This window comes from Chrysochloris asiatica, unplaced genomic scaffold, assembly GCF_000296735.1.
Source record: "Chrysochloris asiatica unplaced genomic scaffold, ChrAsi1.0 scaffold00007, whole genome shotgun sequence".
Lineage (NCBI taxonomy): Eukaryota > Metazoa > Chordata > Mammalia > Afrosoricida > Chrysochloridae > Chrysochloris > Chrysochloris asiatica.
In genome coordinates this window covers 19,772,154-19,840,566 of record NW_006408525.1, presented here as the reverse complement: position 1 = coordinate 19,840,566, position 68,413 = coordinate 19,772,154, and the positions used below count along the sequence as shown (strand labels likewise).

General features: G+C 44.9%; 2 protein-coding genes across 2 annotated transcripts; one reads left to right on the top strand and one right to left on the bottom strand.

Moving 5' to 3' along the window:
- The first annotated feature begins 21,084 nt into the window (after positions 1-21,084).
- On the top strand, positions 21,085-25,747 carry WFIKKN2 (WAP, follistatin/kazal, immunoglobulin, kunitz and netrin domain containing 2). Its single transcript, XM_006832426.1, has 2 exons — positions 21,085-21,403; positions 24,008-25,747. Exons 1-2 carry the CDS (start codon positions 21,203-21,205, stop codon positions 25,526-25,528), a joined length of 1,722 nt encoding a protein of 573 aa, XP_006832489.1. The 5' UTR covers positions 21,085-21,202; the 3' UTR covers positions 25,529-25,747.
- Positions 25,748-46,303: 20,556 nt separating this feature from the next.
- TOB1 (transducer of ERBB2, 1) lies at positions 46,304-51,736 on the bottom strand. The gene is made up of 2 exons (XM_006832425.1): positions 51,625-51,736; positions 46,304-48,265 (listed from the first exon to the last, which is right to left on the bottom strand). The coding sequence occupies exon 2, from the start codon at positions 48,136-48,138 to the stop codon at positions 47,083-47,085; it is 1,056 nt and encodes a 351-aa protein (XP_006832488.1). The 5' UTR covers positions 48,139-48,265; positions 51,625-51,736; the 3' UTR covers positions 46,304-47,082.
- Positions 51,737-68,413: the final 16,677 nt, after the last annotated feature.

The window sequence follows — 68,413 nt, the reverse complement described above, 5'->3', positions numbered from 1 at the left end:
ATTTTTTCTTCAGTTCCCCCAGCTTGAGAAATGCTTTTTGGTTTTCTGATTCCAGATCTTTCTTTGCACATTTTGTTGTAATATTTGGCTTTATCGTCTCGAGCTGATCTTTGAAATTAGGTGTTATATTTCATATGGGGAATATAGTCTGCAGAATAAAATGGTAATAAGAAAGTTCTCAATTGTATGGAATAGCTTGGCAACACGTAGGGAAAATGCAATTTATAATATTGAAGAATCTCATTTTATTGTTCTTAGGAATTTCGTCTGGAGACTCAGACAAATAGGACTCTATATCATGAATCTTCTTCAGCTGTTCTCACCAGCACAAAGTAAGCACAATATTTCAATAACTGCAATAGGTTTTTTGTTTTTTGTTTTTGACCAAGGTAATTGCTTGGGCCATTTGTTCCCTTAAAAAAAAAAACTAAAAAACTAAACAAAAGATTTATGTAATTGTCATTCCTCACATCTCATGTCTAAAGGAAAGAGTTACACTTTCTGATTACACAGTTTGTTTCAAGGAGGAGTGAAGGGGGATTGCTGATCAAAGACGACGCCACTCAGTGTCCCCTTTGCCTGTTTCTACCCCATTTAACACAGAGGGAAGACCTGAGCAGACAGAGCAGGGCCCAGGCATCTGTGTCTGGGAAGCAGAGTCCTTAGACCATGCTGCCCAAGCCAGTAACTCTATCAAGGCCACATTAGGCAGGACCCAAGCTGGATGGTGACCCCCTGCAGGACCCCATTCATGAACCATTAAAAGGTACAGGTGTGTGTAAGGGGGAGGGGAATCCCACAAGCTGAAGGTCAGCTACCAGGTGCTAAAGTGTCAAAGGAGCAGCTGGAAAATGTCCTTGCATTCTTTGACCTCCAAGGCCACTAGAGGTCCATCTTTATGATGATTTGCACTCATAGTGTTGGTCCAGGAAGTTTGAAGTTAAATGAAACACCTAGGGGTCCCACTGAGTTATTACTTGGAGGCTGTGGTCATCTGGGCAAAGGTAGAGCTCCCTGTTTTCTGTTTTAGAGCTACCTAGCTTTGAGGCAACAGTGAGCTGGTGATGTGAGGATTCTTTGGATAAAAATGGACAGAAATTCAATTATGAAGAAGCTTACGCATAAAGGAGACTTGACTGGAATCAATCAACAAATAGGGGCAAGCTACAATCTAGGTACAGCAGCATCCAGGACCCAAATCCCACCAGGACTCTCTCTGCTCTCCACCCTGCTTCTGTCTCCTCCATCCAGCTGATTTCTCCTCTTACAGACCTGACTGCAAGCCTTTGTATCACAATTCTAGGGTGCATGATAGTCCCACCTGGTTGGAATAGAAGCAACCCCCAAGATGAGGGTGGGCAGTTCCCTAAAGAGGGAACAATTGGATGGACCAAAATTGGGTTTGTGCTTCACTGAGGTAACCCCATTTAATCAATGCCACCTTCTCTCTATGTTTGATTAAGGTCAAACCTGTTTGATTTGGTCCCGAGGCTCATGGGCCTGTGGGCACACCTCTGGACCATTCAGAGGTAGGGCTGTGGACTTGGGGCAGGAAGTATCAAGGACCAAGATGGCCTGGTGGGTTGGGTGAGACATCCCTCCTGGGTACACTGCACAGGGACAATTGATTGAGCTAAGGGTTTGGTAGGCATCTCAACCTGCTGGGCCAGAGGTGGTTTATTAAGCTCCTCCAAGACCCCTGAAGGTGACTTGGTGGTGCAACGATTAAGTGCTTGGCTGCTAACCCAGCCCAGCTACTCCCTCACAGCCTCATGAGCAGGTGTTGTATGCAGGTGTCCGAGCTGGACTTGGGCCAGGCAGAGATGCTTCTAGAGAGAGGAAGTAGTCTCCCACACATCTATTTGTTTTTTCTAATTTTACATAGAAGTTGAGGAGGCACCTGGGCAAAAATGGAACTAGGATCCTGAGAGCCAATATGGTTATGGAAACATGCCCGATGGGTTGGCATTAGCTGCAAGACCAGGGCAATGAGAACTTGCCTCAGAGAAGAAGCTGACATGGCTGGACCAATGTGTGATGGCAGCAGGGAAGTGTTAGAGCCTGGCCTTGCAAGACAGGTGGTCCCAGAGTCCACCAGAACCTGGGGATCTGGGGGAAATGGCTGTGATTTATGTGAACTGGGAAATCTATAGGCTTGACACCAGGGGAGGGAACGTGCTCCTTCCTCTTGTAAAATGGCAGCTACCTGCAAACACATAGAGACCTATTATGGTAGTAGGGACACTTGGGGTCAGAGTGGGTGACTGGGGTGAGGCTGGGGGTGTCTCAGCAAGCAGAGCCATGTTACCCCTGTGTATGTCATGGGCCTTTGAGGTGACCCAAGGCAGGTAGGGGTACAGCAGAGAGTTTTCCTCACTGTGAAATGGGAATTTGGTGTCTTTCTAGGTCTGCCAGCAGTGGAGGCAGCTGTCATGGGCCTGAGAGTCTGGCCCTGGAGTAACTCCACTCTTCAGTGGATCTGTGGAGTCCTGATTGGAGATGGCCCATGATAACCAGGACATAAGCATTGTGGGGATTCCCAGAAATATCATGGAAGCGTCCTATAAAATAAGGTCTCGCTGCAACACAACAACAAAAATGAAAACAACCCAATCAAAAAATGAGTAAAAGACATTTCTCCAAAGAAAATATTCAAAAGACCAATAAGCACAAAAGAAGCTAAGCAACCATTGTTGTTGTTATGTGGTTGTCAAGTTGGTTCCGACACATAGTGACCCTGTATAGGGTTTCTGAGGAGTAGCTGGTGGGTTTGAACCACCAACCTTGTAGTTAATAGTCCAATGCTTATCAGTGCCATACCACTAGTCGTAACTGTTGTAAGTGCTGTCGAGTCAGTTTTGACTCATAGTGATCCTGTATATAGTTTCCAAGGAGCAGCTAGTAGGTTTGAACTGCCCACCTTATGGTTCTCAGTCCCGTGCCAATCCTGCAGTACCACACCAGGGAAATGTAAAATCAAAACCACAGTGAAATAGCAACTTTTATATCGCACGACTCCACTACATGAAATAACCAGAACAACTTACTTGTCTCCATAGAGACAGAAAACTGTTGGTTGCCAGGTGTTGGAAGAGAGGGGAAATAGGGAGTGACTATTTAGTGGGTACAGAGTTGCATTTTGGGAAGATGAAAAAGTTCTGGAACTGGTGATGGTTGCACAGTGTGGTACTGATGTCACCGACTGTACACGTTAAAATGGTCAATGCTATGTTATATGTATTTGACCACACACACACAAGACTTTCTCGCCAGACCAACCAATGGGAGCTTGAAGCATCTTAGTCTCAGATAAGGGTGTTGCTATTGTTGTTAGGTGCTGTAGAGTTGGTTTCAACTCATAACAACCCTCTGCACAACAGAATGAAACACTGCCTGGTCCTGTGCCAACTTCACAATATTATGTTTGCTGCCACTGTGTCAATCCATCTTGTTGGGGGTCTTCCTCTTTTTTTCTGACCCTCCACTTTACCAAACATGATGTCCTTCTCCAGGGACTGGTTCATCCTGACACCATGTCCAAAGTGCAAGAGACAAACTCTCGCCATCCTTACTTCTAAGGAGTGTTCTGGCTGTATTTCTTCCAAAACAGTTGTTTGCTCTTCTGGCATTCCAGAAGATACTTTCAATCTTCTCCAACACCATAGTTCAAACGAATCAGTTCTTCTCTGGTCTTCCTTATTCATTGTCCAACTTTCACATATCTATGAGACCATTGAGAATACCACGGCTTGGGTCAGGCGCACCTTAGTCCTCAAACTGATCTCTTTGCTCTTGAACACTTTAAAGAGGTCATGTGCAGAAGATTTGCCTAATGCAATCAGCCACTGAAAGTTCTATGAGCACAGCCAGTTTAATGTAACATATATGGGTCAGCATGAGTTAGAATCAATTGGATGATAATTACAAAAGGTCTCAAACTGGAATTTGGGGTGAGCAGAGCAGAGATACCCTAGCAGGATTTTGAGAAGGATCTCTCCCACAGCCCTGTCCTGGACAGTAATGCCTGTCTTGCACCATGAATCCATAGTGCTTACAAACCGCGTCAGTGTCTGTTCACAGCACTGTGCTATTGTAGGGTATTTTTAAAATATTTAAATGGCCTCCAGAAACATTGACGGGCTGTAAAAACTATGATACCAATCATTCCTCTCATGGCATTCAGCTGGGCTCAGTAATCCACTGCAATGACCACACCGAACTCAGACACCATATTCAAAGTTATGGGAGACACTGCACGCACAGATATGAAGTTTATTAAAGAAGTTTACAATTCAAGGTCAGGAATGTTACAATTCAAGGTCAGAAATGTAACAATTCAAGGTTACAATTCAAGTTCAGAAATGTTACAATTCAAAAGGTACAATTCAAGGTCAGAAATGTTCAGGGCAAGCACAGTTCTTCCAGATACAACAGTTTCTTCTGAGTTGTGCCCCAGGCAGGCTTCTCTCTCCCTAGCCAATGCTACAAAGCTCTTTTAAGGCTGCTGATAAATGCCTATAGGACACACCACTCCACCCTAAACCTCAGCCTGGATACACTCCACTCTAACTCCATGGGCCAGCAAACCTAGCTTCCCCAATTAAGTATCTGGAGGCACCCCACTCTGCAGACAAGCCTTCTGCTCCTTTGGCTGGGAAGCCCACTGCTCTGTCTTGCGCTCTGGTTCTTGGTTCTGCTGCTCCTGTTCCTCTGCTGCATCTCCCACATCACAGCTTTCTGTCCCCTAGTCAAGGAGGTTCAATGCACAGAGATCTTAGGGTCCAAAGGACATGCTCCACTCCTGGCTCTTCTTCTGTGATGGCAGTGAAATCCCCACTCCTGATTCTGAGATGGTTCATTTTATACTCATGCTGGAGTTTCAAGTTTTTACAGTTACACTGCACTCTGCTAACATCCACAGCTGAATCACATCATCCTATCAGTATCTTCTCCCACCTTCTCTTACTCAGACCCAGCAGGGAAGCAATGTAGTCTGGTGGAAGTTACAGACTATGGCTAGAGGAGACATTAGATAATTCACTACATCACAGCTTCCAATACCTGGATCCTGTCAGTGTTACCTTATTATGGCAAAAGATGTGATTTTGAGATGGGGAGATGATCTTGGATTATCACAAAAAACCCTCCATTGTTGTGAAGTCAGTTCTGATTCATGGTGACCCCGTGTGCTACAGAGTAAAACTATTCCAGAGCGTTCTTGGCTGTAATTTTCAAAACAGATCAGCAGACCCTTCTGCAGTGCCACTGAGTGGTTTAGAATTGCCAACTTTAACGTTAGTAGGCACACTCCCAGTGTGCCTTCAGATGACCCAGGAGGACCCTAAATGCAATGACAAGTGTCCTTATGAAAAGGAGGCAGAGACTGGTGTGATGGGGCCAGGGATGCTGCCACCACAGGCATCGTGCTCACTCAGCAGCAGCCTGAGGACCACTTCATGGAAGAGTTGCCATGTGTGCATGCTGGGTAGGAAATGGTTAAGCTTGGGCTGCTGCAGAGAAGGGAAGGGGGGATTAACTTGGAGTCAGTGGCTCCCTGCACAGTGGGGAGACCTTTATAGTTGCCACTCAACTGGAAAGTTGCTCTCTTCCTGCCATAAATCAGGGTGGTCTACATAGCCCCTCTTACTGGGAGGCAGAGAGAAGCCGCCCAGGTAGCTGGAAGCCACAGCTATTTTCCCATAAACCTGGGGAGAGAAAGCACTTTGGCACACCCACCCAGAGGGGTTGGAAGAGCAGTTACCAGAGCCAAGTACAGTGGAATGGCGCTACCAGGCTAGCAAGTTTCTTCCAGGTTGTCCCGAGGTCTGTTCCTTCTCTCAAACACACTGAGCTGCTAACCAAAGGACTGGAGGTCAAGTCCACCCTGAGGTACCTCAGAAGAAAGACCTGATGAGCTACTTCAGAAAAATCAGTCATCAAAAATCCTATGAGCACAGTTTACTTTGACACACATGGATCATCATGAGTTAGAGGGCAGCTTTTTTGTTTTGTTTTGTTTTACAAAGAGTTGCTGGGGGAAAGAGGAAAAATGTCCTCTCTCTCTCTCTCTCTGGGTATGTTCGGTTGGAACTAGAAATGCTGCACCAAGTTGTGACTGTGAGGAGGGAGGGACAATTCCCCAGACAGTTTCCCAGGGATGGATGGGAAGAGTCAAAGAGGCCCTGGGGGAGGTGACTCCTGGTGACAGTAATGCCAAGGGGGTCTGAGGAGGTGGAGAGGTGACAAGGTGAGTGGAGGAGCCCCCTCTGAGCAAGATGGTGGTGGCAGAGATTGGATGCAGAGGAGTGGGCGTGCAAGAGAGCTTTTTGAGGCAACAGCAACTAGATTTGATGGTCAACCTGGCTACAGAGGATGGAGAAAAGAGAAGGGGTTCAGATTTCCCGCAATCTCTCCTCTTCATGGACCACAAAGCCCCACCACCTCACCAGCACACCTTGACCCCAGAACTTCCTCTTCTCTCAAATCCAGTCAGCGTGTTCACAGCTTCATTGTGGAGAGGTTCCTCTGTCTTCTCCCCTCAGCCCTGCCGGTCCCTGGAACATTCCGTCTGTGGGAGTATTCACCATTACTTGGAATGCCATGAGCTCCCACAGTTCATTGTTGAAAGGAACCTGCAAAAGGTTCTCCCAAGTTTGACAACAATCCAGAACAGTTTCTCTTCAGTACCAATAGGAGTTGCAAAGTGAAGATGCTTTTCCTAAACTCTCATAATAAAAAGCTACACTGTTCAGTCTAAGACTGAATAAACTTATGTCTTCCTTTACTACTATTGTGGTAAAATACACATAACATAAAATTGACCTTTTTAGCTATTGTAAAAATGGTGTGGTGGCAGCGTCAGACTCCTCATCTAACTTTGCAGGACGGGAGGAGAACCGTCACCAGCAGCAGCACCCAAGGCCGATTCCTGTGAGGCCAAGGTCAGACCTACCTCCTTTCTCCATCCTTTTTACCAATTCTGACATCAGCTTGTTCCTCCCAGAGCACTCTCTACTTCTTTGCCTGGTTTAGTAATTCATTGTGATGGCCACACAGAAGTCACAAGTAATACTTAGGAAAATAACAGGTTGCAAATTCAAGAACAGAAATGCTCAGGATAGCTTCTTGGCCATGCATCTCCTTGGCCCTCAACCTATTGGGCCTCCTGGGTCAGCCAGCTTCTGTTCTGCTCAGGTGAGTGACACAAAGCTATTCAACTCCACCAATAAGTGCCCATGGGCACTGCACCCTACCAGCAAGCTGCCCGCCCAAAGGTGCTCAGCTTTCTCCCACCTCTGCTTCCAGGCTTCTTTGCTGCTGTTTCTTGTTATCTTTCACCTTCTCTGGGGTTTAACTCCCTCTCTCCATGTCTCCTGGGTCTAGGAGGTTCTCAGAGCAGGGATCCTGGGTCCTAAGAACAGGCTCCATTCCTAGTTCTTCTTTCAGGATGGTCATGAGGTCCCCCTTCCCACCTCTGGAATGACTGTTTTTAAGCTTGGTATTATGGAAAAACTGAGCAGCTCCCTTGATAGGGTTCCATAGATCTTATTAGGTTGGCCCACCAGCCACTCCTTGGAAACCCTATACAGACAGGGTTGCTATAAGTCAGAACTGAGTGGACAGCGTTTAGCAGCAACAAGAAGAGTGTTCCATGAAGTTTATTTGCATTATTAATAAATTGTTGAATCCTTTTGGTGGGGCACAAGCACCTTATTTTCCTATTCATTTGGTGGGAGTTACAAGGCCGTGACAAAAAAGGCTGTATAAAAGGGACCCATCATACTACAGCTATTTTAAGTTCCAGAACATTTTCATCAGTCCATGCCCATCAGCAGTCTATCCCCATCTCCCCGTCTCCCAACCCCTGGTAAGCATTAATCTACTTCTCTCTACATACAAACTTGCCGATTCTGGACATTTCACATAAATGGAATCATATGATATGTGGCTTTTTGCATTTGACTTTGTTCACTTAGCATGCCATTTTCCATTTTCAAGGTTCATTCATGTTGCAGTATGGATTGGCACAGCTTTCCTCTCCCATGGTTGAATACTGTTTCGTTGCATGGATGAATCACATTGTCACATCTGTCCTGGGAGAGCTGGAAGTGGGTAGAGTCTCCATATTGGGTGTGTATGTTGGCTGGAAAATACATCCAGGAGTGATGTGAGGCTTTTCAGGGGAAGGTGTTACAGCTCCCAGAAGCACCTGTTAACCACTGTGGTTTCCCAACCCCTAGGGAAGGTCCAAGGAGCTAGTTGTAGGAGAGAGATTCTAGCAGAGTACTCAGTTCAGGCAGCCTCCCATGGGCCATTGTGGCTGAGAGTGTTCCATGCCCAGACCTCTACCTCCAGAACCTCCACATTCTTCATCACCCAGAGCTTCCTCAAACTTTCCTGGGGGGACAGGACAACCCCTGGTGCCTACATGCCAGAACCCATGTACCTCTTGGAGCTTCTCTGGCCAGCAGAGGGCACTAGACGAACCCAGCTGTGGTGGTGACCTCCCTGGACTAATGTCAATTTCCTCCCTGCAGTGTTGTTTTCTTCCTCAGTTTACTTCACAAATGTCTGAATAATGGAAGGCTTGCCACTGGGGAATGCTGAACTGTCCCCTAATTCAAGTCTGCAGCCAGTGGAAGTGTGTGAAAAGACACTGGCGGGACCCTTCCCCAGTGGGATCTCAGCAGATTTAACAAGCTCTCCAGAGGGCACTCATGAATACCACACCCAGGATTCTCTGCATGCCCCTCCTTCAAGTTCATACCCAGAGGAGGAAGAGTCATCTCTTGACTCATGAATGAAAAGAAAAAAAAAAAAAAAAATCTAGAATGTTAAAACTTTCTGTAAATTGTAGAGATCTGCTGTCTTACGCCACAGTTTCCGGTTTGAGGATTCCTGTCTCCTCTTTACGACCCCATTCAGAGTGGTGGCTTTATTCCGTGGGCTGCATCTGCAGAATCCCCACCTGCCAGTTTGTGGCTCTGTGGAAGCTCATGTGTTGCTATGGTGTTGAAAGCTATGCCACTGGTATTTCAAATACCAGCAGGATCACCCATGGTGAGCAGGTTTCAGGGAGCTTCTGAACTAAGATACACTAGGAGGAAACGGCTGGTGATTTACTGAAATCAGCCAGTGAAAATCCTATGGACCACAATGGAATATTGCCTGCTTTGGGGACTCCTAAATTGGACTCCAGCAAGCCAGTAATTGTACAGATGGTGCCGGACTATTAATACTTAAAGTTGCCATAAATTGGATCTGCCTTGACGAAAACAAGCAACAACATTTTAGCATTCTAGATTTCTTTTCATTCATAATTCCAGAGATATAAATTAACTATGAGTTGAAATAGACTCAACAGCACCTAAACAACAATTGGCTAGACTATTAGGATCTTGCATAGTCCATTGTGGAAATGTATATATTGGTTATTTACAGGTGCTAGGAGTTGGAAGCCTTGCTGAAGCCTCCTGGGTTAAGATCTAGTCTCCATGAAACCCTAACTTACTAGAGGCTCTGCAATGGGAAGGAGCTCAGAATCCAAGGTCACTAAGGATTAGTGAATATGCTACCATACTTTTTGTCTCAACTGCCCATTGCCTTTTGTTTGTACACTGCTTTCTTGGAGATGCCGGAGGGGAGAAGGATTAGTCATAGGATCAGGCTTGGAGTCCTCCTGCCAAGCCTAATAGCCCCGACCCTCAGTGGCGGTGTCTGTGCCTCCCCTGATCCTTACATAACGGAGGCTGTTTGGACAGGTTGGCAGATTCAGGGTCACTGACATGGGTTATAATCTAAAGGTATGGAAGGGAGGCTGCTCACGTAGGTGTCTTCTGCTTTTCTCACTTTCTTGCTACTGACTCCAGAATTAGGAATTGTTTTTAAGTGGTTCCGTCACATTGGTTCCACCTCATAGCTACCCTGTATAGGGTTCCAAGAAGCAACTGGTGGGTTTGAACTGCTGACCTTACAGTTAACAGTTCAGTTCTTATCCTACAGCACCACACCAGGAGTCCAGAATTAGGAGCTGTTGTTAAGTGCTGTTGATGCGATTCTGACTCATAGTGACCCTGTACAGGGTTTCCAAGGAGCAGTTGGTGGGTTTGAACTGCTAACGTCATGGTTCACAGTCCACTGCTGATCCTACAGTCCCACACCAGGAGTCTAGAGTTAGAAGCTGTTGTTGTTAAGTGTCGTCAAGTCAATTCTGACTCATAGCAACCCTGTATAGAGTTTCTGAGGAGCAGCTGGTAAGCTTGACCAACCAACTTTGTGGCTCATATGACTTTGCAATTCAGTGCATTAACCCATAGCGCCATACCAGGACTCCAGACTTAGGAGAGGTGGTGGCAGTGGTGGTGGTGATGTGCTGTGGAGTTGGTTCCGACTCATAGCGATCCTGCACAGGGTTTCCAAGAGGCTATAAATCTTTATAAGAGCAGAAAGCCTCATCTTTCTCCCATGGAACAACTAGTAGTTTCAAACAGCTGACCTTGAGGGTAAGAGCCCTGCCCCTAACCACTACACTACCAGAGCTCGTAGAGTTAGGAGTTGTTGTTGTTAAGTACCGTGGAATTGGTTCCGACTCATAGTGCCCTGCACAGGGTTTCTGAGGCTGTAAATCTTTACGAGAGCAGAAAGCCTCATCTTTCTCCCACAGAACTGCTAGTAATTTCGAACTGCTGACCTAGAGGTTGGCAGCCCGACTCATAACCACTACGCTACCAGAGCTCCTTACAGTTAGGAGTAGCTCCTTTCAAATCTTTGTTGGGGAAGCATGTCCCTTACACCAGCCACTAGACTCAGGGTTAGAGAAGCTACCTTTGCCTTGGGCCCTCACTGGTAGGTCCTTATGGTGGCCTCTGATAAATGACCTTGTCCATCTTCTGTCCCTACTCTCTGTCCATCAGTATATCCAACCATCCTGCCGCACACACACAAAAATGAATGCATACTATTTGTAAATGTCACCATATTTATTCAACCTGTATGCTGAGCAAATAATCTGAGAAGCTGGATTATATGAAGAACATGGCATCAAAATTGGAGGAAGACTCATTAACCTGCCTTATGCAGTCATTATGATACAACCTTGCTTGCTGAAAGTGAAGAGGACTTAAAATATTTACTGATGAAGATCGAAGACCCCAGCTTTTGGTATGGGTTGTACCTCAATGTAAAGAAAACAAAAATCCTCACCACTGGATCAATAAATAAAATCATGATAAATGGAGAAAAGATTGAAGTTGTCAAAGACTTCACTTTGAAAGCAGCAGTCGAGAAATCCAATGATGTATCTATCATATTAGGCAAATCTGTTGCACAAGACATCTTTAAAGTACTCAAGAGCAAAGATGTCAGTTTGAGGGCTCAAGTGTGCCTGGCTCAAGCCATGATCTTTTTAATAGTTTCATATACATGTAAAAGTTGGACAATGAATAAGGAAGACTGTAGAAGAAGTTGTGCATTTTAGTTATGGTGTTGGAAAAGAATACTAAAGGCATCAGGGACTGTCAGAAGAACAAACAAATCTGTGTTGGAAGAAGTACAACCAGAATGGTCCTTAGACGTCAAGATGGCCAGACTTCGTCTCTCATACTTTGGACATATTATCAGGAGAGACTAGTCCCTGGAGAAGGACATCATGCTTGATAAAGTGGAGGAACAGAGAAAAAGAGGGAGACCCTCAACGAGATGGACTGGCACAGTGACAGCAACAATGGATTCAAGCTTATCAGCAATTGTGAGGACGGCGCAGGACCAGGTGGTATTTCATTCTTTTATACATAGGGCTGCTATGAGTTGGAACTGATCCAATGACACTTAACACCAACATTTGTAACCCAAGAAGTAGCGTATGAACAAGAATCAATGGTATTGATGAAAGAAATCCAAGCTGCACTGAAATTACTGATGAAGAACAAGCCTCCAGGAACTGATGAACTGCAACTTGAAATCTTTCAACAAACTGATGCAGCACTCGAGGCACTCACTCAACTATACGAAGACATTTTAACGACAGAGACCTGGTCAACTGATTGGAAGAGATCCATATTTGTGCCATTCTGAAGAGAGGTGGCCCAACGAATGCAGAACTCATCGGACAGTATCATTAATATCACATGCAAGTAAAATTTTGCTAAAGAAAATTCAAAAACAGTTGTGACCATACACTGAGTATACTGAAGCTGAATTCAGACAAGAACGTGGAATGAGGGATATCATTGTTGGCATCAAAGATGTTTACCTGTGCTTTACTGACCATACAAAGGTTTTTGACTATGTGGATCGAGACAATTTATGGATAATATTGCAAAGAATGGGTATTCCTAAACACTTGTGTTCTTGAGGAACCTGTACATAGACCAAGAGGCAGTGGCTCAAACAGAATTAAGGCGGACACTGCATAGTTTAAAATCAGGAAAGGTGTGTGTCAGGGTTGTAGCCTTTTACCATACTTATGCAATCTGTATGCTGGGCAAATAATCTGAGAAGCTGGATTATATGAAGAACATGGCATTAGAATTGGAGAACGACTCATTGACAACCTATGATATACAGATGATACAACCTTGCTTGCTGAAATCGAAGAGGACTTAAAATACTTACTGATGAAGATCAAAGATCACAGCCTTCAGTATGGATTACATCTCAATGTAAAGAAAACAAATATCCTCACAACTGGACCAATAAATAGCATCATGATAAATGGAGAAAAGATTGAAGTTGTGAAAGACTTCATTTTGTTTGGATCAACCATCAACACTCATGGGAGCAGCAGTCAAGAAACCAAATGATGTATTGCATGAGGCAAATATGCTGCAGAAGGCCTCTTTAAGTGTTAGAGAGCAAAGATGTCACTTTGAGGACTAAGGTGCCTAAGCTGTGATATTTCCATATGCATACGAAGCCTGCACAATAAATAAGGAAGACCAGACAAGAATTGATACATTTGAATTATGGTGTTGTCAAAAGGTCTTTAAAGTACCACAGACTGCCAGAAGAACAAACAAATCTGTCCTGGAAAAAGCACAGCCAGAATGCTCCTAAGAATTGAGTATGGTGAGACTTTGGACATGTTATCAGGAGGGACCAGTGTCTGGAAAAGGACATTATGCTTGATAAATAAAGGGTCAGTGAAAAAGAGGAAGACCTCCCAATAAGATGGATTAACACAGTAGCAACAATGGACTCAAACAGAACAATGTTTGTGAAGACGGCGCAGAACCAGGCAGTGTTTTGTTCTGTTGTGTATAGGGTCTGCTATGAGTCTTAGCCAACTCCAGGACACTTAACAACAACAACATTTATTGTTATGCCTTTTGCAAATGTGAATCACAATGGAATGTTTTCAATCCTGCTGCAGTGACTAACCAATGTATTTGTTTCTATGGTTAAACTCTTTACTTAGCTGTACATTGGTTTCTTCCCCTAAATCCCCATCCCCAACACCCTACCCAAAACAGAGGTCAAAGTGCAAAGGAAACCTTTTCTTAAATGAAGGTAAAAGCAGAGTTTCCTTCTAGGGTGGTGCAGGCATGGGGCAGAAATTCTTCCAGAGTTTTGCTTGAACTGGTGTGAAATTACGGCACTGTAGGCACCTTGGCCCTCCCCTGCAGCCTTGAATGTGCCTGTTGTTGTTGTTGTCAAGTGCCGTCGTGCCGATTCCAACCCATAGCGACCCTGTACAAGGTTTCCAAGGAGTAGCTGGTGAGCTTGAACCACCGACCTTGCAGTTCTAACGGCTTTGCAGTCTGGCGCATTAACCCACAGTGCCACACCAGGACTCCTTGAATGCGCCTACCACATTTTATTTCAGAGGCTTTGCATGTGCTGTTCCCTCTTTGCCCAGCTATCTACGATTTATCTTTCATGTCCCAACTTCAATGTCATTTCCTCAAAATTGAAAACAGGGCTCTGAATTCCCAACACTCTCCCTTGGAATCAGAGCTGGGCAGGTGTTTAACATTGACTCCATCTGACTTTCCACCCTTCATAGGCCTACCCCCCGAATGCCTAATTTTAAGCATCCTGTATATATCCTTTGAAGGAGCTCTGGTAGCGTAGTGGTTATGAGCTGGGCTGCTAACCTCAAGGTCAGCCGTTTGAAACTACCAGCTGCTCCGTGAAAGAAAGATGAGGCTTTCTGCTCCCATAAAGATTTACAGCCTCGGAAACCCTGTACAGGGTTGCTATGAGTTGGAACTGACTCCATGGTACTTAACAACAACAACAGTTCCTTTGAAATGTCCAGCACCATCTGTCATTTGTGTATTTGTCTAATATCTGTATCTCACACCAAAATGTCAAATCCAGGAAATAAAGGCCACACAACTCCTCAAGGCATACACAATAAACCCAAACTCAAATCTGCTGCCATCGAGTGGATTCCAAGTCATAGAAACCCGACTGTTGTTGTTAAGTACCGGTGAGTCCATTACGACTCATAGTGACCCTGTATAGGGTTTCCGAAGAGTAACTAGTGGGTTCGAATCACCTACTTTGCAGTCCAAACCAACCTTGCGGTCCAGTTTTTATCCTGTAGCACCACACCAAGACTCTCCAGCAACCCTACTGTTGTTGTTAAGTGCCATTGAGTCGATTCCAACCCCTGCATAGGGTTTCCAAGGAGCAGCTGGTAAGCTTGAACCACTGAGTTTACAGATCAAATGCCTTTTCAGTCTGACGCATGAGCCCACAGTGCCACACCAAGACTCTATTGGACTGAGTAAACCTGCCCTATAGGATTTCCAAGGATGTAATCTTTACAGACTGCCACCTCGTTCTCCCAAGGAGTGACTGGTGGGTTTGAACTGTTAACCTTGCAGCTAGCCGCCAAGTGTTTAACCACTGTGCAACTAGGGACCTTTAAGGCACACAATAGGTCCTTAACAGTGCTTGCTGAGTCATTAATATGAATTATGACCCACCCCTTGGTCTGGGGTCTGTTGATATCGCCTATCTAGTGTTCCACCTTCTATCTGAAAGGTAACTCAGGCAGCATCCCTGTTTGAATCCTGACTCATCATGAGCACAGAAGAGAAGGTCAGCCGTAACTGGCCTTCCACAGCCTCTTCCCGCCTGTTCTGCTCATATATTGAAACTACCTCAAAACGTAGTGGGGTCAACCGCACCAGCTGGGAGGCCTTCTGGCTTCTGCACGCCCGTGTTGTCTTGGCTGAGTGTTGCTCAGGCTTGTTGAAGCTGGTTCCATCCAGGCAAAGCTGGAGGAGACGGAGCTTGGGCTCACAGAAGGGGAGGAGGGAGAGGGCCTCAGATAAGGAGGTGGAGGGGGTCGCAGTGATGGTGGCCTAGGCTGAGAAGCCGGACTCCCACCGCACCATGGAACTTTTTGCGTGGGTGGGAGTTTGGGACAGGCCTGAATTCCACTCTGCACTGACACCCACCTTCTTCTAGGAAGGAGCACGAAGACACCGAGGTACCCGGGAGGGCGCTGTACCGGAAGTGCGCCTCGTGCTTGTGCTCCTCACCACTTGGACACCTGTATTCTCACTTCCGGGACTTGACCACACAGCCGCATCTCAGGCCCCACCATGCCAGTCTCAGGGTTCTCCTTGATTCAGGCTGCCTCCCCTAATACCCGTGCGGACCGGACCCTCCCCTGTCCTATTCCGCACAGATGCTGGGGGTCACGTGTCCCACAGCTGAAGGCCTCCTGCGTCCGCCTCCACCATCTGCTGAGGCCCCAGTAATTATTCCAAAGCCGGTGCAGTCTAGCTTGGAGGGGAGAGTTCACGCAGCCCTGTAATGTAACCCAGGCCCTCGACTGCTTGGGTAGGGAGTCTCTAGCTGTGTAGTGAACATGCTGCTTTATTGAATTTCCCGACTTGGGTCTGACTGATCACCCAGGCAGCCTGGACTTCCTAAGATCCTCTCTGAGCTCCCTGTAGAAGACTTGCTTCGCTCCAGCACCCCAACTCCTGCTCCTCAAATCTTTTTCCCTCCGCAGTATACTCAGAATCGGAGACCAGAGAGTCAGCCGCCAACATCCATTTGGGAGAAATGGAGGCTACCACTTCCTGTCTGGGGAGCCAAGCAGGGTGAGCCAGAATGGCTGCAAGGAGAAAGACCTGCAGCGCCCACCTCCTCTGTATCAGACCCTTGGTGAGGAGGCTGTGCTATGGACCAGGCCTTTATAAGCAAAGGGTTAGGAGCTGGTCTTCACCCTGGTCTTGCAGACTCCTGCTCAGACTTCAAGACCCACCCCATATCACATCTGTGTAGGAAGCCGCAAAGCTGAGCCCCGACCCTTCTGTCTTTTCCTAGCATTGTAACAACCTCCCACAGTGTGTTTGTGGTTCTTCTTGTTGTGTGCCGACTCACAGAGATCCTAGATGGCACAGTAGACCTACCCCCATAGGGTTTCCTAGGCTGTTCTCTTCATGGGGGAGCCCTGGTGGCACCATGGTTAAAGCGCTCGGATGGTAACTGAAAGGTTGGTGGTTTCAGTTAACTCCATGGGAGAGAGAGATGGCAGACGGCTTTTATAAAATCTGCAGCCTTTGGATACTATCTGGGGCAGTTCTACCCGTCCGATAGGGTTACTCTGAGTTGGAATGAAGTCTGGTTTGATTTTTATAAAATCTCCGTGGGAATAGACTGTCAGATCTCTTCTCTCTTGGAGCAGCTAGTGGATCTGATTAGCTGGGTACTTGACTGCTTTAGCGGGCTTGTTTTCTGGTCTAGACCATACCCTCTCTGCAGCAGAGTCTTCTGTTTGTCTCTATGTACCCAGAACTTAGCACACAGTGATGGTGGTGGTAGTTATGTGCCGTGGAGTTGATTCCGACTCAGCATAGAGTTTTCCAAGGTGCTTTACGGGAGCAGAAAGCCTCATTTTTCTCCTGCAGAACAGCTGGTAGTTTCGAACTGCTGACCTTGACATTAGCAGCCTGACTTGTAACCACTATGCTACCAGGGCACATAGTAGGTGCTGTAAAACACATTTGTGGAAGGAACTAAAGGAAGAAAAGAGGGAGGAGTCGGTATGATCAGTAAGCGGCATCTGTGATGTGAGCATACATGTGGCCCTCTAGGGGTAAACTTCAGCTCCTGATGCCTCTGGCCAGGCTGATGTGGGAAATCATATCAGCTGTGTTGTTGTGCTTAGGGTGAACCTGAGGTCAAGGGTCACCCAGAGTTCACTGCTGGAGTGTGACTTCCTGCTGGCTGCACCTAGCGTAGGTTTTGATCCCACCCTGAAGGATGTGAAGGGCTCATGGTTCCTCTCTTCTCTGACAATGGTGGGGTCAAGGACCTCTCACCCTGATGGGTCAGAGTGGCTGAACTGTGCCTGATGTCGTGGAGAAGGGGTGGAAGGCAGGGGTCACCCACAGGCTGGCCTAGTCCAAGCTCCACTCCCTGACTCAAGACCAAGGAGAGGGAGTCCTGGTGGACGCTGGCAGTGGGCAGCTGAGCTGGCCCAGCCGGAGACCCTAGTTCTGTTCCTTACTACCACCAGAGACAGACAGACAGACAGACAGACAGAAGAGGCAGGGTAGCAGCCAGTTCTGAGGGACTTGGCCACGCCCACTGAGGGAGAGGCTGCCCTGGGGAGACTTCAAAGCCCTCCCCGAGCAGCTTGTAAACAAGCGGTCTTGTGGGGCAGCCAGCAGGGGCTAGTGGGGGGCCTATCTGAAAGGGCTGGGAACTCACATGTGGGCAGAATACAGGATTGGGGTCAGGGACCCTGGGCAGGCCCAGCTTCTCCTCTCTGTGACTCAGTTTCCTCCTCTGCACATGGAGCTCCCAGCCACACTGCTGCCGGTTTCCTGGGGCTGGTGTGATGGTCAGCAGGGACGATGCTGGTGAAACGCTGCGTGGGCTCAGAGCCTTGGTCAGATGTTATTTATTATTCTGAGCTGTGTTTTCGTGGGAGACCTGGACGGGCTGACAGAGAGACGGGAGTGTACTCGGGCCCCTTCCTCCTGATCCTGTTTTGAGAGTTCTTGAAGCAGAGTGGCCAGAATGGGGCCCTGGGAGGGAGAGTCTTTCTCCATCAGCCCTGAGTAGCTGGGGAGGATGGACAAATCTTCCCTGCTTTTTGGATGGCCCGCCCCCCCTACTCTGTGCCCCTCCTCCTCCTGAGCCTGCCATCTCAGCAAGGCCTCTCTCTGGATCCTTGTCCTCATGCAATGGGACTGTGACAGTTTTTCTAAGTCCTGCTTAGAAATGTGTCACTGTCCATTTCCCTGTGAGACATCAAAGGAGGCTGTGCCCTCCACCCGCCACTCACAAACTACGTTCATCCAAGTGCCTTGTGGTGGCCCCAGCTACGAGCAGCTGGAACATGGCTTTATAAAATTACACGGAATTCAAAGCAGCCGGCGTCGCCTGCTGTCTGGCTTCATTACTGGGACTGGCCTCGGAGGGAAGTTTATTCCAATAATTTAGGGGATTAGGGCCTGACACCCTTCATTAGCTGTTTGACATGAGCAGAAAATGCAGGTCTTACGGAAGGCCCCACGCAATGGGGAGGAATTGGCTCAGGCAACAAGAAAGCAACATGCCACCCAGCTAGGTCTGCAAGGTGGAAGAATGAGGTCACCCTTTTACAGTCACATTCAATGGTGAACTGCAGCCTTGAAGCTGGAAGTGGAGCTGGCGGGGGGAGAAAGGGACTCAGGACTCAGTTTCTCCATCTCATAAAATGAAAGCATTGCCAGGGGCCTTTGAGATCCCTTCCAGCTCTACCCCTGGGACATATAACAGCTCAGTTACTGGTTGGCTATCTGTCTGTTATAGGGTATCTCTTCCTTCTGGGGAGCCTTCGCTTTCTCACCCCACAGCCCCATGGGGATCAAGTGATAACGTAAAGACACCCAGCCTGCTTATTTTTCTGTGGCATTTTGGGAATAAGTCATCTCTTGCCAAGGGGTGGAGGAATCACCCCCGTTCCCTGGCAGCTTCTGACTCTCACCACCTCCACCACCCCCTCCACAAATATGGGCCCTGATGTTTCCAAAGCTTCATGCCTAGCCTGTAAAAGGCAGGGTTTGAGCAGTTCTGAACAGATGGGTGGGGAGAAGAAGGTGGCTTCCAAAGACCCATGCCCACAGCCAGACACGGTGACTTCCCTCTTTCCTGTGCTAATGGTGGGATCCTGAAGCTGTGTGACACAGGACAAGTTGCCTAACCTCTCTGAGTGTTCATTTCCTCAAATCTTAAACAGAGGTGCAGTTTATTGATGAAGTGAAATAATGTGAAGAGTGCCTGGCACATATACCAAGACCCAAATCCACTGCTATCGAGTCAATTCTGACTCTTAAGGACCTTGTTGTTGTTGTTGTTGTTGTTATGTGCTGTGAAGTCGGTTCCGACTCATAGCGACCCTGTTCAGGGTTTCCGAGGCTGTAAATCTTTATGGCAGCAGAAAGCCTCATCTTTCTCCCCCGGAACAGTTGGTAGTTTCGAACTGCTGACCTTGCGGTTCACAGCCCGATTCGTAACCACTACGCTACCAGAGCTTAGGGACCCTGTAAGATAGAGTCAACTGCCCCATAGGGTTTCTAAGGCTGTAAGACTTTACTACGGGAGCAGACTGCCTCATTTTTCTCCTGCAGAGTGGCTGCTGGGTTCGATTATCAGCCCCACATTTATTTAAGCCACGGTGTCACCAGAGCTTCTGTGGCATGTGTGTTGTTGACGTTGTTACGTGCTTTTGAGTTGGTTCTGACTCACAGTAATCTTATATATAGGATTTCTGAGGAGCAGCTGGTGGGTTTGAACTGTCAACCTTGCAGTTACCAGTCCAGTACTTATCCTACAGTGCCACACCAGGATTCCTTGGTATATATATTGCTGTTAGTGATGTCTGGTTTGCTCCGACTCACAGTGACTTTGTATAGAATTTCCGAGGCTTGTAAATCTTTGCAGGAACAGAAAGCCTCATCTTTCTCCCACAGAGTGGCTGGTGGGCTTGAACCACCGACCTTACGGTTCGCAGTCCAGTGGTTATCCTATGGAGGCACCACCTTCCCTTTGGCATACATAAGAGCCCAATAAATATGATGTATTGTTATGGTGACTGTGTGTGACCTTGGGCGAGTCACTTGCCCTCTCTGAACTTTCCTTTGCAGAATGGGGGGAAATGGGACCATGCCTGTGACGTGCTGGACTCTCAGAAAGCGCTCCTTTACTGGCAGCCATGATGGTCATTCGCGAGGGCAGCTGGGTAGTCCAGCTCACTCTTGAGACACTGCTACCATGTAGGTTTTCTTGGAGTCGACAAGTGTGTCAACCCAGGAGCGAGGAATGTGATCCGTCCCGGCAGCCGGGGGAGCCGGAGCATATCTGGTATGTGTCTCTGGAATGATTTGGGGAAAAATTCACTGAGGTTGGAACTTGAGACGCAAAATTCTCGGGACAGGGAGATACGGAGCTGTCCTCGCGCACGCCCCCCACAAAGGCCCTGCTGCTGGGGTAGGAGTCGGTTTACAGAGCACAGCGTTGCTCAAGCCCGCCCTGGAATGGCCGTGAACTTGTTGTTTTTCCACGTCATTTGCTCTCTAATGTACTATCAGGCCTGGCGATGCTAACCCAGCGGCGGCTGCAGGTCCCTCCTTGTAACAAGCGATTGTGTGTTCTTTAGAGGTGGCCAAAGGGGAGGAGGGGGCCCGGCCACAGGGAAGTAGGGTGGGGGAAAGGGAAACAAATCCCTTCTTTACTGGGAGCCTGTGTGTCCTAGAGCCAGCTCCCCCCAAAGCACATGCCATTTCTGGCCCTTGAAGGGGTTAAAGGCCTCCTGGAGCTCAAAAACAAGCAGGTGTCCCACCGTGCCAGATACAGCCGCCTAAACTGCTTCCAGCTTTTTTTTTCCCTTCTGCAACAAGTCTGCGATCAGCCACGGGACAGAGGATTCAGCAGCCTGCCTGTGACAGGCGTCAGGTTAGCTCACTCCCACTCGGGTGCGGGTGCGCCCAGGATAAACCTCCAGCTGGGCCCCTGCTGTGGCTCCTCTCCTGCACACTCAGGAGAGGGGGTTTCCTTCCCAAGACCTTTCTTCTCTCTGAAGCCGGCAGCCTCACAGGCTAGTGGAGCGGCTGCAACCCTAGCAGCAAGAAAGCCTGCTGGGGTAGGGAGGGGCAGGGGTCTCCAGCCCCTGGAGCAAGAGAAGACCTTAGTGGGTTGGGCCCTGGCATTGTCACAGGGGAGGTTGCTGGCCACCACAGACCACACCATGTGGGCTCTGGGGCGTCGCCGGTTCCGGTCCTGCTGGGGGCAGGTGGCCGTGCTGCTGCTGCTGCTCGGGGTACCTCCTCAAGGTGGGGCACTGCCGCCCATCCGCTATTCCCACGCGGGCATCTGCCCCAACGACATGAACCCCAACCTCTGGGTGGACGCCCAGAGTACCTGCAAGCGGGAGTGTGAGACGGACCAGGTGAGTGGGTGGGGGAGTGGGAGCCACGGGGTGTGGATGGCTTGGGAGGGCCTGCAGGGCCCAGGAACTCAGAGGACACGGAGTCACATCTAGCTGATAACTGAGGCCGGAAGACGAGGAGGTGTGATGTCCAAGTTCACGAGGGACTGAGGGGAGCCAGCACTGTGTCAGGCATGTCAGCAAGGCATCCGCATGTCCTTTACAGGTGTGTGCAGACACTCAGATAGGTACAGGCAGGGCTGGAGCCTGGCTATCTGACCCCAAGGCTGATGCTCCATCCTGGCCTCCAGGCTGCCTCCAGGTGTTTGGAGCCTAACTTGAAAGTACACTGAGCTGAGTGAGGGTCCGGTGCCCCTGGTAGACCCTTGGTCCATGAGGCTCTCCTGATCACAGGGCACTGCTCATCTAGGGATGACTTTGGAACTCCTGCCTAGGGAGTGGTCACTCCTGAGTCCAAGGGGATAGGTAGGGAGTGGTCACTCCTGAGTCCAAGGGGATAGGTAGGGAGTGGTCACTCTTGAGTCCAAGGGGATAAGTAGGGAGTGGTCACTTCTGAGTCCAAGGGGATAGGACCTGCTGGCACCTGCCCTAGACAGAGGCACTTCCTGCTCTCGGTCAGCATGGGGGAACATGAGAGACTTCTATCAAATGCACCACTCCCTGGGAGAGCTCAGGGTTACCCTGGAGGGAGGAGGCCTCCACTCACAATGCCCAGAGGATCCTTCTCAGGCCTCTTAGTGGGCAGTGATGGTGTGGAGGGAGCGGGTGGCAGAGTGGCCATGCCATTAGCTTGCTGCATTGACAGAAGGCTGTTTCAGGACACAGACTGGCCTTGGGGACGATGAGGCACTAGCTAACTCTGTGTCTGAAGAGAAGGGACCTGTGTGGGCTGGGGACTCAGACACTCATGGGTGCATCCTGGGTTCTGATGCAAAATGGCAGGAAGGGTGCCCTCTATATCTCCTGGTGCCTGAAGACCCAGCTATTGGGTTTGACCTTCTGGTCCCAAAGGAGCTGCCTGGTGAAGTGTCTTCAGCAACGGAATGACCCTCAGACCTGCTCCCAGCCTTCAACCCCCTGCGGGGTCTCCTCAGATCCCAGCTCTGCAATCTGCCATCCCTGTCCCAAAGCCTCCCCTGGACTGGCATAGAAGCCCATGCCAAACAAGGACTGTAAAACAAAGTCCCCATTCTGAGCCGAAGGGGGAAGAACAGTCAACAAGTCAAGCAGGCCGGCTCCACGAAGCCAGGGCAGGGGGGCATTTTCCCTTCTTAGCCGATGTGGAATGTCAAAGAGGCTGAAATGAAAGTTGGAATGACAAGAGGCCAGCCCCTATGTGGGGAGCAACTCGCGGAGCTACTACCAGTGCCGAGGATTAGGCGTGCTGCCTGTCTGCCCAGTGGGCACCTTGCGTTATTGTTGAAAACACCTCGTGAAATTCTTATTTGTGCCAGCTCCTGGAGTATGTGGCTAATTTCAAGGAATTAAACTAATGCCTTACTTACGTGGTTCCACAGAAAATCAGAGGGGATTACAGCCTGGTAAGTCCTCACTGACGGCCTTGCTGACCTTTGCCACACAAAGGGATTTTTTTCCCCCTCTCATTGCTTTCCCCATGAGACATTTCTACACATTGACAGTGAGCGCCTAGGTCAGTTACAGTCCACAGTGGCCAGAGGTGGTGTCCTGGCCTGTCACGTATGCCCTGACTCTTGGCTTCGGGAGACTCTGCGTGGTGGCACAAATGGTTACACGTTTGGCTACTAACCAAAAGGTTGGTGGTTTGATCCACCCAGAGGTGCTTCAGAAGAAAGGCCTGGTGATTTTCCCAGAGATCACAAACATTGAAAACCCTATGAAGCCGGAATCAACTCTAAGGAAACTATTGTTGTTGTTTTTAGGGGAGAGCTTATCAAAGCCTGTAGTCCTGATGTGTGTGTTCTCAAAGGAAGAAAAGGGTTACACAACCTCAAACATCTGCCCTTGTAGTTTCTGATTTTACCTGTTTGCTGATGGTGTGGTTATCCTCACCTCAAAAGAACACACAAAAAAAGGCATGATAGTTTGTTGAAATGTAGACCCCTTTTATATGAAGAAAAAAGATGCCATTTCAGAATCCTATCCACCTGGAGTTTAAAGCCCTTTCCACCACTTTCTAGCTATGAGGACTTGGGTGTTTACTTTCAGAGCCTCCACATTCTCATCTGTAAAATGGCAGTAAGAAAATGTCATCTCTTAGGATATGTGGCCTGTCTCTTCCCACACTACTTACTGGCTGTGTGACCTTGGGCAAGTTACTTGACCTCTCTGTGCCTCAGTCATCATCACTCATTAAGTGGTGATAATGGCTGTGCCTGCCTCAGAAACCTGTGATGAGTATTAGCTGAGCGGGCAGATGTATAGTTCTTAGAATATCAGATGGCACATAGCAGGGGCTGTGTACAGGTGAGCTGTTATTATCATCAAACTTCCTGACTTGTGGCAAGCATACGGTCAGTAGTGAGTACATGTTCATTTCTGCTCCCCGTGAACCAGGGTGGCCGGGGGAAGCCTGTCCTCTCTTCCTCCCCCTCCTTGCTCAAGCTTCTCCGTCACTCTTTCCAGGAGTGTGAGACGTATGAGAAGTGCTGCCCCAATGTGTGTGGGACCAAGAGCTGTGTGGCAGCCCGGTACATGGACGTGAAGGGGAAGAAGGGTCCAGTGGGCATGCCCAAGGAGGCCACGTGCGACCAATTCATGTGCCTGCAGCAGGGCTCCGAATGCGACATCTGGGATGGCCAGCCCGTGTGTAAGTGCAAAGATCGTTGCGAGAAGGAACCCAGTTTCACCTGCGCCTCAGATGGACTCACCTACTACAATCGCTGCTACATGGATGCGGAAGCCTGCTCCAAGGGCATCACGCTGACCGTCGTCACCTGCCGTTACCACTTCACCTGGCCCAACACCAGCCCCCCGCCACCCGAGACCACCGTGCACCCCACCACGGCCTCCCCGGAGACCCCTGGAGTGGACATGGCAGCCCCGGCCCTGCTCAACCATCCTGTACACCAGTCGGTCACTGTGGGCGAGACCGTGAGCTTCCTCTGTGACGTGGTGGGCCGGCCCCGGCCTGAGATCACTTGGGAGAAGCAGCTAGAGGATCGGGAGAATGTGGTCATGCGGCCCAACCACGTGCGTGGTAACGTGGTGGTCACCAACATCGCCCAGCTGGTCATCTACAATGCCCAACCACAGGATGCTGGCATCTACACCTGCACGGCCCAGAATGCTGCTGGGGTCCTGAGGGCCGACTTCCCCCTGTCAGTGGTCAGGGCTGGCCAGGCCACAGCCACCTTGGAAAGCAGTGCCAACGGCACAGCCTTCCCGGTGGCAGAGTGCTTGAAGCCACCCGACAGTGAGGACTGTGGCGAAGAGCAGACCCGATGGCACTTTGACGCCCAGACCAACAACTGCCTGACCTTCACCTCTGGTCACTGCCACCACAACCGTAATCACTTTGAGACCTATGAGGCCTGCATGCTGGCCTGCATGAGCGGCCCACTGGCCGTGTGCAGCCTGCCTGCCCTGCAGGGGCCCTGCAAGGCCTATGCGCCTCGCTGGGCCTACAATGGCCAGACGGGCCAGTGCCAATCCTTTGTCTACGGTGGCTGTGAGGGTAATGGCAACAACTTTGAGAGCCGAGAGGCCTGTGAGGAGTCCTGCCCCTTCCCTCGGGGGAACCAGCATTGCCGAGCCTGCAAGCTGAGGCAGAAGCTCGTTACCAGTTTCTGTCGGAGTGACTTTGTCATCTTGGGCAGAGTGTCTGAGCTGACTGAGGAACCTGAGATGGGCCGTGCCCTGGTGACGGTGGATGAAGTCCTCAAGGATGAGAAGATGGGACTCAAGTTCCTGGGCCGGGAACCACTGGAGGTCACTCTGCTCCACATAGACTGGGCCTGCCCCTGCCCCAATGTGACGGTCAGTGAGACACCACTGATCATCATGGGTGAAGTGGATGGTGGCATGGCCATGCTCCGTCCCGACAGCTTCGTGGGAGCGTCCAGCACCCGGCGGGTCAAGAAGCTTCGTGAGGTCATACACAAGAAGACCTGTGACGTCCTCAAGGAGCTCTTGGGGGTGCACTGAGGACCCCAGCCCACCCTGCTCCTCTCCCACCCTGGCCCTCCTTCATCGACCCACCCCAAATCCCCACAGTCAGAAAACTGGGCAAGATCAGATTAGGCAGGCTTGTGGTTAACAGGAAACATCAACCAACATCAGAAAAATGCCACCAGAGGGTCCAAATCAACTTCTAGTTTAGAGGCTCAATAAAAGGTCCACATCTTTTTTAGCTGAGGGGACAAAAGGAGATGTCCGTTCAGGCAGGATCCTGCCTCTGGCTCTCCCAGTCACCTCTCCCCAGCCGACTCTGCAGCCAGGGTTCCAGAGATCGTGTCAGGCTGTGTGGTAGGCACAGGAATAGTTGAATGGATTGCAGAGGTGGTAGGTGGGGTGAAAAAGGAGGTCCCATGAACTCATCTGGACTAGGTAGCGATGGACAGACACACTTCATTCTAAGGGCTGTGGGCAGTGGGCAGGGGGCAGTGGGAGTCACGCATAGTTAGTCTAGTGGGGGCTGCTGAAGCAAGGTGCCTGTGCTTTGGGTTAAGATGACCCACGGTATCTGAGGCTACCACAGCACCAACAGAATACATACTTGTTTTTGGTTGGGTTGGTTTGTTGGTTCAGTTCCATTCATTTCAACTCGATGGATATTTTCTGAACACCTACTGTGTGCCAGGTACTATGATCCTATAGCAAAGCAAGAGCTGCTTCAACTCATAGTGGCCAAAAAACAATGTCCACACCCCAGGATTCCCGCAGGTCCAAGCTGGCCCTCCTCGCTGGCAAATGATCCCATTTGACAGATGGTGTGCTTTTCAAAACAAAGGAAGAGAAAAAGCGAGGGGTGAGGGTAGTGAAGGAAGGAAAGAGGAGGTGGGAGGCAGGTTTGAGAAGGCACGTTGTTCGATGCTGCCATCTGGTGGTAGCACTTGGAACCAGCAGGGACCTGTAGCGACTCTAAGGCTGCCTCGGAGGGCTGGTTCCCGGATGTCGCAGTCCCTGGTGATTTTTTGTTTCGGAACTCCCTGTGTGGACCCGGCCACTCCATCACTAGATAAAAGATTCAGGGAACCCACTGTCAGCTCTGCATCTGTCCCCCCACTCCTTCCTCCACCGTTCATCTGTCCAAGCCCCTCCATAGCTAAAGAAGGTCATGGCGAGCCAGTCCTCCTTACTTCCTCCATTAAAAACTCATAGTATTGATAGCCTTTCTGTGTGTTTCATTTGGATGTCTGTGACTGGGCAGGTGTGTAAAGTGGGGTAGCGTGATTCATTCTTTTTGGTAATTTTGAGGAAGGGAAGTCTGGCCATTGGGGTTGTACTTGGTGAATGGCAGGATACTCCTATTGTTTGGCCCATTTACAGCTTGTAGACTGCAAACCCAGAGCTGTGGGTTCAGCACAGGAAAGCTGACTGGGAGAGGTACAATGACTTGCCCAAGAAAACCCACAGGAGGGGCTGGGGCGTGGTTCCAGGTGTTCTGACTTGTAACCCTGGCACTACCCCACATTATGATAATAGGGCAGAAGGCAGACTCAGCCACAGCTGGGCAGGGAGAGGGCGTGCTGCCCAATGGACTCCCTCCAGGGCCTCCAAGTGAAGCCCAGTCCCAGGAGGACTCTGGGTCAAAGCCCTGTGTGTGCTCAGGGCACATGGCGTGGCTCCCGGGAATACAGACAGCAGTGCTTTTGGCCTGGGGGAGGCTTGTGGTGTTCCCCTCCCCTCTCATGAGACATGCTCAGGAGCTCTGAGGCTGTGACATGCCCCACAACTTGTCCCCAGACTGGGAACCAGCTAAACACAAGAGACACCTCTGCCCTAAACAGTTTCTTCATGAGTCATAGTCCAAAGGAGGAATCCAAGCCCAGCCCAACCCAGCCAACGTCACATTAGAGAGAATGCCTAGGTATAAGGGTGCAAGGAGGGGCCAGAGCAGAACCACTAGGCACTCCCTGAGAGAGGAGAGGTCAGAACCTGGCCATCAGGGTGGTATGAGTGTCAGCATGGGCCCCTCATCCATACATTCTCCTCAGATATGGGATCGAGCCCTGTGACTGGGCTGGGAGAGTCGGGGCCAGAGACCAGCTCTGCTTGCCTGGTGAAGTTGTGAGGTTCAGGGGAGTCTGATTTCACAGCTCATTGCCATCTCACAGTCCTACACACAGGGTTCCTGTTACACAACCCCCAACCTGGCACAGTGAGAAAACCCAGCCTATGAAGTCAAACTCAGGTCTGAATCTGGGCCTTCCCACTTAGCTGCTGTCTGAGTTTCCCCGTATATAAAACAGATGTAATCGGGATTTGAGGAGTGTGACAGTACTATATACCTTGTAAAACTGGAAAGTCTGGGAAATAAGACTGGCTCAGAGGATGCCCGCTCCTCCCCCTCAGCAATCCTTGGTGGCAGGGCAGGGCAGATGCAGGACCTAAAGCCCTGTTCTCCTTCTGGGCCTCGGGCATCGCAGGCTCAGTGACCACAAAGCTCCTGTCTTCAGGGCGGTCCTGACTTCAATTATTTGACTATGTTGCTGACAGATGCATCCAAGAGCAGCTCTCATAGGTTGATGTGGGGCTGGGAAATATAGACACCTAGGGAATGGGCAAAGGATATGCACTGGGCCACAAGGACATTTAACTGTGAGGTTTGTGGTTCAAACTCACCAGCCACTCCTTGGAAACCCTATACAGGATTTCTATGAGGTAGAATTGACACAATAACACTTAACAACAACAACATAACATGGAACCTACTAAATGGAATTTATTTTTCTATCCTTGAAACCAAGCCTGAGCCTTCTCTCTGTTACCCCCCGGCCTTATACAATACGTGGTATTTTGAATGCACTCAGTAAAGAGCTGGATTCCCAGTCTGGTTGCCAGGCAGCCTGAGAAGACCACCTCATCCTGTGTGGGACACACAGAAATTGAGTCTTCTTCAGGCCCCTGTCTTCTGGGACCAACCTCCTTTACACCATAGACCAAGACTCCCACAGGACACTCTGCCTCCCCTTCTTGCATCTCTTGGGCGCCCTTCCCTCAGCTTCCTTCCCCCCCACTCTTTAGAGGCATGGTCTGGCGCCGGCTGTCTCCGGACCAGCCCCGAGGCCTCTGGGACAGAGCAGCTTGGCTTTTTCCACTCTCTGCCTCCCCCCCAGCCCCTCCAGCCTCCTAGGACACTTTGCTCCATTGTCTGGCCAGCTGCTCCATAGTCTGATGTCACCCCCTGGACAGTGGGGCCAGAGAGCAGGAGTAAGGGCGGAACCTGACTAGGGAAGGGGCAGAATGAATACACAGCCACATGGCGCCTTCCTTGGGCAGGGAAGAAGTCCCTTGGTCCACCTACACTGTTACTCTAACACCATTCACATTGGGTGAGTGCTTTCTAAGAACCAGGTACTGCACACCATCCCTTGGAGTCTTCATTACAATAGCATGAGACACAGAGACTAGTTTGAACATTGTTTTATTTTATAGGTGAGAAAAGTGAGATGAGCGGGATTGTCTGAGATCACACAGCTGGCAAGTGGCAGAGCCATTCGAACCCAGGTAGTCTGAATGAAGAAGCCCTGGTGGCTCAGTGGTTAAGCACTTGACTAACCAAAAAGTCAGTGGTTCGAACCCACCAGCTGCTCCCTGGTAGAAAAGACCTGTAAGTCTGTTCCTGTAAAGATGAAAACCCATTTTTATCAAGTTGATGCCAACTCACAGTGATTCCCCCGTTCCATAGGGTTCCCAAGGGAACCCTGGTGGCACTGTGGGGAGACACTGGACTGCTCACTTCAAGTTTGGTGCTTCAGAGACAGTCTGCTCCCATAAAGATTTAGTCTCGGAGACTCTATACAGACTTGCTCTAAGTGTAAACTGGCTTGATGTCAAGCTTTTGTTGTTGTGTTTTTCTAGAGTTTCCAGCTATAAGTCTTTATGGAAGCAGACTGCCACACCGTTCTCCTTGGAGCACCTAGTGGGTTTGAACTGCTGACCTTTTGGTTAGCAGCTGAGCACTTAACAATTGTGCCCAGGAAACCCTATAGGGCAGATCTCCTCTGTCCTAGAGGTTCATCGAGTTGGAATCTACTCAATGGTCCTTAACTGCCACAGTCGGACTTCAGAGTAATGCCCATGCTGAAACACACACATGAAACACACACACTCTGGGCTGGGCAATGTGCAATGCAGTCATCCCATCAGGACCCCAAATGTCCCCCAAGAACCTGCTTCTAGTCAGCTGCATATACACACACCTCAGGGCTGATTTACAACTCACCATGTGACATGGTATTTCTATCACACACAGAGTCATGGCCTAGATTCCTAAGTGAGACATCAGCAAGCCTGTTCATCCTGATGGACTCAGCTCCTTGGGAAGTCTTGGCCATTCCTGGGCTTCTTAGGTTGTTCTCCCTCTATCCCTCTATCCCTGGGGAATCTAGGGGGCGGGGTGGGTGGAGGGCCAGGCTCACAGTGCTCAGGAGGGCCTGTTGGATGGACAAAGGATCCTGTACCAGGGACCATGCCGTGCTGCTATGCTGAGTGATAAGGAAGCTGTGATTTCTGAAGTCTTTGCTCTATTGTCCTAAGTCCACCAGCTGATATCTTCTTCCTCTCCCACCTCTCTAAGCCTGAAGCCTCCCTCCTCTGGAAATGTGTGAGTAATACAGGCAGGATGGGTGCCAGGGTTCCTGGGTCCTATTCTTGGCCTTGGTCTCATTCTGGAATGTGCCTCGAGGTCAAGTGACACTCCTGTCTTCTGGACGGCATCAAGAGGAAGACAGAATAAACCTCCAGCTGGCATCCTCCTGAAGCAGGCAGGTGGGCAAGTGACTGCTCCTCTCCTTCCCACCACTCTGGCTCCTGTGCCTCTTGGTACTTCTATTTCAGGGTCAGATTAGAGTCTCTCCATCCGCATCCCAGAATTACTCTGGGACATGGAACTTTGGCACCCAGGCCTCCAGTGACACCCTGACCGCCCTCAACCCCACTCAGACAAGTGGAAAACAGGACTCAGTTTCAACCCTCTTTCTTGGGCCAGACTCTTCCAGACGCACGCTGCTTCTCAGATGTCTGTCTGTCTGTCGTGAGGTGGGGGTGGGCTGAGGGGTTGGCTTGGGAGCTTCCTGCCCTTTTTCACACCCTGGGGATACGGCCAGAGGTCTGACAGAACGAAGGTCTTCCACCTTGATTTTTATACTCTGTCTTGGTGATAGAGACACATCCACGTCTAGCTCTAACCTACAGGAGGGCCAAGGATGAGGGCTGCTTTGTTTCTTTTCTGTGCAGGCACCGAGGAAGTGGAGAGGGGGCCTGGGTATTAGCAAGGACCCTCAGCAGGAGAGAAACATGGGGCCAGAAGAGGGGGGGTGGGTATCCGAGTGCTAACACCTGTGAGCCAGGTTCTTTACATACAAGGGTATATGGTCCAATGTAATCTTCACAGCCATCTTTAAGCTAGGTGTGATTCAACTAGCTCGCCATTTGATAGAGCCCACCTGATTGGATATCTTTCCTCTCTTTGGATTTTTATCTCTTTGGTCATCAGATACCCTTCCTGTGCTGGGCCTGGCTGCTCCACTTGTCTGGGCTAATTGTTGTTACATGTTCCTGGCCATGGCTAGAACAAGAACCAAGAAAGAATAACAGACTCCTTTGGGCAGTTCTTTGGACAACAAAGTGAGAACAGTCTCCTTTGCTTACAAGGGAAACATCCAGGATGAGGGTACCTGGAGAGAAGAGGCCTTGCGAACGTGTTTCTCCATCCTTCATTCCTAGCTCCACTGTCTCAAAGCATCACTCCCTTCTTAATGAGCCACAAGGCGCAATCGAATGAAAGGGAGAAGCACCTTAGGGCACTGATGTGACCAGTAACTCAGACTCAAAGTAATCTTCACCATCATCATGACCAACAGCTTCCTCTGTGACCCGAGTAAGTGGAGAAAACAGCTTCAGGGAGCCTTGCACAAATGAAAGCTCGTCAGCACCTCCAGGCATCATAGGAGGTGGGCACCATTTTATTAGTCAGATGTCATGTGCTAGGACTAATCATTTCTAGTGCTAACAGCTAATTGTTGTTGTTGTTAAGTGCAACCTGTGTAGGGTTTCCAAGGAGAGTTTGGTGGGTTTGAACTGCTGACCTTGCTGTTAGCAGTCCAGTGTTTATCCTACAGCGTCATATCAGGACTCCAACAGCTAATAGCACTTAATATATGTCCAACATGTATTATCTCATTAAATATTTATAGCCCTGTGAGATAGCTATGGAGTTCAGGTGGCATACTGGGTTACTCATTGGGCTAACTGCAAGGTCAGCAGTTTGAATCCACCAGCTGCTCCGAGGGAAATAATCTTTACAGCCTTGGAACCCCATACAGAGTCGCTATACTGACTAGAAGGCACACCACTACCACCATCATGAGAAATATATTATCCACCTCCATTTAATATTCTCCCCATTTCAGAGATGATGAAACTGAGGCTCAGGGAAACTGAATAATTTGCCCAAGGTCCCTGGCCAAGCAGGGAGCCAAATCTACATGTGCCTATATGACTGAATCATATGTATTCTATCTCCTACCACAGATTCAAGAATGATGAAGCATAGTTTTCTCTTGCCTTTGCTTCCTCCCTTCTGTCTGGTAATCTACCAGCAGTTTTCCTTCCTAAGGTTCTCAGGAAAGGGCATGACTAGGGTCTTAGGACCTCCTCTAAGTAGGCTGCAGGCAGGCAGACCCCTCTCAGAGGGTCGTCAGTTTATGGGAGAAGGAGGACGCCAGATGCTTTCTATATCCTCCACAATCTTCACACCAACCCTCAACAAGTTGGAATTTTCAACCCCCTTTTAGATATTGGTGGTAATCTGAGGCTAGTAACTTTGGCTAGCACGGCAAAGCTACTTAAGGGTAAGTTTGGGATTCAATTCCAAGCCTTACCCAAAGTCCATATTCTTTCTCCTGCTGGCTGTTACTCCTACAGGATCAGGGTGACTGGGGATAATAATGTTATCTGGAGGTTTAATGAAGCCCCAACGGTACTTGGCACATTCTGTTTTGGTTCTTAGCAGTTATCAGGGAGCCTGGAGGGGAAATGTGGGGCTGTCCTCTGTCCTGTTGGTGAAGTCAGTGTGGGCATGGACCACATGCTGCTGTTGTCTACACCAGAGTTTCGTACTAAGCAGTCATAGTCTCTGAACAGTCCCAGGTCATATGAAGGAGCTTGGCCAGCTTGTGGTGGTATTTTCCATGGATGGTAGAGTGCTCAGCCAACAGAAGAAACTTAGGGAAGCCTGAGGAAGTGACCCAGTAGAAAAGTCACCTGGGACTATTTGTTTCTGGTTTGTTAGGTGCTGTCGAGTTGGTTCTGACCCACAGTGACCCTGTATAGGGGTTCCGAGGAGCAGCTGGTAAGCTTGAACCACCAACCTTGTGGTTCAAACTGACTTTGCAGTCCAGCGCATTAACCCACAGCACCACACCAGTAGAAATCTTTCCCTCCAATGCCCCATTCTTTGATTTGTGCTCAGACTGGAAGGTTTGCAAGCATCCAAAAAGTCAAACTGGAAAAGGGCACAGCTGAGCTCCATAAAAACTTGTTACCTTAACTGAAGACAGGTGTATGATGGGGCCAGCAAAGGGGAGTGAGTAGGGGCGGCTCAGTGTGTGCAGAGAACCCACGCTTTCCATCACCTCCAGGAAGGGCGGTACCAGCTGTTAACCGGGACAATTCCCAACCAAACCAAACAAAGGCTTTGTCTCTCAAACTAGAGAAGCTAATAAGATGGCCTCTAGAGGGAGCTGCTAGCCTGAAGCGGATTCTGTTGTTCCCCATCTTAGAGTTGATTCCAACTCATTGTTATTATCCACCCTGTAGTGATTACCTCATGGTCAGCAGTTCGAAACTACCAGTTGTTCCGCGGGAGGAAGATGAGGCTTTCTGTTCCTGTAAATATTTACAGCCTCAGAAACTCTATACAGGGTTGCTATGAGTCGGAACTGACTCCACAGCACATAACTACCATCACCATAGGGTTTCCAAGGAGGGGCTAGTTGGTTTAAACCACCAACCTTGCAGTTAGCAGTAGGGTTTCTGAGCTTGTAAATCTTTGAGGGAGCAGAAAGCCTCATCTTTCTCTCACAGAATGATTGGTGGGTTGGAACCACCGACCTTGTGGTTCGCAGTCCAGTGCTTATCCTTCTGTAGCTACCACACTCCCAGGAAAAAGACTAAAAGTCTTTTTAAATTTCTAAATGACCATTCTAACATTTTATAAACATGGTAGCTCAGATAACTCTAGTGTATTCATGAGTGTGGTGCTGTGGGTTAATGTGCTGGACAGCAAAGTTGGCTTGAGCTGCAAGGTCAGTGGTTCAAGCTCACCAGCCACTCCTTGGAAACTCTATACAGGGTCATTATGGGTCAGAAACAACTCGACGGCACTTAACAACAACCACTGAGAACTATGAGCATTTAGAATTACTGCACATTTACCTAATTCTGAAATCTAAATAAATATGCTCACAATATAAAACATTAAATATGTTATTTAGAAGACAATTTGCATCACTATCTTAATAATAGTCATCTTTACCACATCTTCATTTGATAAAGTAAAACCAACCATTAAATGAATAAACAAAATGCTCAAACTTAGAGCATAGGTTTCAAAGAAGTTGAAACCTTCTTTCCAAATTATTTAGGCCTTCATCTGCTTAAGCCACAAATAGCTCTGGTAGGAATAACACACAAATAGGACACCAACCAAAGGCACAGTAGGTCATGAAGAGTCATCATTCTACTGCACGTGACTGTACCAGGTCATCCAATCAGGATGTGCATCTGCACATTAGAACATTCAAGTCACCATGAAATCCTTGGTAATCCTCTAAACTCAGTACTTAACTATTTAAATAGATAAATTAAATACTTAAGTTAGCCCCAAAGGCTTTTTACCAGCACCTTTGGGAGAGAACATCTGTTCCTAACATCAAAGTTCCCAAACTCAAGACAACACATAACCAGGGTTTACCATATCTATATTTATATTAGTATCTAAATGGCGTAGTGAATTATTGTTTTTTTGCCACACTACATTTACTTTTTTACAGATTTTTCCTACCACATATGTGATCCTATGAAATTATTAAGTTCTCCTTATTATTCCCCAAATAAAAAACAAGTTTAAAAATGAATTAAAAAGTGAACCTGAGTGAAGACCTGGTTGGCCAGCAGTGTGGCAAGACCTGGGGACTCTTGGACCCAGAGTCAGTGACATAGCCACAGAGGACTAGAGTGGAGAGTGAAGCATCGGAGGGCACATGCATAAGAACACCCACATTTGCAGATAATACCCACTTGACCTGGCTTCAATGACTGGATGATCAGAGCTCAACTAGAAGAAGAAAGAAGAGGAAAAAAAGGTATTCTGATACAGTTTGATGAACTTGACCTATACCTATGGAAGCAGTAGCTCAAAAGAGGGAACAAATCCTTACAGCAAGAATCATCCCCACCCCCTCCACACACAGAGTAGACAAGGATGGGCAACTTGGACATTGGCTACCCAAAATGGGGGGAATAAAAAGGCAAGAAGCAACTGGCTTACAAGCTTTCAAGAGGGAACCTAGATCCAGAGGGCCTGGAGGAAGGTAGAATCTCCACTGAGTAGTATCCAATCTGTCTAGGCGGGGCTGATGAAATGAAATGCAGATGGGTCTCTTATGATACAATAGTGAATAATTGTTATCAGGACTGATTGTGAGGGTTGGAAATGTAAACGTGGACATTTTATAGCAAGGAGAGGAGTGATTAACTTTCCAGTCTAGGAGCAGAGGTCCCTAGGGCCATCAAAGGAGAAGAGCGGAGAGCGGGACCCTACCCAGAGAAGCAGTGATGCCTGAGATGGAGGCAGAGACCATGACGTGGAGCAATGGAGCAGCTGGGGACTTTAGATTCAGAGAGGGAGAGGGACTGTGTGCTGAAGACCCGGGGGATGTCGGGGGCAGGCTTGCCGGGTATACCCTTTGGTTGGCTGATGATGCATGGAGGGGATTGTAACCATGGCAATGAGATGATATACAATAGAATGAATGTAAAACTAATGTTCTCCGATGTAAACTATCACATAATTCACAATAAAATTTAAAAAATGAATTAAAAAGAAATTCATTCTTGAAAGAACATTGGGGAATGTCAAAGAGGTGTGTGGAGGGAGGAAGAAAAATTTGCCATTCATACTTCAATGTTACATATTGTTGTTAGGTGCCATCGAGTCAGTACCAACTCATAGTAACCCTATACACAACAGAATGAAACACTGTTCAGTCCTGGGCCAACCTCACAATTGTTGCTGCACCTCAGCCCATTGTTGCCACCACTGTGCCAATCCATCTCTCTGGGGGTCTTCCTCTTTTTCTCTGACCCTCCACTTTACAAAACATGATATACCAAACCAGTGACTGGTCGTTCCTGATAATATGTCTGAAGTATAAGAGACAAAGTTTGGCCATCCTGGTTTCCAAGGAGCATTCTGGCTATACTTCTTTCAACAGATATCTGTTTGTTCTTTTGGCAGTCCATGGTACTTTTCATATTCTCCTCTAATACCATAACTCAAATGCATCAATTCTATGATCTTCCTTATTCACTGTCCAACTTTCACATGCATACGAAGTTACTGAAGATATGACTTGGTCAGGCGCACCTTAGTCCTCAAACTGACATCTTTGCTTTTGAACACTTTAAAGAGGTCTTGTGCAGCAGGTTTGCATAATGCAATATGTTGTTTGAGTTCTTGACTGCTGCTTCCATGAGTGTTGATGGTTGATCCGAGCAAAGGTAAGTCTTTTCACAGCTTCAATCTTTTCTCTACTGATATGGATGTTGTTTATTGGTCCAGTGGTGAGGATTTTTGTTTTCTTTACATTGAGGTGCAACCCATACCAAAGGCTGTGGTCTTTGACCTTCATCCTATTTCAAGTCCTCTTCACTTTCAGCAAGCAAGATTGTATCACTGCATATTGCAGGTTGTTCAGTATAACATAGGATAAGCATTGAAGTGAAAATCTCTCTTAAAAGAGGAATGGGAGCTATGCCTCTTGCACATCCATCTCCCCTCCCTCACTACCACCACCTTTTCCCTTGGACTTCTTCTCTGCCCTCCCCTGACCCCTGGGTTTGATGACTACATTTTTCTAGTACAAAGCTTGAAAGAATGAAAAAAACAAAAATGTCCAAATTCAAAGTCAGCATCTCTAGGAATGATGGGCTGGCAGAAGACTTTACTTCCTTTTCCTATTTTCTCTGCATTTTCCCCCAAAGCTTTTCCCCATTGTGCACGAATCAGATGAAGGGAACTAGCAAGTTTTTTCTCTTGGCTGGCTGTCCCTCCACCTGTGGCACAGCTTCAGCATCAGAGCCAAACTTAAGACCCCACAGGACCCAAACTGACAGATGGGTGCCGTCTGTGTACCACAAAAACTCACAGCCAAAGACTTCAGGAATGTGAAGTGCCTATAGGTGCTTTTCAGAGACCCTGATCCCCAGAGAGCAGAGGTGAAGTGGGTAAAGAACACGACACACAGCCTCTACCACTTGTAGCTCACTCCATTGTGCTTTCACAATTGATTTTTCTTTCCTATCAGTGAATTTTGGGGTTGTTGAGCAAATGACAAGGAACCCTGGTGGCACAGTGGTTAAATGTTCCCCTGCTAACACTTGACAACAGTGGTTTGAACCCCCAAGCAGCCCTGTAGGAGAAAGATGTGGCTTCTGTAAAGATATACAACCTTGCCCACCCTATGGGGCAAATCTACTCTGTCTCCCTAGGGTAACTGTGTGTCTGAATGGACTCGCTAGCCATGGGTTGGTTTGGGTTTTGAGCAAAAGACCACTTACAGGCCACATGGGTAATTGTTAAGTACTGTTGAGTTGGTTCTACTCATAGCCACCCTGTATAGGGTTTCCAAGGAGCGGCTGGTGGGTTTGAACTGCCAACCTTGAAGTTAGCATCTAGTGCTTATCCAACACACCAGGAATCTGTATGTACACCATGTGGGTATCCAGAGCATTAGATGCACCAAGTGCATTGTAGGTCATTTCTTTTAAACAACCAAATGCGGCTGCTTTGTAAAGCCTATGATTGAGATCAACCAAAGAAGCAGTGTGGGCAGTGGTTAAGGACCATAAACTTTGAAACCAGAACAGTTCCAAATCCTGTGCCTTCTACTACTGCCTGTATGATTCTATCACACATTCTCTGCCTCCTTTTCTTCATCTGCAAATGGAGGACATTGTATAAACTTTGGATGCTGTGAAATTTAAGCAAGTTAAAATGTATAGTGCTTAGAACAGGATCTCATGCATGTTGTTGTTGTTAATGTCATGAAGTTGGTGTAATCCTGTAGAGGGTTTCCAAGGCTGTGTATCTCTTTTTGGCAGGAACAGAAAGCCTCATCTTTCTCCCAAGGAATAGCTGCTGGCCTTGAATCATCGATGTTATGGTTTTCAGTCTAGTGCTTATCCTATGGAAACCACTTTGCTTCCCAAGTGCTTTCTATAAGTACTGGTTACTCAAAGTCACCAGACACTCCTTGGAAATCCTATACAATGGCATTTAACAACAAACAACATTATTATTAAACTTCTAAGGTTGGTTATTTGCTCTGAGCTCCCTGGGTCTTAATGATTGTTATTGTTAAGTACTGTCAAGCCAGTTCTGATTCATAGTGACCCTGTAGAGGGTTTCTGAGGATCAGCTGGTGAGCTTGAACCGACGACCTTGAGGCTAAAACGGATCTTGCAGTTCAGTGCATTAACCCTCAGCACCACACCAAGACTCCAAAACTTAATGATATTCCATGTCAAAACCATCATCCAGATAGGCAGCATGCAAAGGATGGGACCATCTAGCTACCTACCTACCTTCAAAGTCTAGATGAAAACCTTTCAGCATCAGGTAACTGTGGTGTGCCTGACTCAGGGTACTTGTCCTGGGCCTCAGACGTTCCACAAACCTCCCATCAAGGGAAACTGATCTCCAGAGCCAAGCTTCAGGCAGGGCATACAGAGGTGTCTTCTTATCTACCTCTTTCCACCTTACTCAGACCTGAAAGGCACCTATCTGCCAGGTAAGCTGAAGGTCTGACCTCCAGCTCTCTATTCTTATGCGGAACCAAAAAAGTTCTTTAAACTCCTATAGTATAGTGGCTTATGAGCTAGGCTGCTAAATGCAAGGTCAGCAGTTTGAATCTACCAGCTACTCTACAAGAGAAAGATGGGGCTTTCTGTACAGGGTTGCTATGAGTCGGAACCGACTGGGTGGCACACCACCACAGTTCTGATAATAAGAGTTTCTTTCCAAGCCATCATTTCTTCGTAAGTTACAAAAAGAAAAAAAAAAAAAAATCCTTCCTTTCTTCCAATATTTTTATAAGATTTAGAAAGATTCATTTATTTCAAAACAAAAGAAGAGACGATGGCTAGGAACGATGGAAACCTAGACCCTGAATTAAAATGAACAATATTTTCAGGGCCCCATAATTCCATCAGGAGCCTTGGTAGAGTAGTGGGTTACCAAGTTGGGCTGCTAACCAAAAGGTCAGTAGTTCAAATCTCCCAGCTACTCCGCAAGAGAAAGATGAGGTTTTCTGCTCCCATAAAGATTTGCAAGCTCAGAAATCCTAAACAGGGTCACTATGAGTTGGAACTGATTCCACAGCACACAATCATTACCACCATAATTCCATCCAGAGCATAGTGGCTCTGTAGGATAAGCACAGGACTGCAAACCACAAGGGCAGCAGTTTGAGCCCACCAGCTCCTCCCTGGGAGAAAGGTGAGACTTTCTGTTCCCCCAAAAGATTTACAGCCTTGGAAACCTCAACAGGTTTGCTATGAATTGCCAACTCAATGGCACTCAACATAATTCCATGTCTTAAACCACAGCTGGGCTACCCATGGATACCTTCATCTGTCAGAATCCATGAAAGCTATTTGCCAGAAACCAAGCCAGACTGATGTCATATCCATGCAGGTCTCACTTTCTTCCTGGCCTAAAGGAAACATAAAATTGTTTTTAAGTCAGAATCTGGGGGTGGGGTGGGTGGGGGTGTGTCACAATCCAGCCTCAATGCTCTAGAAGAGTTGAGGGTCCCATATTGTCCCAGCTTTCTCAACAGCACTAAGGAAGGAAGAGGAAACCTCCAGAACTGCAGAAGGCCATGCAGACAACCAGCGTCAAAAAGAGCTGCCAGATAATAGCCACTTGACCTGGCTTCAGTGACTGGATGATCAGAGCTCAACTAGAAGAAGAAAGAAGAGGAAAAAAAGAGTAATCTGATACAATTTAATGAACTTGACCTACACCTATGGAAGCAGTAGCTCAAAAGAGGGAACAAATCCTTACAGCAAGAATCATTCCTACCCCCTCCACACACAGAGTAGACAAGGATGGGCAACTTGGACATTGGCTACCCAAAATGGGGGGAATAAAAAGGCAAGAAGCAACTGGCTTACAAGCTTTCAAGAGGGAACCTAGATCCAGAGGGCTTGAAGGAAGGTAGACTCTCCACTGAGTAGTATCCAATCTGTCTGGGCAGGGCTGATGAAAGGAAATGTGGATAGGTCTCTTGTGATACAATAGTTGTTATCAGGATACAATACAATAATTGTTATCAGGACTGCTTGTGAGGGTTGGAAATATAAAGGTAGACGTTTTTTAGCAAGGAGGAGAGTGATTAAATTGCAGTCTAGGAGCAGAGGTCCCTGGGACCATCAAGGGAGAAGAGAGGAGAGTGGGACCCTACCCAGAGAAGCAGTGATGCCTGAGATGGAGGCAGAGATGATGATGTGGAGAAATGGAGCAGCTGGAGACTTTAGACCCAGAGAGGGAAAGGGGCTGAGTGCTGACAACCGGGGGGTGGTGGGGGGGTGGGTGGCAGACTTGCAGGATATACCCTTCGGTTGTTTGATGATGCATGGAGGGGATTGTAACCATGGCAATGAATGTAAAACTAATGTTCTCCCATGTAAACTATCACATAATTCACAATAAAACATTAAAAATAAATAAATAAATAAAGAGCTGCCACCTGATGGCTAGGAGGGAAGTTTATTTGATTCACCAGCCAGCACACAAAAACATAAAAGCAACATTTAGCTCATTTTGTCAATGTGGTTTTGCCATAATTGTTTTTGAAACACTTGAAGAGTATATAGACAGAAGAGATGTGACCTATAATGTATGCCAAAGTTTGTCTAAAAATATTTTACACCTGTTCTCTGTTTGGCGCACTGGTCATATTTTATCAGTGAAGTAAAGTACTCATAATGCCAGACGGAATGTGTTTTTCCTTTCAAGTCCTCAATGTTTTTTCCTTCTGTGAAGCAAACCTCTTCTTTTCTATCTAAAGTAAAGGTAATGCCGTTACCCATACATATCCACCACCGGAACTAATTGCCAGTATTCAAATTACTCAGCCATTAATGGCTAAGTCAGAATAATCCACTTCAATTTTTGTTTTCACAACAGTATGGACCCTAATTTAGCAAACATTTCTAAATTAAAGTGGCTGTGCTGTTTCAATTGTTGATTGTATGAAAAAGAATGCTGACTCATTAAATTCCCTCAGTGCCTCAAAACTAGACATTCAAACCCAGGGATATTTTGCTGAAATGTGGCTGTTGTTGTTGTTAAGTGTCACGGAGTTGGTTCCGAATCATAGTGATCCTGTATAGGGTTTCTGAGGAGCGGCTGGTGAGTTTGAACCACCAATCTTGTGGTTCTAACCAACCTTGAGGTCAAGTGCTTATCCTACAGTGCCACACCAGGTCTCCTGAAATATGGTTAGGGTGTTTATGATATTACTACAGAATTTTAATTCCATTCCCTGTTTATGCAAATAACTAACAAAATGCTGATAGTTTACTTTTGTATAATTTCATTTTCTGATCTCAAAAAGCAGTAAGCATGGGCAAAATCCTGAACATCATGGTTGCCTAATAGTGTACATCCCTAAGAATACATGCTCTATTTGTTTACTGACAATTTTGCAAAGTGATTAGCTTTTCATAACTCTCCAAGGAAATACACTAATATTTACTATACCCATTTTGCACACGAAATAACGGAGTCATCTTTGAATCAAATTAATTATGCTTAATCAAGGAATTTGACCCATAATTTCAAGTCACTTCCAGATATAAACCTGATTAAGTATTTTCTTCTAGGTTATTTCTAATTGTGAGATGACCTCAAAGTTCTCACTAATATAGTATATGTAAGAAGTTAAGTCTTCTAAAATATATAAAATCTTCAAACTAAATATTGAGAGACATTTTACTGTAAATTAAACTTCGATAACAAGATCTTTTGTGCAATCTGGAGTCCATCGATTGGTTCGACCAGTATTTGGTCTAATCAAGTTCTAACATATCTCCCAAATCTAAACGTTGATGTTGTTAAATGCCATCCGTCGAGTGGTTTCAACTCATAGTGAGCCTGTATATGGTTTCCGAGGAGCAGCTGGTGAGCTTGAACCGCCGACCTTGCTGTCCAGCGCATTAACCTGCAGTGATAAACTTAATTGATTGTATTCCAAAAAAAAAACAAAAACACAAAAAACACTACAGAAGTTCTCCTGAGTAGTTTTTAAAATGGTTTTTCTGTTTACTAAAAGGAATGTAAAGTTCATAAAAGCTTATGCTTCTAAAAGAAACCTCTTGTTTTGAACCAAATTATATTTTCATTGTAAAAGAGGCTTTCAGAACCAGTTTGAAATGTGAGATCATTTAGTTTCCTTAGTATTTTTAAACAAAAGCAAAAAGAGCACTTAAAGCAATGTCTATGAAATGTGGGAAAGGAGGCCGGCTGGCACAGAGAGCTATTAACCACAAGGTGGGTGGTTAGACCTTCTAGTTGCTCCATGAGGCAGACTGTTTGCTCCTGCAAAGACTTAGACTCAGAGCAGTGTGGAGCAGCTCTACTCTGCCCTACAGGGTTGCTGTGAGTTGGAACCAAAGGCAGTGGGGTATTTTGTCTTTTTGTTTTTGGCTTAGACATATGGAAATGTTTTTTTCAGAATAATTTAAAAACACATTGTTGGAGACTGGTAACTCACTTTAGCTTTTCATCCCGAGTGTTTATCAATCAGGGATGTGTGTGAACATAGTCATAGGAAGTCAACTTTTACAATTTTATTTAGAAATAATGGAATCATGAAATTCAGTCCTTAGTCTCAGAATCATTCGATGGCTCCAAAATGAAACAAATCACATGATAAAATTAAGACAATCAAAAAAATCGAGCACTGATATAATTTCATGATTGCTAAAGATATATTCAAAAAGCCTATGACTTAAATATAAAGTATCTTTCTTAAAGCATCATCATGACTTCTAAGCACAGTTAATCTAATAGCCTTCCTCTAGACCCTTCACATTAAGACTCTTGCAGCCAGTGAGCACGCTGGTAGATTCTGTAAGTCATGTGACTAATGTGTAAAAAACAGTTTGATTCCTGACTTCAAGTCAGGATAGCAGTGAATCTGAGACAACATAGCGTGGTGGTGAAGAATGTGAAATCTGGAAATTAATTTAGTCACTATGCAATCTGTTGTTGTTAAGTGCAGTAGAGTCTCTTCTGACTTATAGCAACCCTATATAGGGTTTTTGAGGAGCAGCTTTGGCTAGCAGTCCAGTGCTTATCCTACAGTGTCATTCCAGGACTCTACCTTAGGTGAGTTAATTAAACTTTCTGTCCTCAGTCTTCCATCTGGAAAGTGGGTTAGAGCTGTGTATGGCACATTTCCATAGTGACCCTTTAGGACAAAGTAGAACCTCTCTATAAGGTTTCCATGGCTAAATCGTACAGAAGCAGAGGAGCAGCTGGTGGGTTTGAACCACTGACCTTTCATTTCAGTTAGTTAACAGCTGAGCTCTTAACCATTTGCACCAGCACTCCTTCAGAAGCTAATTTATCACAGTAATAAGATTATAGTTATCTTGAAGGGGGCATTTGTACTGAAGACAGACTGCATTTACAAGATGGAGTCCTAGTGTGGCTGTAGGATAAGCACTGGACTGCAACATCTGTTTGAGCTGCAAGGCTGATGGTTTACATTGCTTGGAAACCCTATACTTTGAGTCGGAACTAACTCGACGCTAATCAACAACAGATTAAAGCGATTGAAAGGAGATTTAGCAATACATCTCATGTTAGAAGAGCTACAGGTTTGGACAATAGAGCACTTCATTAAACCCTTGTCAAGATTTACTATGGTCAGTCTTTTGAAATTCAGTCTCACTAGTAGATAGCGTGGTGCTGTGGGTTAATGCGCCAGACTGCAAAGTCATTTGAACTGCAGGGCCACTGGTTCAAGCTCACCAGTCACTCCTCGGAAACCCTATACAGGGTTGCTATGGGTCAGAACCAACTCAATAGCACTTACCAACAACTAGATACAGGAGTCCTGGTGTGGTGCTGTAGGTAAAGCACTAGCCTGCTAACCCCAAGATCGGTGGTTCAAACCCACCAGTCACTCCTTGGAAACCCTATACAAGGTCGCTATGAGTTGGAACTGATTAGGCAGCACTTCGCAACACTAACTAATGGGAGTCCTGACGTGGCGCTGTAGGGTAAGCGCTGGCCTTCTAACCACAAGGTTGGTGGTTCAAACCCACAAGCCACTTCTCAGAAACCCTATACAGGGTCGCTATGAGTGGTAACGGACTTGATAGCACTTAATACACACACAACACACACTTTGGTCTGTATCATTTTCCTCAGTAAATACTGAACTATGGAATCTGTAAGGCAACATTTTGGGACAACAGGGAACATCCTTGGCACACAAGAGGCTGCTACAGTAATATCTATAGAACCGAAGACAAAGGGATGGGAAAGACATTAATTTTATTGTATCAAATTATAATAAAGTAACTTCCTTTGGAACAACAACAAAGATTAATTTACCAAGCTGTCAACCAAAACAGTTGTGTCAGAAAGTGACAGTATGGTGGGAAGAAAGATGTGAGACTAGAGAGTAAGGTCTTCTAAACACTTCTAAGATATGCTAGATAAAAATACTTTTAAACATTCCTAATGATTGTGGCACTGTAGGATAAGCACTGGACTGCTAACCACAAGTTCGGCAGTTAAACACACCAGCTGCTCCTTGGAAACCCACTTGCCACTTAACAACAGTGAACAAATAAGGCATGATACCAGAACATTTGATCATTTTGTTTTTTTAAAAAAGATTTAATGTCCTCAGGGGCACCAAGGTAAAATCAATCTACTAGCTTCCTTGAAACCAAACAAGATATAATTTAACTCAATGACCTGAAGTGCCAAACCAACATATGTACCAAGAAGAAACTTCCCTAAAATACTTGTCAATACAAATCTAAAATAATCTGACATAGCCATACTTCCGCTAAGTATTTAAAATGTGAATGTAGCATTGCATTCAACCTTGCTGCAAATTTGATTGTGTATCTATTGACCAGTTGTGCGTCTTAATTTATAAATTAACTTTCCTCCAAGTTAAACCCAACATAACATCACCAAAATCATCTTTATCACAAATGAAATGCTTAAAAACCATTACTGTTTGTTTTTTTTTTACAGGTTCATACTCCGTGATCACAAAAGCACAGGATTGATAGTGTTGGTAGATAGGGGTCTGCCAGATCCCAAATACTTCTTCAGAGCCTCATTCTGTCCACTGGGGGACAAAGGCCTCACCATGGTGCTGAGGGACAGCTTAGCTCCCTTATTCTCAGCGCTAGTTTCCTTACAACTTTTTATTGCTCTAAACTGCATGGGTAAGAGACAAAAGGCTTTTGTAGCCTGCTGTCCAAAGAACTCATTTGAGACAAAATTTATTTCACTGGTAACCCAGGCAGTGCTGGTCTCCTACTATAAAAATACAGAGAAAGTCATATTTTATTCCAATTTAGGACGATTTTCTCACTGATACTATGTCAACATTGCATCAATGGGCATTTAAATAGTAAAATGACTCACCATTTTACTTTAAAAACTTTCCAGTTTAATAAAAAAAGTCCATCCTCACAAAGCCATTGAAATTTCACCTATTATCATAATTGATCTTTGAAGTCTCCAAATTAGCAAGTTGGATACCCACTTGCAGCAAAAAACTATTCATTTTTTTTTTGCTGGGAAAATGACCACAAACACTAACATTTAGCAGCCTTTCCAACCTTGAATAAATTTTTATCATAAATTCTCCAGCTACATACAATGACTGAATTTCAAGCATAAGGATTAGTAAACAGATCTAAATCTTCTCCCTGTAAAATAGTTAGGTCAGCTGCTTTGTCCCAGCAAGTTTTCTGAGCTTTTCATTTCCCATGCAGAAACAGAAAGCGGATCCAGGTCTCTCTGCTCCATATATACATCTCAAATATGCCCTCTCAGATTGCAGAGTGAATTTCATTTTATCACCTGATTACTCTCCTGGTCAGCAGTATTTTAAAACTTGACATAAAATAGTGCTGACTGGCTCTAATATACCACATCATCTTGGGAGAAAAATCATGGACTGAAGAATTATTAAAAACTAAAGCTGTCCCCAGCACTGGGTCAGGCTATTAGTCTGAAGGGACAACTTTTTGTGTAACAAACAACTGTTTGGTGCACTGGTAGAACAATTGCTTTCCATTATTCCTTGTGATTCAATGAGTCAGACTTTTCAGCATCATTAGCATTTACAACATGATACTGCGGAGGTAGAGAGCGCGGTTAGCAAAGGCTTAGAAACAAAGACAACAATAGACTTTTTTAATTTTTAAAGAATTTTAATACAAACTTAATATAAACTATTTCAGTCCCTCTTAACATGTAAGACACTGACTCAAAATACTTTTATACCGTTTTTTTTTTCAAGTATTGCACAATATAGGTACAAAATTAATATTTACGATTACATTTTCTTCCATAATATATAGCAAAAATCTTTAAACCTTTAACAGAAAATACATTTTTTTTTGAAAAAGCAAATATTCGTACATTTTAATTCCACCACTAAAGGAATATCCTGTACACAATTTTAGAATAGTTGATGTCTGTAAGATGGATATTTTACAATTTCAGTAAAAAAAATACAACATGAAGCTGCTGCCGTCACAGATCACTGTAGTAAAAAGATAGAAATGCAATACCATGTCGTAGAAACAATATATATATCCTCTGATATTTTACAAACTTGGTACTAAATTAAATTATACAATTAGAAAAGACCAATAAACCCACTTATTAGTGCCAATTTTATATATATATATATATATATATATATATAAAACAAAATCAGCCATGTCCTTGCTATATCTTAAATACTGTAAGAGGCCGTATCTGAGAGTATACTTTAAAATATACAGTCAGTATAAAATAACTTTGTGCTTGGTTGGCAAATGAAAAATGATGCATGTTTTATTTTTGTAACCAAGCTTGAATGTATCCTTTACTATTAGCTTAAAAAAAAAACAAAACAAAAAAAACTCAAGGGGGTATGTAAAAAAAATCCCCTCGGCCGTGCATTTGAACTGATACGATACATTTTTCTTTTTTAGTTAGCCATAACAGGCTGGAATTGCTGGTTAGAATACTGCATGTTATTTAAACTAAAATTCAAGCCATCTACAAAAGACTTCTCGTTGAGGCCTCCATAGGCCGCAAACACGTCAAAGGCATTACTGTACTGGAGAGGACTGAGGTTAAGGGGGCTGTCACCTGGGAACATTCCATTGGTACTACTACCTTGACCCTGCATATTAGGAAAAATAAATTCCTTGGCATTAGGAGAAAGAGCAGAGGTTTTCTGCTGCTGCTGCTGCTGCTGCTGCTGCTGCTGCGGTGGTGGTGGCGGCGGCGGCGGCAGCGACGGCTGGGCTGGCTGCTGCTGTTGCTGCGGCTGGCTACCTAAGCCAAGCCCATACAGAGAGTGCACTGAGGAAGAAATGGCTTTCTGCTTCAAGAGGTCATTCACATTCAAGCCGAGGTTGATTGGAGAAGTGCGTGCAACCTTGTTGCTACGGCCACTATTCTTCATTTTGGTAGAGCCGAACTTGGTGGCAGCAAAAGTGGCAGTGGTAAAGGTTAAAGGCTGAGTGGACCGGGGCATGAAGGTAGGGCTTACAGCAGCAGAGTGACCAAAGGGAGGTGATGGAGAGCTGGACACTGATGAGGCTGGGTCACTGATGGGCATAAAAACCTGGGCCTCTGGGTTAAAGCTGTTTTTGATCTCCTTATCCAACTCACATCCATTTTCATTATTATCATCCACATAAAGCACCTTCACTGGTCCCTTTTCACCGATTTGGTAGGAAACTTCAAATGGGTCGATCCAAACACTAAGATCCTGTGGCAGGTTGCCTCGAACATCATCAATGTCCAAACCACTCTCTTTGGATGCTTGTTCAATCACGGGGTCCACTTTCTCCCCTATATGTATACATCTAAACCCTGATCCTTTGTATGGCTTTTCAGGATACCAGTGCCCTTCATATTTCTTCTTTAGAAGTCTTTCAAGCTCTTCACCAAAAATGTTGACACGTCTCCTGGGAAGCTTATTGTACAAATATGAAATAATAAAATTTAGTGCTACTTGGATTTCAAGCTGCATAGCTGCTATGCCACAAAGTTAGGTGTCTCAACTCCCCCACCAAAAAGTGTTCAGTTTGTGGCAGAGAAACAAATGTTCATTCAAAGTGCTGGTATTAGTCGATTATCCTTCAGCTTGAGGCTTGTTCCTTACAGAAAAACAAAACAAAACAAAAACAAACATGTCCAAATAAGATAAATGTTAAGTCCAAAGATCTTCTTTACCCCCCACCCTGAGTATTTTCACTTTTGAAAATGTCTAACAACTTAGAGAATATGAAAAATATAATCAGCATAAAATAAGGGAACATACAATAGGAATTATTTATTAAAGTTAAAAAATTTTTTAAAGCCCTACATTTGGTTTCTGTAGTTAAAAAAAAAAAAGAAAGAAATATATCTCCAGAATATGTCGAGTATTTCTTCTGATGTGGCACGGCAGGATCAGCACTGGACTGTGAACCAGTCAGTGAACCACAAGGTTGGAGGCTCAAACCCACCAGCTGCTCCTCAGAAACACTATACTGGGTTGCTATGAGGCGAAAACTACTTGAAGGCACTTAACAACAACATTCTGTGTGTATCTATGTGTATGTGGCAATTTTAGAAATTGGTCATAAATTTTTGGTTTCTGTTCATCAATTTAGAAGACCTATATTTCCACGCATTTTACATCTATAATTGAAATCTGCTTTATCATAAAATATTTAGAAATTTGATGGTAGGAAAATTCTTTTAATTTCTAAAATATATGATGCTAAAATTAAAGGTACTAAATATTAAATGAATTGTCATTCTAGTAAATGATCATTTTGAACCAAATAACCCTATAGAGTTGAAGTCTGAAAATAAATACTTAAGGCCACATAATGTAATAACCTAGCTTTTTCTTGGCTTTTTTCTTTCAAGGTGTATTTTTCTAAATCTGAAAATAGCTCTTTGGTAGCAAGTGTTAATAAAAACAACAATTAATTTCAAAACGTTATTGGTCACTCTGATTAAAGGACAAGGATTTGGAGTTTTATCCAGATTTTGAAAAACCACCTCCCCTCCCTTCACGATAAGAGAAACAGGCTTGTGTGATAAGTTCGACCTTTAAACGTTTGCTGGATCAGCACTGGGTGGGGATAAGAAAAGATCAAGGGCAAACAAGATATTTGCAAAAAGGATCTATTTGTACACGGAGGGTGACTTAAAGGTACATTTAAAAATTCAAGTCGGTATGAATCCATCTGTTCCATTTTCCATCTTCGTGGTGACAAAGGGCAAAGCAGCCCTGGCTGTCCCTAACTACAAACGCTTTCCAAGCCAAACAGCCTGAGTGCCGGCAAAGGCAAAGGCAAAGGCAAAGGCAGTCGACTCAGCCAAATGGCTCGGAGGGGCAGGAGAGCGAAATTGAGGCTGGGTGGAAGGTAGTTTTGGAGCAACGCCTTTCTTAAGGCAGGAGTGTGAAGAATTACATAAACAGCCAGTTGGGTCTCATTAGATTTCTGCTCACAGCCCTCGGAGCCCCAGCGCTACAGCAGTAACAGCAGAAGAAGGACGATGACTACGATCTCACTGGAGAGCGGACGCCCGTGGAAACCGGGGCGCCCCCCAAGCTCGGGCCGGGCCGCGGGCAGGTCGGGTCGCGGCCGCAGTGGGTCAGCGCTCCCCTCCCCCCGCGGTAACCTGACCCGCCGCTCCCCGCCCCCCAACCGAGCCTCCTGGGACCCGGCCAGACCCCGGGGAGCCCCGGCTCCCCGGCACCATTTTCGGCCTCGGCGGCGGCCACCCAAAGTCCCTGCGTTCCCCGAGAGCCCGTCGCTTCGCCCAAGAGCCCTAACTCCCGATTCCCCGGGCAGCCGTGCCCGGGTCACCCGCCCGGACCCCGGCTGGCCCAGCCCCGGCTCCTCGGCGCGCCGGTGTCCCTCGAAGCGGCCTCGGGCCGGGCCTCGGGTGCCCCTCCCCTCGGCGGCCCGGGCCGCGAAGCCGCCGTCCCGAGCCCCTGAGGCTCGACAACGCTGCAGGCCCTTCTCCAGCTGCCCCAGCCTTGATACTTACAAGATGCGTCGGGGCGGCTTCCACCACACACTCGGCCGCCGGCAGGGTAGAAGGGGCGGCAAGGCGGGGACGCGGGGAGGGTTGGGAGCGGCGAGCTGACAGGAGTGCAAGACGACGACCCCGGGCCGCGGAGGTCGGAGTCTGTGAGCTGACGTCTTTTGGTTCCGGGCAGCGGGGACGGAGTCAGGTGAGCGCGCTCACTTCTCAATACAGCCCGGTGCCCGGCCCAGCGTCCCCGTAATGCGAATACTCCGCGCCGGGCCAGAGCTTCGCTCTTTCTGCCGCGGCGCGCGCCCCGCCTCTCGTTTTATAGTCTCCTCCCTGCCCTCCCCACCGCCCCCCCGCCGCTCTAGTGGGGGCGCGCGCGCGCCCGCCTCGCGTCACACAGCTCCGGGCGGCGTAACCATTCCCCTCCCACCCCACCAGCTCTTGGACTCTCGCCGGCAGGCTCCGCCCCTGACCTGCCCCTCGATGCTATTGGCCAAGTCCCGCCTGCCCACGTTCTGACGGGCGACGGAGCGCCGGGATGGAGGAAAACCCCACCCTCGAGTTCCATAATGACCAATGAACAGACCGTTTTGAGTGTCTAGGGACGAGATTAAGCGAAACATTGGAACGTGATTGGGAGATAGACGTGTCAGTGAGGGCAAAGGGGAGGGGTGGGGCTGACACTAGGGCCCAGTTGAGAGCGCCCCAGAGAAGGGGGGAGGGGAGCAATGCAGGTGGCGTAGCAGTCTGGGGAAAAGGGGAGGAGAGTTCAAGGCCCCAAGCGGGAGGGGAGAGTTGACAAAAATTGCCCTATGCGAGTGGGGCTGTTTTCCGAGGAATATCCCACTCGACTAGCTACCGAGTCGGCCTCTAGTCCAGCTCATCGAAGTCTAGAGAAAAGGTGAACCGTGACTGGGACTCGTGCACCCGATTAATTGAATATCAATCGTCTCAAAGGCCTAGGCCAACTGCCACCCAGAGAGTGACAAGTGCAGAACCGAAGCTGCCGTGCTAGTCTGGGGGTGGGGAAAGGGACCACCCTCGCCACACCTCCCGCCCAGGTGACAGTTTAACTGCCTCCGCATTCCCACATCGGACCTTCCCGTGCGACCCGGCACCAATTTAGACAAATAAGTAGCTTAATACTGGAAGAAGAACCACGTTTTATTACACATATCCAGACCCCGGTCTCCGTGCCTAGGGTGTGGTGACACGATGCCAAATTGCGTACGTATCTATGCAACCGTGTATTTCAAGGCCCTGCATGAGCATCATAAACTCGGGGCCTACGAGTAAAGTGCGCCTAAGACGGTTTTCGGTTGAAATCCGTGCGGTAAACAGGGTGTGAAGAAAAAGGGGGCTCAAAGGGGAACGGGCATTCTGGAGGGTGCGCCTTTTTCACAACCTGCAGCGGAGAAACACGAAGTTACACGGCGAGTGGGACCCAGCGTCGCTCTCTGCTAAAAATACTACTCACAGATAGCAACGACGCCTGATTGGACACACTTCTCTCTAGCAGACAGGCGATTGGTTGTCTGGTATCCAGGCGACGGACGTCAAACTCCAACGGGGAAGGGGGGAGAGAAAGTCTCGGAGGGGAGGGAGTGATGGGACAGGGAGATAGAGAAGCAATGAATGAAACGCCCATTGCCTGGCCTTCCCCTTTCTCCTTTCTTCTGCACTCTGGGACGCTTCCTGGAAAAACACGAGTTGGGGCGTCGCCTTCCCCCTCGAAACTTAAAGAAAGAAAGTTAAACAGCAACTCTCCGAGGAGTGGGGTGTCTGCTGAACTGGCCGTGCACACCAGCAGTGCTCCTCCGGGGCTCTTAGTCCTAGAAGCTTGTCGCTTTGCAGACACAAAACCTGGATGTAACCTCCTCCTCCACGCAGATTGTCGTGCCCCTCTGCTTCCTTTTTACAAGGAACTGCACGGAAAAAGGAGACTTCTAATAGTGCTGATGGTGTGTGAGAAGGGAAGATGGCTTTATGGAACGGGCTGAGGGTGGGGAGTGGTAGGTACAGATTTCCTAAACACAAGCAGTATTTATAAAGAACTTAGAAGTTACTCAGTAATTCCTTCAATTCTGATTGTCCTATTTGGGATTTTAGGTGCCAGCGAAGAAGGGTGTAAATTAATTGTAAACCTGTACAGGAATTTTGAATTAAAAGGCTCCTTACTATGCATTGGAAATTATAATGTAAATTATTTAATCAGCATTTCCTTCTTTGCTGCTCATCTGTATTTTCTAGTTTTTCTCTGTTGTTGTTGTTGTTAGGTGCCGTCGACTCGGTTCCGACCCATAGCGATCTTGTACAGGGTTTCCTAAGAGCAGCTGGTGAGCCTGAACTGGCGATCTTGTGATTCAAACCCACCTTGCAGTCCAGCGCATTAACCCATAGCATCACACCAGGAGTCCAGTTTTTCTCTAGTAAGCATTAATTCCACTGTAATAAAAATGAGTTTTTAAGATTTTATAATTATTTGAGCACAGAAATTTCAAGAAAGTAGGATATTTTAGGAGTGTTTATGAAGAAAACACTGTATTTCTTGCTTTCCAGAACCACAATTTCTCTATTAGACAAATAATATTACAGTATAAATATCCAGAAATGCAGGACCATGTGTAGGGCCATGTGGCTTGATTTGTGATTTGGAAAATAAATGACTATAATTAGGCTTGGCTGAGATTTAACTTTCTAACTAAAGCTAGATGAATGGTAATTTTGTCACACTTATCTATACTTTTCAAGAATTCATTAAAGGGCAGGCACACATTTTTTTTCTATAATCCCAGCTTTAAAATATGAAAGCAGTATTGATCAAACATCAATAATAGTGTAGAATTTTGGTTGTTTATTTTATGAAGTTAAAATTCACATAACAAAATCTAACCCATTTGATATATCCACAATGGTGTACAACCATCACCTCTATCTTGTTGTTGTTGTTGTTGTTGTTAAGTATTGTTGAGTTGGTTTGACTCATAACAACCCTGTATAGGGTTTCTAAGGAGCGCCTGGTGAGTTTGAACCACCTACCTTGAGGTTGAAACACCTCTATCTAGTAACTAGAATTGTTAAATATGGAAGTAAATTGTCGAAAATTACTGAGTTACTACTGATCAGCCTACAATTATGAGACACACACACACAGAGGCCTCATGGTATATTGGTAAAAAGCGCTGAACTGCAGGGTTGGAAGATCCGAGTTTCACCTGTGGGTCTGTCAATTTTGGTTTCCTCACCTGTGAAAAGATTTGGATAGATATTCTCTAACATCTTGTTCAGTAAAAATTTTCAGACTGAAAAGTTGATGCCTTTAAAATAAATAATGTGGTTCTTTTTCAAATATAGTTTGCAAATGAAACACACTCCATGTCCTTTGAACTTTGCGATTCACAAGGTATAAAGTTTCCTTCATCCAAGTTCTGCACTTTCAAGGACCTCTCATATGGTTTATTACTATTTGACATTTACTTTGAAAATGTGTAGGGGAGTGGAGTGCTAAATGATTACTTCCATTTAGGAGACTAAAAGGAGGAATATCTAGGCTCCAAGTAGTCTCACAATCAACAAGTCTTCTCTGTGAGAAAGTTACACACACTGAAACCTCAGCCCTCTTTCACATCTTTGCAACCCACACAATTCCTGGTCGAAAGGAGAATTTCTTACAATAAAGATAATGTTTAGTAAACAAATAAATCCCAGTATCATTATATAATTTTCTTAAGTGCCCTGAATTGTTAACACATCCACACACACAAACACACAACACACTCACACATACCTCTTCTTGATTTCTGAGAGAGAGAAGTTCAAATTTTCATTCTTTTTTCTTGTTGAGTTAAGGCCACTGAGAATGTTTACAAAGGTAAGCTCATTGCAGTTCTAGTGAGTTGGCCCTTTTCTTTTATTGAAAATAAGGCAACATACAGGTGTAATGCTGTTCATACCATCATCGCCACTCAGATATTTTTAAAGTCATGCAACATAAATCATAGCATGCACATTAAAAAAAAATGTTAGTCAAACTATTTTAAACTATTGTGCTATTAAGAATGAAGTGAACCCATTCTTTCCTAAATGTTTCTCAAAGGAAGGCACTGAACTTATGACTAAAGAAACCTCAGTATGGTTTCGTGTGGATTCTCATATGGGTTAGTAGAGGCACTATACAGTTTTAAAAACACACTGGCAAACAGACATTTGTAATTAAAAGCTAGATAACATTGAACAAACCCATTAATCTTTAGAACAGGGAATTCCATGGTAGCAACTTGGTCTGATAGGAGATAGTCTCCTTATAACTTGCTCACTCCCTTATTAACTTAATGAGCAAAGATCCAAATCAAATCATGACATTTCTTTCCAGTAGGCAAGGATCAGGATTTTGATTGCAGTAAAAGATGATAGGGCAGATTCTAAGTGTGATAAGTGTTAACATAAGTACAAAGAGTACTTTGTTTGAAGTTCTCTGTGAGGTAATTTTAATAGATACATTAAATCTATAAATTCTAGATTTCATTCATTATACACTATGCTAAGGAAAATGAAAGTACCATATTGTGATTATACATAAATTTAAAGGATGGGTTACATCTGTTATTAGGCATCTCTGTTTACTACTATAGAATATGACGATGTTTGTATATGAGGGGGCTTCAAAACGTTCATGGGGAAATGCCATTATTTTTTCATTCCATTTTCCATGAACTTCTTGATGCACCCTCATATATATATATATATGCTATGTATAATGTATACATAATATGTATACACACATTTGTAGCTTGTTGTTAAGTGCTTATCAAGTCAGTTCTGACTCAGTAACCCTGTACAGGGTTTCTGAGGAGCTACCAACCTTGCAGTTGAAACCAACCTTGTTGTCCAACCTTGCAGTTGAAACCAACCTTGCTGTCCAACCTTGCAGTTGAAACCAACCCTGCTGTCCAGTACCTTATCCCACAGCACCACTCCAGGACTCTACACATCTCTATAGATGGAGAAACAATTTTCTAAACTGTGTGTGGCTGACCCTGTTACTCTCCTATCCATTTCTCATGCCCAGTCCCTTGGCTTTCCAACTAAAGAAGCTATGAGAGCTACTACCTGTGTGTTTCCCCAGGTGTCCTTGCAGTAGAGTTGGTATTGTGACATCATTCTGCCAATGAGACAAAAAGCAGAAGTCAGCTGGGATGGTTTCTAAGAAAGTTTTTGCTTTTCTCGTCAGGGAAGTTTGTTTCAATTACTACTGCTGTATCACAAACTATCCAAAAGTTAGTTGCATAAGACAATCATTTTATTATTCTCTTGGATCCTGTAGGTCAGGAATTTAGACAGGACACACAGGGATGAATGGCTTGCTTCTTGTTCCATATGTCTGGGGCCTCAGCCAACATACTACTCTGCGGGTGATTCAAACAGCTGGGGGCCATTGTCATTTAGAGCAGACCTTTTTCCGATGGTGAGGATGGTCTTCATCTCTGCTGTTCAGTAGGATAGCCATTAGTCACATGTGACTATTGAGCACTTGAAATGTGGCCAGTGTGGCTGTTAAATTTTATTTAACCTTAATAATTAAATTTCAATTTAAATAGCTACATGTGGTCAGAAGCTCTTGACTTGGACAGTGTGAACTTGAAGGCTTCTTCACTCCCTTGTCTAGCACTTGGGCTGGGATGACTTGAAGGCTGGGCTCTTGTGGCACTGCTAACTGAAAGAGCTACACCTAGCCTCCATGCATATGACGTGGCTTCTTACAGCCTAACAGCGGTTCTGAGAGGAAGTGTCCCAGGAGGGATTTCTGGACATTGCATGGCCTTTATTACCCATCCTCAGAAGTCATTTTATTGGCTGAAATAGTTACAAGCCAATGCAAATACAAGGGGAGGGAACCTAGACACTCCTCCTCCCCCACCTCTTAAGGAAGAATGTCAAAACTTGGGATCCTTATTAAAACTTGCCCCGGGACACTTTCACCTTATTCCTGCTTTGAACACAGATCTGATAGCAGGAGCTACAACAAGTCTTCTTATAACTGCGAAGAAAAGGCAAGATAATTGCAGAAATAGGGACCCTGATTTAGTAACTGCCTAGGTTTGGACCTCTTTTTGAGGGAGGGAAAAAAGCTCACTTATTAAGCCACATTAAGTTGGGTGCTCAATAACTTGGAGCTAAAATTATTTCCAACAAAAACTCCAATTTAACATCTTTTGAGGAAACCTGGAATTGATTCTTGAAAGATCTGAAAATAATTTTTTCTTTATAGTTAAAAATATCATGCTTATTTCTCATTATAAAACTTAGAAATGCTCATTGTAGAAAAGTTAGGCCACAGAACTAAAGATGAAAATAGCAACCACCTTTAATCTCACCAAGCAGTGATAGCTACTACTGCAAACAGTGTTCCGTGCCGTCCACTTGGCGTTATAGTGTTCCTCTTTCCCTGACGTTAAGTCTCTGCCTCTATCATCATTATTGCATCAATACTGCATACTGTATTCCATTTTATGGATTCAGAATAATTGAATCATTGCTGGGAATTTAAGTTGTTAAGAATGTTTCTGTATTAAAAACAATTATATTTACTATGTTTATTTGTAAGTCTTTAACTACATCTCTGATTATTCCTTTTGGGAAATTCCCTAAAAATGAACTTATAATCAAAGTGAATCATATTTTAAAAGCTCTTAATACAAAATAATCTACTTTCCAGGAAGAGTCTACTAATTTACAATCCAACTGTATAAGCATGTCTGTCTCACTAAGTCCTAGCCAGCATTGCCTATTAAATTCTCTTATAATGTTGGCTAATTTGATAGGTAAAAAGGAGATCTCTGTTTTAATATGCATTTCTTTGATTACATGTAGGATGAACATGTTTTTACATATTTGTCAGTTCCTTCCAGTGAAGTTTCTGTCCATGCCTTTTTTTCTCCATGTTTCTATTAGGGATCTCTGAGTTTTTTTCTTCCATTTGTATTAAGGATCTTATACCTTATTTGCCAAATACATGGTTAAACTTGATTCTGATCTTAAATGTCACTCTAGAGCTTGCTCAAACATTTTAAACAGGAGATTTTGATACCTAGAGTATTGATTTCTGATCTAGCGTCTAACTTTTTAACATTTTGCCTGACTCAAAGGTTATCAATGTATGCTAAGGGGAAAAAAGCAAAAAGCAAAATGAAACAGCTCTAATGATCTAATGAGTCCTGGTGTGGCGCTGTGGGTTAATGCGCCAGACTGCAAAGCTGTTTGAACGGCAAGGTTGGTGGTTCAAGCTCACCAGCTACTTCTCGGAAACCCTATACAGTATTGTTATGGGTCAGAACCAACTCGACAGCACTTAACAACAACAACAATGGTGTTTACTCAGCTTTCTTTCTCCTTGACCTTTCTGTCATATTTCACAGTATTCTGGTAACTACTTGGAATATTCTCTTTGACTTTAAAGACATTGCATGTTCTTGCTTCAGCACAGCATGTCTCCAACCAATATGGCGTCTATTTTCCTAAGTATCTCAACTGTAGTTGAGTGTAGTGGAAACTTTAGGAACTTAAAAGTAGAAGATTTGTATTTGATTCATTGCCAGATACTAGCTGGGCATGGTTACTCTGAGTCTCAGCCCTGTGTAATACAAAGAAGGAGTAATTACCTTGGAGTCAGAAGAAAATCAAATGAGAAGATGCCTGTGAAAATGCCTCATGAACTGTAAAGCCCCACATAGATGTTAATCGTTCCTCCCTTCTTCACTCTCCTCCTCCCCTTCTCATCTTCCTCCTCTTACTTCACCTTTTATATCAGATGAGATTCAAGTATCATCTGATTTTGCTCAATTAAGAAAATAGGTACAATTGCTTTTAAACTATGAACAAGGATTATTAACACTCTCTTCTCTCATATACAATTTCTCCAACTCTTGCCTTTCTGCCTTCAAAATACCTCTTAGAAGTCAAAGATGCAAGGAAACAATTAGTCCAAAGGACCATGTGAGCTCCATCCTCTATGACCTTGAGACCAGAAGATCTAGGTGGTGGCCAGCTACCACTTCTGAGTTTTCTGAAAGGGACCACAGTAAAAGGTCTTGGATAGAATAAAATAAATGTGGAACAAAACCTCAAATCATTTATTTCAAAAAGACCAATTTTGTTGGTCTGGTAGATAGACTAGCAGAACTCCCAAGACTATGGCCCATAGCCGTCTTTCAAACCTGGAACTGAACTCAACCCATGATTCAACTTTCAGCCAAACAATAGACAAGAAGGAATGTGCTCCTTAGAACAAACAAGCATCTATCAGAGAGCAGCATTAGCCCAGGAGAAATCTCAGAAGGTAGAAAAGAAGGAAATGGAACTGGAAAACTAGGGAGGAAGTGGGAAGAGTGCTCTTACATGGTGGGGACTGCAATAAATGCAACAAAACAAAGTGTGTCTGAATTGGTGAATGGAAAATCAATTTGCTCTGAAAACTTTCACCCAGTTCACAATAAAAAGTCAAAAAACAAAATGTCTCCTTGAATTTCATTCCTTGGTGTTATATATTGTTATTTAATTCTTAAGTTGTCTAACTTTTCATATGCTTATGTTCTGCATCCTATGTTGGATTTCAAGCTATTTTAGGACAGGGACCATGTTTTTTTTTAAAAAATTTTTTTGGTAGCTTTGCCCACCATTCTATAGTGTTTGATAGTTAAATCAGTATTGAGTGATTAATGATTTCACTACATCTTGACCTCATTCATTGAAAGGATATAGAATAATTTGTTCAATCCAGATTCAGAAGAAGATACGGGATAAGGGGTATCACTGCTGATATCAAATGTATCTTGGCTGAAAGCAGAGAATACCATAAAGATGTTTACCTGTGTTTCATTGACTATGCAGAGAAATTCAATTGTGTGGCTCATAATAAATTATGTATAACACTGGGGAGCATGGGAATTCCAGAACACTTACTTAATTGTGCTCATGCAGAATTTATTCATAGACCAAGAGGCAGTTATTCTGTTTGGTTTAGAATCTGGAAAGGTGTGCATTTTGGGTTGTATCCTTTCACCATGCTGATTCAATTAGTATGCTGAGCAAATATTTTAAGCAGCTGGACTATATAAAGAATGCGGCATCAGGATTGGAGGAAGGCTCATTAACAATCTGTGATATCCAGATGACACAACCTTGCTTGCTGAAAGCAAAGAAGATTAGGAAGTACTTAACTAATGATGGATTATACCTCAACATAAAAATAAATCCTCACAACTGAACCAATAATCAGTATCATGAATGATAAATGGAGAAAATAATTGCTGTCAAGTATTTCATTTCACTGAGCTCCACAATTAACGCCCATGGAAACAGCAGTCAGGAAATCAAACAACATATTGCATTGGGCAAATCCACTGCAAAAGAGCTCCTCAAAGTATTTAAAAGCAAAGATGCTACTTTGAAGACAAGGGTGCTCCTGACCTAAGTAATATTTTCAATTGACTCATCTGCATGCAAACTAGACAATAAGGAAGACCAAAGAAGAACTGATGCCTTTGAATTATGATATTGGCGAAGAATATTAAACATATCATGAACTACCAGAATGATATTGAATTCTTTTTTAGGAGAAGTACAGCCAGAATTATCCTTAGAAGTGAAGATGGTGGGACTTCGTGTATTTTATATTTTGGTATGGTATCAGGAGGGACCAGTCTCTGCAGAAGGACATCAAGGTTGGTAATGGGTCAGTGAAGAGGAGAAAAGCCCTTAAAGCGATGGGTTGACACAGTGGCTGGAACACAGCCTCAAACATAGGAACAATTGTGAGGATGGTGCAGGTTTGGGCAGTGTTTTCTTCTGTTGTACATAGGGTCATTGAGTCGGAACTGACTCAGCAGCCCCTAGCAACAATAACAACAACAAGTAGCTCAGAGTGGCTGGGTATAGGTTCCAGATGGTGAGAGTCTAGAGAGGAAGGTGGGGAAGAGGCAGAAGGCAGAAACCAGATTACCAAGAGTCTTGGTTTAGGAATTAAATGATTTTTCAGTAAGGAAGTGCTCTTATTGGAATTCGACTTGGAACATAATTTACTTCACTGTGAACCTCCAGGGCCTGGTACAGAGTTGGCACTCAAGAATTGCCCTGTCAATAGGTATTGAATTGTTGGGCTTAATTTTATGATACAATGGAATATAAATATTCTTCAATTTGGCTATTTTGAAGATGAAATGCTTACTATCTTTTAAGGAAGAAATAAACCTCTGCTGTAGACCAATATTTCTACCCACCTGGGGTGTGTAGAAAAAACTCTGGAAACTTTTATTGGGGCTTCAGACAAGATATTGTCTTTTGCCTCTACCGTTCCAGTCTGTGGAGGGAATCTGTCAGCGTAGACAACATCCATTTCCCTTTCTTTGAGCAACAGTGTTTTGTTTGAGGATCCTCCCTCCCATTCTCAATTCATGTGCTTCTGTTGGGGCTCTATGCCTAGAGGAAGACAACTAGACTATCACATTCTCCTGGCCACTGTGATGACCACTCACCTAATCAGTCAATGAGTTATTGGGATAGGAACCTAGAAGATACCACTGTTGAGTTTCCTGAAGCCATCTTAATATCACGAAAAGATAGCCTGTCTACGAATGCAGCTAGTTTGGCAAAATATGGAGGGAAACACAGGTCTTGGAAACAGCCTTGTTGTTATTAAGTGCCATTGAATCGGTTTCAGCTCATAGTGAACCTGGATATGGTTTCTGAGGAGCAGCTGGTGGGTTTGAACTGTCAAACTTGTGATTTGCAGTCCATTGCTGATCCTACAGTACCATACCAGGACTCCTGTACTAACTCTCCCTGGACTTCAGTTACAGTGTCTTCCCATGCAAGCATCCAGAGACCACAGCCTAAGGTTTGTGCTACCATTTTAATAGGAAGTAAAACCCAGGGAACAGAAGTGAAGGACAAAGGGAAGGAGGGAGGGAAGACCAGTTCAAGACTGCATTGTTGAGCCAGCTGTTGCTATTAGGTACAAGTGCTTGATTCCAAAGTCAGTCCTTCAAGAAGCATTATACACTGCACCTCCAGATACACCATGTAAGGAAAGAAAGGGAGAAGAATTGTTCAACTAGTTCCCATCCCCCATCCATCAAAGGACTTTAACTCTCCTCACTTCCAAGGTTTTGCATATGAGAAGTCAAGTATGGCCCTCCACCTCAGAGGCAACAGAGAAGGCACAGAATTGAACTTTGAACTTGAACGTTTAGTGAAGTTAGTGGGAGCCCTTGTGGATCTGGAAGGAAAGGTGAAGCTAATAGAACCTGAAATGGTGCTTAAGAGATATTAGATACTCAAGAGCTAATAGTAAGTTCCCTTTTGGCTGAAACTGGTTGGGGTTAGGTTTCTGTATAGACAACATTGTGCCCATACCCTCCACCTCCCTACACTCCACGCTGGGCTGGCTACACTCCACGCTGGGAGCCTTCTCTTTGGCATGGAAGTGTGTGCTGCCTTTTCTGTTATTTAACTACATTGCACACGTGTATTTCCTGTTTCTCCTAGAGTCTATGCCACCAACATAATGCTTAATAAATAATTGGCAGAATTAGCTTTTCAAGTTTCATAAAATTCAGCATTCTGCTAATTGATCACTTATATCCCAATGTAGTTTTCCCAAGGTTGTTTTATTAACCTGTTAAATGTAATTGTTTCGGCAACACTTAAACAATGACTGACTAGATGGTTTCACACTTAAAACCCACTGGCCGTCTGTCGATTCCCACCCATAGCAACCCTATGTAGGGTTTCCAAGGCTATAAATCTTCACGGGAGCAGAAAGCCACATCTATCTCTTCTGGAGTGACTGGGGGACTGGCACTGTATTGGTTAACAGCCCAGTGCTAACTCATTGTGCCACCAGGGCTCCTCTTCACATACTTCTTGTTGTTGCTAAGTGCCATCGAGTGGGTACTTGACAATAAAAATCCAGTATAGGGTTTCAGAGGAGTGGCTTGTGGGTTTGAACCGCTGACCTTGCAGTGCACAGTCCAGAGCTATTCTACAGTGCCACACCAGGATTCCATTTTCAATATGCTGTTGTTGGTGGTAAGTGCCGTCAAGTTGGTTCTGACCCATAGCGACCCTGTATAGGACTTCTGAGGAGTGACTAGTAGCTTGAACCACTGACCTTGCAGTTCAAGCTGACTTTGCAGTCCAGTGCATTAACTTGCAATGCCATACCAAGACTCTTGGTGTGGAGTCCTATTTCAATATAGTTAATATTTTAAAACGTTTTAAACAATATATATAGGATAGTGCTAAAATGTCTGGAATTGGTCAAAAGAGGAATTACAGAAGTTACGAATGAAGACAACAAAGGGAAGAAAATAATAAAAGAAACCAAAAGGAGGGGGGGGGTAATCAATTAGATAAAAAAGTAAAGATTGGCAAAACAGTAAGCTCGATTAAAAAGATATTTGTATTTTAATATATGAATTCCCAAGGATATTCATTATTATCACATATAATTGGAATCATTTAAAAGTATATTACATCCCAAATAAAATGTACAAATACCCAAAAGTGGAAATTTTATGACTCAAAATGTTCACAGAACATTAACTCTAAAAGTTAACAACAAATACAGCAAAAACCTATTCACTTGAATATTCAATCAATGAGTTATTGGGATAGGAACCTAGAAGATACCACTGTTGAGTTTCCTGAAGCCATCTTAATATCACGAAAAGATATTAAGCACTCTTTAAAATTGTCCTTAAGTTAAAGAGGAAATCAAAACTAAAATTGGACATAATTTGTAGTTAAACAGGAACCCAAAACTACAACAAGAATTATTCCAGAACAATGACAAGGTGGGCACCATGTTAAATCCTATGGGACACACAGATAAATAATCACAGGAAATGTTACTACCTTAAATATATTTATTAGAAAATGAGAAAAAGGTGAAAATAAGTTATGTAAGCATTTGACTAAGGATGAGCAAAATACTCCTAACTAGAGCTGACTGGAAGAATTAATAAAGGTAAAACCAATATTGAAGAAATACGAAACAAACATAAGATGCGGAAAATCAAATGCTGATGATTGACCAATAAAATGTAAATGAACAATATTGGAAATAAGAAAAGATAACTATTAGAAATAGAGGTTACTAAAGAGTTAAGAGAATACTATAGACAAATGGATTAAATCTCAATTACATTTTCCAGAAAAATATGAATCATTGCAATTGACTTGTTGTTGTTAACTGTCATTGAGTTGCTCCTGACTCATAGGGACCTTGTGTAGGATTTCCAAGGCATGGCTTGTGGGCTTGAATCACCAACCTTGTGATTAACAGTTCAGTGCTTATCCTACAGTGCCATACTAAGACTCTGCAATTGACTTAGAAATAGTAAAAAAAAAAAACAAAAAAACAAAAAACATAAAATAGACCCAAAACAATGGAAATTTTTGAAAATAAAAATTAATTAAAAAGTTACCCATAGATGGGGGGACATCTAGGTCTAGCCTCCTACTGTGATACTAGTGACTGAGGTCTTAAAAGCTAGTAAGCAGCCATCTAAGATGCAATTATTATTGGTCTCTCCTTATCCAGCGTTAAGAAGAGGGACGAAAATCAGACAGTTGAGGAGACAATTAGTCCAAAGGACCAATGGACCTTATGAATCACAGTCTCGCTACTTGGAGACTAGAAGAACTAGATGGTGCCCAGCTACCAACTTCTCTGGTCTGAACCACAGAGGCCTTGCATAAAATAGCAATGTAGAACAAAATTTAAGATCACAAAAAAGAGCAGACTTATTGGTCTGATAGAGACTGCTGAAACATCAAGACTGTGACCCTTAGACACCTTTCAAACCTGGAACTGAGCCCACCTACCCCCAGGGGCCACCTTTCAGTCCCACAACAGACAGGTCTATAAAGGGAGCAATGATACTTGTGGGGACCATATTCCTTAGAGCAAGAAATCATACATTTCCCACAAAACAGAGCTCAGAAGGCAGGAACCAGCAGGAAAGATGAATGAATGGAGATGGTAACCTCAGTGAGGAAGCAGAAAGAATGCTGTTACATGGATGGACTTGTAACTAATGTTACAAAACAGAATGTGTATGCATTGTTGAGTGGAAAACTCAAATTTACTCTGTAAGCTTTCACCCAAACCACAATTTTAAAAAAATGTTTTTTCTTGACTGCTAACTGCACGATTGGCTGTTCAAACCCATCAGCCACTCTTGGGTCACTATGCGTCAGAACTGACTCAACAGCACCCAAGAACAGTCCACAAGGTACCAGGCCAAGCTGTTTTACGGTAAACTCTTACAAAAAATGTCTATTATTTGAACTTTGGGAGCTCAGGGAAATAAAAAGATTTTACAAACTCATTTTTTGAAACTAGCATAACCTTGATACCAAAAGGAAAAAGGCTAGAACAACAAAAAAAGAGGAACCCAAAGGCCAGATTTGCTTATGAACACAGATGCAAAAATACTAAATGAAATATTAGCAAGTTGAATCAGTATATTAAATGTAATGCAAGGATGGTTTGATATTAAGATATTTGTTAATGCAATTCACTAGATTAAAAAGAAACTCTAATTTCAATTGATGCAAATAAAGCATTTAAGATCCAATACCGTTTTTGATTCAAAACAAAACAAGAAACGGTTTTAAACTATACAAGAAAGAAAGCATCCATAATTGATCAAGTGTCTATCAGAAACCTACAGTAAATGTCATACTTAATGCTGAAGCATTCAGAGCATTTTCATTCAAGTCAGAATTAAGACAAACCTATCCTATTGCACATGCAAGTAAAATCTTGCAGAAGATCATTCAAAAATGTTTGCAGCAGTACATCAACAGGGAGCTGCCAGAAATCCAAGCCAGATTCAGGTTAGCATATGGATTGAGGGATATGATTGCTGATGTGAGATGAACCTTGGCTGAAAACAGAGAATACCAGAAAGATGTCTACTTGTGCTTTATTGACTATGCAAAGGTTTTTAACTGTGTAGATCACGACAAACTATGGGTACATTATGAAGAATGTGTATTCCAAGCATTTAACTGTGATCATGAGGAACCTGTACATAGACCGATAGGCAGTTGTTAAAACAGAACAAGGGGATTTTGAGTGGTTTTAAAATCAGGAAAGGTGTGCGTCAGGGTTGTATCCTTTCACCATACTTGTCCAATCTGTATGCTGAGCAAATTACCCTAAAAGATGGATTAAATGAAGAAGAATGTGGCATCAGGATTGCAGAAAGACTCATCAACAACCTGCAATATGCAAATGATATAGCCTTGCTTGCTGGAAGTGAAGAGGATTTGAAATACTTACTGATGAAGATCAAAGACCAGAGCCTTCATTATGGATTGCATCTTATATAAGGAAAACAAAAACACTTCTAATTGGACCAAGAAATAACATCATGATCAATGAAGAGGAGATTGAAATTGTTAAAGACTTCATTTTGTTTGGATCCACAATCAGTGCTCATTGAAGAGGCAGCCAAGAAACCAAACAACTTATTGCATTAGGCAAATCTATTGCACAAGACCTATTTAAGTGTTCAAGAGCAAAGAGATCGATTTGAGAACTAAGGTGTGCCTGATCCAAACCATGGTATTTTCAATCACCTCATATGCATGTGAATGTTGGATAATAAATAAGGAATTGATGCATTTGAGTTATGGTGTTGGAGAAGAATATTTAAAGTACCATGAACTGCTAGAAGAACAAACCAATCTGTATTGAGAAAAGTTCAGTTAGAATGCTTCTTAGAAGCCAGGATGATAAGTCGTCATCTCTCATACTTCGGACATGTTATCAGGAGGGACCAGTCCTTGGAGAAGGACATCATGTTTGGTAAAATAGAGGGTCAGCAAAAAAAGAAGACGAAGAAGACCCCCAGTGAGACAGTAGCAGTGATGAACTCAAATATAACAATAATGATGAGGATGACACAGGACTGGGCAGTGTTTTATTCTATTGTGCATAGGGTCACTATGAGTCAGAACTAACTTGATAGCACCTATAAATAACAAAAACAGCCCATTGCAATAAAACAAGAAAATTAAATAAGAGGTCTACACCAACATGAGAAGAGACAAATGGCATTATTTACAGATGCTATGATTATTTGGAGTCCTGGTGTACTGTAGGATAAGCACTGGACTTCAAGGTCGGTTTGAACCCTAAGATCAACAGTTCAAACTCACCAGCTGCTACTTGGAAACCCTATACAGGTTGCTATAAGTCAGAACCAACTCAACAGCAGTTAACTACAACAACATGATTATTTACCCTCAAAGCCCAAGACTAACAGCTTAAAAATTATTGTGGTTTATGAAAGTTTATTAATGTGATAAATTAGGAAATAAACATACAAAAAATAAATAACTATTTCTATATAACACAATAATCAGTTAGGAAATATAATTTTTAAAATATACCATTTGCAGTAAAGATTTGCAGCCTCGGAACCCCTATGTAGGGTCGCTATGAGTCAGAACCGACTCCTGGCACATAACCACCACCATATGACTATGATGCAATATGAGAATATTCAGAATAATCCCATCTTTATAAGTGGAAAACACGTTTTGGTGCATAGAAAAAGTAGTTAAATTTGGGGAAGGGTAGCTTTAGGGTGGATGAAAGGATATTTGCTTTTGAATATTCTTAACATATAACTTCAGGTTTTCAGAGTGAACAGTTACTTTTGCAATTAAAAATAAATGAGAAAAAAATTCATGTAACATATCTGGAACTTCTTTGTTTACATAGTGTTTTTCTCCAAAGCTCCCTTTAGTTCAAGCTATTATCTCTTACAAAAATGAGAACAGAATGCTCACACCCCACCTATCTGCCTACATTCCCAAACCATTAATTTATCACTTTAGAAGAGCTTTGAAATTTGTATATTTTGAAATACCTACTTGTTACAAAAATGACCTTAATTCAATTATGCCTGACAGACTTCCTAAGAGAAGGAGAATGAAACTGCCCTTTATGAACTTTTGTTCTCAGGCTTCTGGATTCCCCATCCCCAAGCATGGTTCCCAGGTCTGTTCTTTGTTAGATGCCATGCTGGTGCAAGGGGATAAAATACTAAGTTCCAAACTAGTGGAAGAAAGAGACATTTCCTAATCTAGAAACCAGTGAGCCATCTTGGAGATACTTTTTCACTTAACAAGACCCAGTTGCCATGGAGACAGCTCCAACTCATAGAGACCCCATGTGTATCAAAGTAGAACTCCATAGGGTTTTCAATGGCTGATTTTTCAGAAGTAAGCCAGGCCTTTCTTCTGAGGTGCTTCTGTGTAGGCTCAAGCCTCCAACCTTTGAGTTAGAAACTGAACGAGTTAACCACTTGGGGCTTCTCTTTTCATTTACCCCACCTCTATTTCCAGCTGCCATCTGTCTGACCTTCTACATACTGACCTGGTGCATACGGACACCTCTCCCCTGGACCATCACACCAGACTTCCACTGGCTTCTCTGCTTCCATTCCTGGTGGTGGTGGTGATTATGTGTCGTGAAGTCGGTTTCGACTCATAGCGATCCTGTATAGCGTTTCTGAGGCTGTAAATCTTTATAGGAGCAGAAAGCCTCATCTTTCTTCCATGGAACGGCTGGTAGTTTTGAATTGCTGACTTTGAGGTTAGCAGCCCAACTCATAACTATACTATACTACCAGAGCTCCTTGTTCCATTCCTATACCCCCTCAATATCCCATCCTGCATCATTCTCTACCACATAGCTGAGGGATAGAACTTTAAAAAATGCAAATCAGCTGCGTTCCCAGTTCCTCCCCTTCCCCAAACCCATCAATGGCTCCCACACTCTTACGGTGAGGACCACAGACTACTCTACAAGGCTGCGGGAGGATCCTGTCTTCCTAGCTTGTACAACCTGCCTCTGTCCTCTGTTACTTCCTCAAATATGTCACCCTCCCCCTCCTCAGGACCTTTGTCTAGGACCTCTCACGCTAAGCCTCCTGTCTTTGTTATCTAGTACTGCTTTAACAGAAATACCTCAAACGAATGGCTTTAACCAACAAAAATTTATTCTCTCAGTTTAAGGGTTAGAAGTGTGATTTCAAGATGCCAGCTTCAGAGGAAGGCTTTCTTTGTTGGATCTGGAGCAAGATCCTTGTCTCCTTTCAACATCTGTGGGCCTGGCCTTCTTTGGAGTGATCCTTGTGTCTTGTCATCAATCTCTACTGAGTCTAGGAGGTTCTCAGCGCAGGAAC

Bases quoted from the DNA above. Each gene is read 5' to 3' on its own strand.
- WFIKKN2 (XM_006832426.1), top strand. From the start codon at position 21,203: ATGTGGGCTCTGGGGCGTCGCCGGTTCCGGTCCTGCTGGGGGCAGGTG. The intron at 21,404-24,007 runs GTGAGTGGGTGG...CACTCTTTCCAG, and splicing joins GGGAGTGTGAGACGGACCAG to GAGTGTGAGACGTATGAGAA.
- TOB1 (XM_006832425.1), bottom strand. From the start codon at position 48,138: ATGCAGCTTGAAATCCAAGTAGCACTAAATTTTATTATTTCATATTTG.